Source organism: Anastrepha obliqua, chromosome 3 (assembly GCF_027943255.1).
Source record: "Anastrepha obliqua isolate idAnaObli1 chromosome 3, idAnaObli1_1.0, whole genome shotgun sequence".
In the NCBI taxonomy this organism is placed as follows: Eukaryota; Metazoa; Arthropoda; class Insecta; order Diptera; family Tephritidae; genus Anastrepha; species Anastrepha obliqua.
The window spans coordinates 140,272,107-140,344,195 of record NC_072894.1 but is presented as its reverse complement, the minus strand read 5'-3'; the positions used below and the strand labels follow the sequence as shown (position 1 = coordinate 140,344,195).

The 72,089-nt window shown below is 36.3% G+C and overlaps 1 protein-coding gene across 1 annotated transcript; it reads right to left on the bottom strand.

The window, feature by feature from the left end:
• Positions 1-25,285: 25,285 nt before the first annotated feature.
• Positions 25,286-66,943, bottom strand: LOC129242265 (uncharacterized). The gene is made up of 6 exons (XM_054878824.1): positions 66,809-66,943; positions 63,907-66,752; positions 61,513-63,831; positions 39,545-39,828; positions 25,509-25,574; positions 25,286-25,414 (listed from the first exon to the last, which is right to left on the bottom strand). The coding sequence occupies exons 2-6, from the start codon at positions 66,605-66,607 to the stop codon at positions 25,286-25,288; spliced, it is 5,499 nt and encodes a 1,832-aa protein (XP_054734799.1). The 5' UTR covers positions 66,608-66,752; positions 66,809-66,943.
• Between the last annotated feature and the right edge of the window lie 5,146 nt (positions 66,944-72,089).

Genomic DNA, 72,089 nt, shown 5'->3' with positions numbered 1-72,089 from the left:
AATCATTTTAATTGAGCTGAGTCATGCTCTTTTATATATATTAAATATTTATACTTTACTATATTTCTACGTGGATATAAGTACGTGGATATAGGTATATGTTAAAATGAAAAAAAAAAAAAAATTTTTTTAATGCTACTTTTCAAAATTTGTTCTATAGAAAACAAAAAAGAACAACAAAAAAAATTAGAAGGTGGCGCAAAATTAATCATCCTATCGGAAGTTTTATAACTTTTGCAAAGGGCGTCATACGGCAATGATATTTAACACTTGTTGTTGTTTTTGTTGTTCTAGCAGTATAAACGTTCCCGATGCATGTAGGGGTAAGGCTACTGGAGTGACTCTCCTTGGCCGAATATAAATTCGGCTCGTTTCAATAAAGTAGAACTGACTGTTTTAGGATTCTTGTGAATTAGGTAGCTGCATTATACAAACACACAAGCAATGGACCTCGTAAGACTCAAGCGTATATTTCGCGCCTCTCAAATTTGATAATTTGAACTAAACCTAGTCTAATTTCCAATCAAAATAATTTATTTTACTCCCATCACGCAAAACATTTTTTTTATTTTAGTAAAAAATCATTCGAAAGCAGCATTGGATGATTAATTTTGCGCCACCTTTTACTCACTTACTTATGTGGCGCTACAACCGTGTGTCGGTTTTGGTCGATTCAGAAATAGCGCACCAGCGGTTTCGGTCATGCCCTTGCTGGTGCGAGTTAGAAATCTTGAGAGCTGAGAAATCCTGCTGGACTCGGTACCTCCAACGGAGATGTGGTCTTCCTCCTCCTCCTCTTCCTCGTCTTCCTTTTTGGAGAACCATGTCGTAAACTCGCCTTACTGGAGCATCTTCATTCATACGGTTGACTTCGTCTTTTTCATGCGGATGACTTGCCCAAGCCAGCGTAGCCGCTGTATTTTTATACGCTTAACTATGTTCATGTTTATGTTCTTCTCTTGAAGGCTCCTAAAACTTTATCATCTGCTGTTGACAGCACCTATGCCTCTGCCCCGTAAAGCAGGACGGATATGATGAGCGTTTTGTAGCGTGTCACTTTGTTTCTTCGAGAGAGAGAGCTCTATTTCTCAATTACTTACTGAGGTCAAAGTAACACCTGTTGGCAAGCGTTCTTCTCCAATTGATCTTCTGGCTGATGTCACTTTTGTTGTTGATGCGGTCCAAAGGTAGTCAAAGTCCTTCACAACTTCGAATTGTTGGTTGTAAAAACTGGCATATTGGCATACGCTCGACAGAACCTTGCATGCTTGGCATACTCTCATCCCACCATGCGTCACCTTGTAGCTACCTATAGCTCTAGTTTTCCTTACGTGCAGCCTACGTCTTAAAAATTTCCATTGGAATTGCATAGGAAAAAATGCCCTGTTTTTGATAAATGGGGTATAAAATGTTTAGGGGTCGATATTATTATTTTTTCCGACCTCAGAAGCGTAGGAGTGACCAACTATCGTAGTCTGGCTATAGACTGAGATGCATGCAGAAGAATTGTGGAGGAAGCTGAGGCTCAATACGAGCTGTGATGCTACGAATGATGGTGATGATTATTATTTTCCCTTAGAATGTCTCTTCACAAATGTCCAAAAGTGCTCCTCCTCCTCTTCCTCGTCTTCCTTTTTGGAGAACCATGTCGTAAACTCGCCTTACTGGAGCATCTTCATTCATACGGTTGACTTCGTCTTTTTCATGCGGATGACTTGCCCAAGCCAGCGTAGCCGCTGTATTTTTATACGCTTAACTATGTTCATGTTTATGTTCTTCTCTTGAAGGCTCCTAAAACTTTATCATCTGCTGTTGACAGCACCTATGCCTCTGCCCCGTAAAGCAGGACGGATATGATGAGCGTTTTGTAGCGTGTCACTTTGTTTCTTCGAGAGAGAGAGCTCTATTTCTCAATTACTTACTGAGGTCAAAGTAACACCTGTTGGCAAGCGTTCTTCTCCAATTGATCTTCTGGCTGATGTCACTTTTGTTGTTGATGCGGTCCAAAGGTAGTCAAAGTCCTTCACAACTTCGAATTGTTGGTTGTAAAAACTGGCATATTGGCATACGCTCGACAGAACCTTGCATGCTTGGCATACTCTCATCCCACCATGCGTCACCTTGTAGCTACCTATAGCTCTAGTTTTCCTTACGTGCAGCCTACGTCTTAAAAATTTCCATTGGAATTGCATAGGAAAAAATGCCCTGTTTTTGATAAATGGGGTATAAAATGTTTAGGGGTCGATATTATTATTTTTTCCGACCTCAGAAGCGTAGGAGTGACCAACTATCGTAGTCTGGCTATAGACTGAGATGCATGCAGAAGAATTGTGGAGGAAGCTGAGGCTCAATACGAGCTGTGATGCTACGAATGATGGTGATGATTATTATTTTCCCTTAGAATGTCTCTTCACAAATGTCCAAAAAGTGCTCCCTCTGCTTTATTAAAAAAAATATATTTTGTTTCTTATATTTTATATATTAAAAAAATATATATATTATAAAATAAAAAATTGTGTTACTGAGTTTTTTAAATTTATTTAATTTTTCATAAGAACACAAAAATATTTATTTGTTTTTAATTTTGATGTGGGATGCATGGATAAATAAATATTAAAGAAAAAAGAAAACATGAATATATTGGTTGCTAAAAGTCTACCAAATATGTGTTTTATATGGAAGATAATTCACAGCATCCGGTGCAGAAAAAATCTAAAATATCAACGCAATTTTTGAGCGACTTCAAACTTTTGCATGCTGCTACAAAAATTAAATAGTTTTTACAAATGCATACCCAAAAGTTTGTTAAAGATTCTGATTTAAGGGGTCGCCTGCTTTAGAAGCTTCAAAAATCGATTTCTTCGTGGACTTTTTTGGGAAGGAAAGAAATTTTCGATTGAAACGAAACTTTCAGGTTTTATTGCTAAATATTTCAGTAGTCTTCTCAAATTTTTTCATTAAAATATATGTCATGTTATGCCTGGTATAAGCATTTTGCCGAGGCGCCTCGAGTGTGCATGTGTGTGCAAAATCAAAAAATTTGTTTATTTTAGTATAGTATAGCTTCTAGTTGAACCAAGAAAATTAAACAAACAATTTTCCGCTAATTAAAAAAAAAATTAATTTTTTTGGAAGAACAAATTCACTTTAGATTGTTTAAAAAGTAGTGAGTTAATCATAACTTTCTTAAGGTTTTTTAGGTTCAACTAGAAGAGAATTTAATTCCGAATACAATCAATGTTATCTCGTTTTGATAGGACGTTTAACTTTTTCCCTATCTTTTCCGTATAAAAAATCCCCTCGTATAGCTGCTCGACGCTTGCTCACAATTTCTTCTGTAACTGCGAAACTATTTTGAATTTGCTTCTGAAATTTTGAAGACACATTCTTGGATAGTTTTGGAAGGCACTTATGCGAAACAAAAAAAATCGATTTTTTGAAGCCTCTAAAGCAGGCTCCGCCCTTAAAAGTTGGAAATGTTGAAGAATTTTTGTAATATTCGTACAAAGTCCGGGACTTTGGTTTACAAGTTTTTGTTATGCAATGTATTATTTTTTTATTAGAAAGTAACGAAAAAAAATTAGCACGAAAAATATTACAAATCTTATCTTGATAAGGTGACTCAATTGTATGAGCGCTAGTGTATATTCTCTCTGCATTTATACTCTAACTATTTTCTGCTTGATCAATATCTAATTCGCTGCATTTCTTCTTATTTCACTTTACAGATGACTGAATTCACAACTGAATGGTCATGACCAGGAGCGAAGAGTAAGAAAGGAAACAAAATTTAAACAAGTGGGAAAAATATAGGAAAACCCAAGACAAATTTATCGAAGACACATGCAGCAAATTGTTCCATGCAATGACCAACTGTTGTGGATATAAACAAAGCACCTATGCGAGGGCAACTGAATAAACAAAAGAAATTCCTTCAAATTAAATAAAAGCAGCAACTGTACGTATGTATATGTGCTGACCTTCAGACAATTTCTTCAATGCTCAGACACCAACGTTTCGTTCAATAAAAAATAAATAAACAAAAAATAAATAAAAAAAATAGTAAATAAAAAATAAATCAATCAAAAGAAAGTATAAATAATGATACGACAAATATATGAACAGTACACAGAAGTAAAGAGAAATTGAAAAATTCCCAAAAAGAAGAGGACGAAGAAGAAAAAGTAAAATAAAAGTCAGATGAACTTTAATATGAACGATGGAAATATAAAACAAAAATGCTTTTAAAGAACTCAAATTTTTCTATTAAAGATATTGCTTTACAGCATTTATTTTTGAATAAAAAATAGCTATTGGTTGAATGTGTAGATTCCCTTATTAGACTCTGCATTTTTGCAAGTATTAACAAAAATTATTTCCACAGAAATTAAAAATTAAATACAATCAACTTCTTGAAGCAAATACATAAACGCGTCTAGGAAAAGTTGGATAACTACTAAAAATATAAAATTATGTACAATTAACTTCTTCTATGTATTTACATAACCGCGTCTGGGAAAAGTTGGTTAACCACTAAAAAGAAAATTTTGCCTCAACCTTCAAAAAAAAAAATGTGGCAAAGTCTAGTCAATGATAAAATTTGTTTTATGGAATTCCAAGTTCCTTTGTTTTTAACACATTTTAGTACTTTAAATGTTTTCTTTTAGAAAAAATATTATTCTTTTATCGTTGAAACACGTGCCGCAGGTTGCCCCAAAATCAATACGCCTACTATTTTTTCATTGCTACACCTTCTTGCGAAAATAAGTTTATTGATTTTCATTGCCATTTGAGTCCCAGAATTTCTGGGATGGTTGCAGCAACTACATGAACGTGTAATTTGCAGCGGCTTCTTAAGAATAAAATTTAATACTTACACATTTTTCAGCACCAAAATTTAATCATCCGATTGCATTTCTTGCTCAGCGAAATGTATTGGCACAAGAGTTTTGGGGAAATATAGCACAAATTCATCCCTGCAGGTGGGTGCTTCATTCTTGGAAGAACTTAAAGAGTATCAAAATCACCTATTTCTGCTGCGCTTATAATTTTTAAGCTGATTCAAAGAAATTCAAGTAGTTTTCTTCGTTACATTTACTTAAAAAATGATGCGATGATATTTGTTAGAAAGGCACACGGAAATATTTTCCAAGAATCTCGCCTTGCTCCAATTCGTTGAGTTTTCATATTCTGGTAATAGCTAAGCTCATTTATCCCTTCTAACGTGAAATAGGTTACATAGTAGGCACCTCAAGAACCTCTCGCTCCAATAAGCCGAATTGTAAATAAATTAAATTTGCCTGAGCAGAATTAAGTCAACTTAAAAAGCATTTTTCACTTTCTTCTGCGGCTCATTCTCAAATAAAAAAAATGCAGACTCAACATCAACTTTCAAATTTCGAATTTAATCAAACATTTTGCGAGTTCATTTGAAAAAGTTCAACAATCTTTGATCTCTCAAAGTAGTATTCGCACTTCACTTCATATTATACGAGCACTTCATGAAATAATCTGCTACACTTCCTAAGCTGCTATACCTTTTTACTTGCACCCACAACAAACAGGTGTGCCCGCTCAACAAATCCTCAACTCACTTAATGTCCGATTAAGCAGCATTAAAGTCACCCCCATAACAACAAATTTTTCTTACTCACCAAACGACCTTTCATTGGAATACTTTATTCCCTCTAAATATCCTACACCACCCAAAGCAAATAGAGGAATTATAAATTATCTATTCACCGGCACACACTAAGCACTCCCAGAAAATATATCAGTTTTTATGTACCGAGGAGTAGGAATAGAGCCGCATTGGGTGGTGAGTTACGTGAGATTGGGCATTTGTAAAAGGGGGCGAAAATTGTGCATGTAGAATAGTAAAAATTAAAGCGCCCAAAATTCGACTTCATTAAGCGCAAACTGGTATGAAACAAGTAAATAATTTATAAGCATTATTGTGGCGCACATGCGACCAGGGCAGCAACACGTTGACCAGCAGCAGCAGTTAACATGGCAAGTAGTCAAAACAAATAAAAGCAAAACAAAACCAAAAAAAAAAAAAACAAAAAGGAAGACAAAAAAAAAAATTAGTGCTTAGGACATTGGGCAAATGGAACCATGTAAAGTTCTTAACTATACCAAATGACTGACCAGCTAACGTTTTTTTGCTCCTCGAACTGCTGTTTCTTTTACGGAAATGCGCACAGGCAACAAAGTTTGATTTTTTCGCAGCATATTCCTTTTGATGTCTGTCCAGACACACACACGCACACACACCCACCCATAAGGGCTGGCTGCTAAACTTTTGTATGGTATATTTGTGTTGCCCTTCATTTAATTTTTTCTGCAACTGGCTTGATTGAGCTGTGCTTACAAAGCACACATACACACACACACAACTGCGCTAATATTTCTCATACGAGTGTAGCGTAACTTTCATGGGTTCTTCATGTGTTCCTAGGCGGCGTCATTAAAGTCGCACTAACCAAGAAAAGCGCCCGCTCACCTCTTCTACATGCGCGCGTACATTCACACTTATGCGTCTATGCATACTTACGCATACGTATGTGAGTACCCTCGTGCGGGCACCGTGGCGTATGAGCGACATTGACGTGTGTTTATTTGCTCATGGACATGTGCTGCCTTGGCCTCCTGCTATGGTTGGCTGGGAGTTTTATTTTATACATTCTTCAGAGCTGCTAGCAGGAGTTCCGTCACACAAAAGAATTTTCTTACACACGCGCACACATACACACAATTCAGCTTCCTACCGAGTTGAATGTGTTTTACTACTTTGCCTTTTCCGTTTTTTTCCCTCACATATCATTCAATCAAACGAGTCAACTTGGCTCGCCGCGTTGTCCTTATTCCATTTTAGGATGAATATACATTTTTTATATTTGAAGTAGTTGCTTAAGCGCATTTTAAAGTATTTTATGTCTGCAAAATTGAAGGGTAGTTATGTTGGTTAATATGAAGGGAATTTATTTAGGTAGTCAGAAGACAAAAAAAAAATTGAGTAGTAAATGCAGAAGATGACAGACAAGAATTGTAATAAAACACTGCACATGATGAAGGATTACTGCCAGTTTTTGTAATTTTTTTTTAATAAAAAAGGGAATGACTAACTGAAAACATATCAAAGGAGAAAATTGATTGAGAATTATTCGTATTTTGTTGGCTTACTGCGAGCGAAGAAGACCCAACTAAGTAAATCCCACGTAAATCTCTTTGAGTACCTTTACTTCTTCCATGTCTCTTTCTGTTCTTTTTGTAAAAACTGTTACGTTAAAGTGATTTGATATTCTTATGCTTAAATATGAAGCTTTTATGTCTGTATTTTTATGAGAAGCTTTAGGAAGAATAAACGGCTTAAGTTTGTGCAATATAACTAAAAAATGCTGAAAAAGGCCGTCCATTTAAGATTTATTAAAGTTTTTTCTTACGTAATTAAATTAATCAAAATTTGCAACAATAAATTCGCAAAGTATCATTAAACTTTTGCTTCGCTGATTACTCTTTTGCTGATATTTCTTTTGGATCAACTTAATCTAAGCTGACAGTTGCTTGAGAAATCACCTCATTGAGGTATAACCAGGAGCCGAGAAAATAATAATTTCCAAAAATTGTCAAGAAATGTGTGTTGTTGTTCTTGTAGCAGCATAAAGATTCACCACGAATATTTGGGAAATGCTGCTGGAGCGGCTAAAATTCGCCAAATATAAGTTCGGGTCGTTCGTGGGATCGTCTGTCATGGCAACAAATGTATGGGCTTTACGTATTATGTCGCTGCATTAGTGTCGATGATATACCTAAGTGAGAAACTTTGGTACTGGTTGGGGCCCCAAGACTCCCTGCCTTAGCGGGTGGAGTGCCACTTGTATGGGTACCACCTAACATAAAAATTCTATTGTTGTCCTTTACCTTTAGAAGGTTTTAATTCGGGATTCCCCCCTAGCAAGTTTGGTTTGCGTGTGGCACCCTGATTCTATGCCAAATAGAGTCAGCACACGAGTGTTAGAACCTAACCCAACTGGGAAGGCCATTCGTGTAGTGCCTGGGCTTTCTTATCCACCACTTGGGATGCGCCCGATGAGAGGGTAGACAACTCCTCATGCTTAACAGTGAATATCACGTAATCTAAAAGGTAATCCTAGGCAACCAGTCCTTACGAACGTCACAATCTTCTTCTTCTTGATTGGTGCGATAACCGGCTATGCAATTTCTCGTGGTAACCGGCGCCAGTTGGACGCACCAATTGAAGCCAAGTCCTTCTCCACCTGATCTTTCCAACGCTGGTACCGCATTAAATACTTTCAGAGCCGGATTTATTTGGAAGACATGACCCAGCCAGCATGGCCGCTGGATCCTTATTCGCAGTTCACTGTTCTGTCGCCTACGATAATCGCCGTCGCTAACGTACAAATAACCAAAAAACTTTCTGTAAAGTCTTTCTCTCAAACACTTTAAGGGACGCCTTACGGGAAATTGGCCAAGTCCAAAGTACCTGTGTTAATGCCAGTTCCTAAATAAACGAAGTCTCTTACAACCTCAAAATCATAACTGTCAACAGTGACGTGGGTGCCGAGACGCGAGTGCGCTGAGTGTTTGTTTGATGACAGGAGGTTATTTTTTTCTGAACATTGCGGTATCGCTCCCAGTCCTCAGCAAATTTGTCTTGACGGCCCCGTGTAGAAGTTTACTTGAATCACGCCTCAACAATTGGAGCTCTCGATTCCCCCAACGAACGGGAGTCCGGTCAAGGAGTGGTCGATTCGGACAGTCTGACTCAAAATATTCGGTTAAGGCGGTGTTGAATTTCTCAACAGCCACCTCAATGCTCTGTTCTTTCCGAAGTCCTTGTGGTGTCACCTCAAGGTTCCGCAACGCTAAACTTCTGCCAGTCTGTTATTCTGGGGTTTCTAGAAGGAAATGGCATTTGTGCCTCTTCGCGGTACTAAAACTCAATATACTTGTGGGCTGAGCACTAATCTTCGGCAAGGACTCTCCAGTTCTTCACTGATCACCCAAGTTTTGAGTTTGATACGGTGAGATCAATCCCCTACCGCCTTCTAGCAGTAACAAACGTAGACTGTGTGCCCTTGTTGTGTATATTTGGGAAGGAGCAAGCTATAAACTCGAACTGCCGAGAGCCCCGTTCATTGCATTTGTTGCTGCTCCAGATTGTATGCTGGGCATTAGCATCGCAACAGAGAACAGGGTCCAGATTGCGCCGCTCACAGAACCTCTCGAGGTTGGTGGACTTCCCCGATGGTGGTCTTCCCAGGCGGTGGCCCTTCCAGAGAATCGTAAGGAAAATAAGCAGATACAATCACAAAACTCAACCATACGAGTCTACTCCTATAACACACCTCAGCCGCTACCAGCTCTTGGCGACAGAATTGCTCAAGACCCGTCACAGTGAGATGGGATGATATTATAAGACCGGTCCTAGGTCTACTCGAATTCCTGCCCCTTTCAACGCGCCAAATCCACATAGGCGGCTCCTAAAGACCCTGAGCTCTTGCACTGTTGTTATGTGGGGTACTGTATATAGCCGGGCAAGCCTTCTACTTAGTGGTGCGGTGGTGGCTTTGGAATGCTGCAAGTTAATCTGTGTCACCGTCAAAGGACGGTAGCTACAGGAACCGTCCGACCCATAACGAGAGGTACTCTGTTTTGTCCTCGTTCGCCACCTGACCCATTTGCTATGCCTCTTTATCCAGTTTGGGAAAGGCAGAACTAACAGCGTGGTTGTTAAGGCCGATGATGTCAGTATCATCAGCATACATCAGCAAATACCCGCGAGCGAGTAGGGAGCAATACAATAACAATTCAGCTTTTCCTGCTTATTCCAGCTGATTGCCCTTTATGTAGTGTGGAGCATAGCGAACCTACTGACAACCAGCAAATTTTTAAAGAAAACCGACTAGTCTTTTTTTGTAGCCATTCGGGAATAAAAGTATAGAATTACTTTCGTTCGTTCGAAATAAGATGAAAAGGCGAATAGTTTATTTGACGTAAAGAGACCAAAAATGGTATGAGACGCATATGTTTTTGCAATTAATCGCAGACTCATCCCAGACTCAACTCTATTCACATTTTTTACAGGGAAAGTACATTTGTACGACCCCTTTTACACTTAATTATATTGGGCGCATAGATATGAGAATTGGAGACACATTTAGAGGAAAAAACAGTATCTTCCAGTGTTTTATTTATTGACTTTTTTCGTTTTCGGATCAAATTTATGGTTGCAAGATTTTGAGCAGATGCGAGTATGCACTAATTCTGCTTATCGATTTTCCTTTCTGCCTACTTAGCACATACTTGCCCATGCTATTATCATATCATGTCTCATGCCATGTATTTTGCGCAAATATATGAAGCTTAGCTGCAGTATTACACGCACACAGCCACCTACATGTGAGTATGCAACTTCGCACACTTTTAAGCGACTTTGTCCACAAAATCCATATTAATATAGCCTTCTGACCCAAGTTGTGCTATTGGCAACATAATCCTTATAAGTAAATACTCGTAAAAGAATTTCCAATCAACCAACGCTCGCTGGCATTTTCATGCCCTCGGGATGATAGATGTACTGTGGAAGTTTTTTTTGTGCTGTGGAAGTGTGTATGTATGTATGTGTTGTGCATCATACGAAATGTGTGCGTGTTGTCGAATTCGCATCCAACTTTTATTTATTTTTTTGTCGCTTTGTTGCTTTTCTGCTTCTGGCATTTTTTTGTTTTTCTTGTTTTATATGCTGACTTTCTGCAGGCGATCTGCGGTCCTCTTTTACTCTTTGGATTTGTTAATAATTTGGTTTTTGGCTCTATGGTCCTCTTGTTTGGCTCTTTTTTCTTGTATTTTATTTTTGCCTCGTCACAAATTGAGCTATAATTGTTTAATGTATTTTTGCTTGCCATTCGAAGGACAATCGTTTTCATTTAGTTTAGCAGTTGCTTAACTTTGCTGTGTAACTGTATAGCTTAAGGTGCTATCCGAGCGTTTGCTAATCAAATTTGATTGCGTGTGTATTTCTTCTGTGGTGGTCGACTCAGCATGCGCTTAATGCTGATCCTTTCCACATTTGACTCCACTCGGCAGGGATAATCTGCCGGTCACAGTTGTTGCTGTTGTTGTAGCAGTAAAGTCAATTTGCAAATGCCGGTATATTTTTCTACATGGTTATATAGTTTACTACTCAGCAACGAAAACAAATTTTTGGAACTTTTTTTTTAATATTCTAACATTTTCCATGGCCTTGACCGACTCACAAAGCGAAGTATAAGTCATTTTAAAGGGAAGACAAAAATAGAAAAAAAGATAAAGAGAGCATTTTCGAAAATAAACTATGAGACTTGGGTCTATCCCCATGATTCTGAATCAAAATAAGAGACTAAAGAGTGGTGTTAACCTGGTTCTTGGAATCTGAAACGCGTTCGTGTCCAGAAGTGGGCCAAGAAGGTTTTAGCATCAGTTTCTTGGGAAAGGAATTTTGTTTGTGGGTGGAAAGCGTTGCTATGATGAGTTCAAAACAGCTGTGGAGAGGTATTTTGTAGCCCTTCCGGATTCTCACTTCAGGGATTGAATTTATAAATTGGCATCTCTTAGGAACAAGTGATTTGATGCTCAGGGAAACTATACTGAATAATAAGGTGTATTTCAAATCATAACATTTTGTTTTTCTTATCGAATCGCAAAACTTATGGAACAACCCACTATGTGAAGCGTAGCACCAACTTACTTGCGTCATACGATTCAAAATCATGCGCACCACATCTCTTTAGAACTTATAATCGATTTCATATTTCATAGTTAAGATGATAAGTGCCTCTCACCTTTTAGAATGCGAAATAGCAGTGGGAGTCAAAATAATTTGAATACAATGTTTCTTTGAAGCAATGGGCAGGAGGCATTCCTTTGTCCACCCTTTATTACTCAATTATACGAGTATGTCCTTAATATGTGACTATACGTATATGTGACCCCAAAAATCATAATATTTATGTTCGAAATGAAATTATTTCTCTGTACCTGAAACAGAAAATGCGTTCAATCAATTTGAAGTTGATTAGAGAGCCGATATCACAGTTTTGTTGCTCCGTGACGGCAACGGTATTTATGATTACACCGGAAAGGTATTATTTGCTCCTCCTGGTTTACACGAATATGTGCGCGCTCATGTAAAGGTCTATCAAATTTGTGAGCACACAAGTCAATTGTGCCTGAAAATATTGAACGAGCAGTAGACAAATAATAAAATGCATAACTTCTGAATAATTTAAAAAAGGACAAATACAACTCACGCCGGTATGCTAATACATTATTTACGTTAGATATGAATTTTGATATTGCTACACATCGCATTCAAATTCACATATACACATACACTAATGTGTATGTTTGTGTACGTGTAGCTTTTTGTGCCTACAGCTCAGCCATGCGTGATTACACAAATGCGTACATATACATGAATATTCTTATTTATATGAAAACATTTTATTATGCTCGCCTGAGTTGAACATCAATTCTTTGCTACTGCTGCTCCTTTGACTGTTGATTTATTTATTTGTAAACATAACAATGCACGCATACGTACATGTATTTATGTGCTAGTGTATGTGTAGAAAGGTTATCAGTCAGTCAATCGGCAACTCTTCAGAAAATACGCAAAAATTGGTAGCATATTTTTGTGCGCAAATCAAATCTATCAAACTAAAATTGATGTGGCAACGGCAGGCGGCAACGACAGCATAAATTTACAACAGTTCGTTGTTTGATTGAATTGAGAGTTTCAGCTTCAGCGATTGCTTCGGTACAAATACGTCTGCATCTTTTTCAGATATGCTTTAGTAAAACTAACCAGTAGGAAAAAGGAAAGGTTGATGGTATCAAAAGACTAACAGTTTGCAGAAAATTCTAGAAAAAATGTGGTTCAGGTATGGTGTGATTCTCTGCTCCGAATGCGAGAGCTGTTGGGTGTCACAGCAAGGATTGTATTAACATTTTCGCCATTGTGTTTTGGTTTTTTATAAATGGCTCTGGTTTTGAGTGAAAAAAGTAGTTCAAAATGAAAACAGAACAAAACTAAAACCATGTTTATTTTTAAAACTCTATTTGGCTCTAAAAACGTGAAGTTATGTTTAAGTAGTTGCTTCTCTTCTATTCTATTAGTGCTTGCACTCGTTTTGGGTGTTTAGCTGAGCACCTCGCTTTATTTCAAAGTTCGTTTTGATATTTTCCACAAAATCGTGAGACCCATAGTTTTATGCCACCTACAAACGGCAGTTGGTGCTTTATGAGGACCTTTTCCATGGCAGACTGAGGTTTGCCATTGCCTATTGAGGGGCGACCGCTATTAGAAAAAAGTGCCTTTAGCGTAATACACATAACAGAAGAGAAACTTTCAAGGCAGACAAAGAAAGAGGGAGAGTCCCGAGGGAGAATAAGAGAGAGCGAGAGAGAGAGAGAGAAAGAATATATGTACATATATCTAAATAAATGCACAACATTTGCAGAGACAAAATTTTCAAAAAAACGGAGAAGGGCGACCGGTGTAGGTAAATGCCGGACACAAAACGTGGCAACAACGCGCAATACTCCGAGCGATTATCACCCGCACAAACGCAGCGATTCCAGGACCGCAGCAAAGGCAAAAATTACCGCAAGGCAATACCAATAAATCCGACGCTGGAATGGACAGAACTTTATAGTACGCAAAAGCACTAGCCAGGAAACGGAAATAAGCGCCAAAAAGTAGGCACCAAAAAAAAAGTGGGACCAAAAAACGCTCCAAACAGTAGCCACCAAGGAAATATAACGCCAATAAGTAGGCACTCAAAATATATTTCCTACAAGTTTGCACCAACAGACAAGCGCCAAAAAGTAGGCAGTGTTATTTCTCACTAGAAATTAACAACCACAAGGAAAACCTCAGAACAAATAGCCTAAAATGTATTTAAGGTAGAGCGCTCTCTCTCTCCTTTTCCTCTACGTTATATCTTTTTTCTCTCTCGCGGAACGAATGAGCCCAAAACGTTGCATGGCCTTGAAATTTTACTCTCCATTCTCGCTCGTCCATCGACGCCTAAGTAGTTTCACTTCAAAAATATATTAGAAAGAACTTTTTCTATCATTTGGTGTTTTGTTTCGGACATTTCGACCTTGTGTACTTCCCAATGGTAATCGAGGACCAAGATTCCTTGCTAATACACTTCCAAAAATGCAAAACGGTACTTCGTTGTTCGTCTTGACATATCAAATAGTGAGAGCGCGAAAGTTTTTCTAAGATTTTTTTGAACAATACTTTGTTGAAGAGTGGAGTATGGCGAACTGCTTTTTAAAATCTCATAAACTTAATTTTACGCACACCACAAATAGGAGGAGTAGCTCGTCCAAACATCCAAAAAGAGTGTAAGAGCCAATTATTTATTTATTATTTTTTTTAATCTTACTTTGAAATCTAGCCTACAACTTTAACGTTTTTTATTTACCGTTCATTTCGTCACCAATTCGTGACCAATTACATAAAATATTTCTATAGATGCCCAGTTCAAATTCTTTCAGTTCTTCTAGTGGGTAATGCTTTTTTAAATTTGCATTGATTCGATGAGTTTACGAGTGGCCAAATTCGATTTGTGCGAAAATGAAAATCAAAGTGAGAGATATTGCATGCTATTGAGAGTGCAGTGCTGGTATAATTCGGAAAGGGAAGAGGAATATTCAAATGAAACGAACTGATAAATTTGAAAAATACCAAATGTCTGAAAGAGGATCTGCAGGAACTGCACGAACTGTGTGCTTGATTAGAGCTGCCTTAATTTGTATTGTAGATGGAAATTGTAAAGAATGATGTTTGTATGCATTTAGTCAAAGTATTATTTACAGGAGTAGTAGTTGTTTATAAAAATTTTTGTTTTGTGAAAGGCCGGCAGTTTAATGACTGGAGTTAGAGCTGAAGTATAAAAGCACAAATTTGCTAGCAACTTCACAAGCATTCACATTCTACATATTTCGCAATTATTTAAAAACAGAGAATGGATTTACTTCTTTATAGAGAGAGAAAGCCTTTAGAAAGTGAAATATTTTTATAATTATTTATTTAATAAATTATAATTAAAACTATAAATCAAAATGTTTACACAACCGGCTGCCAGGGCTATGGGCTACGGCTACTCTACGGGCTAAGGCTATACTCGAACATTTCAGTCAAGAAACGGCTAACTGTATTACAGTGCGTTTATATTGGAACTGTGATAGTTACAGAAAAAGTTATAAATGGGTTTATGTTGGAGCAGAGCTGTGAACAAACTTAAAGATCCGAGTGCAGAAAGTCTTTATTCAAGGCACTCTCGTTCTAGTCGTTTTCCCGATAGACGCCAATTGAAGCAGATAAAACAAAACTGCAAGCCTTCGAACGAAAAATACTCAGAAGAATTTTCGGCGCAATCAAAGATCACGGCGAATGGCGGATAAGATGGAACGACAAGCTAGATCAACTGATAAAGGGCGAAAATGTTGTACGATTCATCAATCATTACAATCATTACAAGAATGGGCGGTTCGAGGGCGCAGAAGAAAATCGTAGAAGCCAGAGCGTTCAACACTAGAGAGAGAGAAAGGCCGAGAACAAGATCGACCGATGAACTAGAGGACGACATCAAGAAACTTAGGATAACGAACTGGGAAAAAGTCGCAAGCGTTCGAGACGTATAGGGGTCCCACGTGCAGCAGGCCAAAGCTCACAAAGAGCTGTAGAGCCAAAAGATGATGAATTTTCCCGATCAGATACCAACTAGATTTAAATAAGCAACTAGATTTAAATTTTTTACACAACCAGACCTAGGATAGAGCGGAATTAAGCAGGCTGGAATTGGATAATGAATTATAGTCCCGAAGTGCGCGAGCAGTGGATCATTAGTCGCAAAGTTAGTCTTTAAGACTTCCCCATAAGAAGCGTAGACTTCCCCATAGAAATAATATATAATATAATAATATTCATTATTTCAGAGCAAACCACTAGCAATGAAATTTTTTTTTTAATTTTTAATCAAAAAATGGAAATCGATATATTTGATATTTTACGCGATTAATTAAAAATCTATACGATTATCAATAATAATAGTTGCAGAAATCGCTGGAACGTTGTCAAACCGTAGATTTATAAAAAGTATATTGCATACATATATATACGGTGGCGCAAAATTAATCACCCTCGCGGAAGATTTATAATTTTTGCTCATGGCGTCATGCGTCAATCATATTTGATACTTGCGAACTAGACGGCTGCAGCAGACAAGCAATGGAGTAAAACGGTTATTCAAAAGCAACATTGGATGATTAATTTTGCGCCATTTTTAATAACGAATACCTCAAACAAAAATCGAAGCTTTTACGAAATTCACAAACATTATTAAAATTTTCAACTTCTTCTTCTTCCACGTGTGCAATTTTCTACCTACCAAAATTAACGAAAAATTGATTGAATCCAACTTTGATAGGTAGGTTCTATAGTATCCGTATCAACTATCGACTCTCTGCCAGCTAAACTAAATATGTCCCTTTTACAAATGCTACATCTTCAAAGATTTTCATTAACACAAAAATAATGGATTTTTTCCCCAACTTAATAATCTTATTTAGTATCCTTTGACTTCGAGTGGAGCGTAGAGCAAAAACAAAGTTAATGAAGTTATCACGGCACTGAATAAGGTGTTTGAGACTATTCCAGTTAGTATTGGATTTCCTTAGGCCAGTATCTATCAAACGTCGCCAAGAGGCCTTTGGTCTACCACAGCTTCTTGCGCCTAGCGGCTTCCAAGAAAGAACAGTCATGCAGTCTTTGTCGGCATCTTTTCGCAGTGTATGGCCCATTCAACCAAACCGACTGCGTTGGATGGTTAGCTCAATGGGGAGTTCATTGGTCGATTCCAATATTTGTGAAATAGAAATGATATGTGGCCACCACATTCTTGCGCAGGCAGAAGTTGACAAAAGTTTGCACCCTCCGAAACAGCACAGGTGTAATCGCCCAGAACTAGCAACCCTATAGTAGCACGAAACTTACATTAAAACTGAAGATCCGATGACTGACCGGTCTTGACTGATAAGGATTTTGAATTTGGTATAAATGCGCAAAAGCGCCAAGGTCTTTATTTATTCGATTTACAATGTCTTCGGGAATTCCGATTAATTTTGTTTGTAAAAGGTTCACCGAAACATTTGAATTGATGAAAAAAGTTTATAGCGATGATTGTCTATATCAGACCAGAGTTTATACGTGGTTTACACGTTTCAGAGATAGTTGTGAGGACGTAAACGGCAATGAATATACGGGCCGCCCAAAATCAGTAATCACCGAAGACTCCATCGAAATTGTACCTAAACTTATCAAAACTGTTGCCGTCGATTTATCGCATTTTAATTGATCATTTGAGCTAACGAAAGGTCTGTGCAAGTTTCATTCTGCACAAGTAAACTGAGGACCAAAAATTACTCAGAATTCAACATTCGAGAGATCTCATTAAAGAGGCGAGAAAAGACGAGAACTTCCTTTACAACATTGTAACTGGTGACTAAACGTGGTGTTTCCGACATGAACCTGAAACTAAGCGTCAAAGTGCCGAATGGAAGGCCCCAGACGAGCCATCACTTAAAAAATCGCGTTTGGAGAAGTCAAAAATCAATTCGATGCTCATTTGTTTTAACGATTTCAAGGGAATTGTCCACAAGGAGTTCGTGCCAATGGGCCAAATCGTCAATGCAATTTTTGTCTGAGCATTTTGAAGCGTTTGCTGCATCCCATTCGTCGAATTCGCCCTGAATACCGCTGCAAGTTGGCGCTCATCGATCATCATCGATCTACTCTTGTGACTGATTTTTTGACCAGAGATCGCATTTTAACCATCAATCACTCACAGTATTCGCCATCCCTGCGACTTCTAGCTATTCGGAAAATCGCATTTGGCCATGAAAGAAAAACGTTTTGCGTGCCTAGAGGCCATTCGAAGGCTTGTACCGACATCCTGAAGGACATTTCAGTCATTGACTTGAAACACTCTTTTGAAAAGCGTTTAGATAGCGCAAAACAGTGTATCGCGGCCAACGGAGACTACTTTGAATAAATAAACTCGCAATTGTCAGAACGAAGCTCCTGTCGTTTCTATTTTAGCTCAGTCTGGTTTATTTTGGACTTCACCTTGTATAAAGAAATATAAAAATATAGAAAAAATTTGGTTTTAGAAACCCAAAAAAATAATAAAAGTCGGCGTTATTATAATATTTGAATTTTATAAATATTTGGAAAAATGAAAATGTGGCGATTTTTTTTTAATTTTCAAAGACAATTTTCTATGTTTATGTACAGTTTGTAGATAATTCTGACCCACCGTTTCCGAGCCATTATTTCGAATTTCCAATATGAAATCACATTCACAAATGGTGATCTGGAATCCACCTTTTGTGAGGAAGTCCAATTAGTTTTCAAGGTTTCACAAATTTTATATATCAATAGCGATTTTTGTGTCTTCGGTAGCTCTTACTGAAATTTTACTTACTTACATGGGCACTTTTCTGTGCCTAAAAATAATGAATCGATCTATTGTTTTTACCGTCACATACTGACATATTTACCTATTGCATTTACTTTATTCTATTAAAATATATTTATTATTTATTTTTTTATCATTGCAGCATAATCCATCACTTGGAGATATGAAAATGTGCAACTACCAAAGAAAATAATAAAAAACTTCAACATATTTTTCTCATTCTTACAAAGTAAAAAAATATTAAATAAAAATATATAAAAAACTAAAAATAATACAAAAAAAATAAGAAGTAGAAATGTAAAGTGCGTAAAAAGAAGGTTAAAAAAAATACATATAAAAAGTTGTTATCAATGCGACGGCAATTTTCAATACCAAAGAATAAATAAAAAGTTGAATAAAATTTCAATAACTTCATTGAAACTGGCACACGTTTAACTCACATACACACACAAGCAAGCAGATACATTTTAGTATATGTAAACTTGCAGCTAATCGAAAATAAATAAAACATCTTCGCTTGATTCACGGAGGACAATCAAAAAAGGTCACATCCACAAACGAATTGACAGACAAAAACACAAATATTTCATAAACAAAAACTAACATACACAAAAAAAAACACACACACACTTACAAAACGCCGTACGGAATTGGCACCGGAGTAGCGGATACGATCCTGAAAGAGCAAAAGGAAGAGCAAGAGATCCTACGAGATAAGCGACAACGACGAGACAAAGTCAATGACGAAGACGAAGCCGAAGGCGAAGGCGACGAGGGCGTAGCAGCCGCATCATAAATAAATAAGCCAATGCTTTCGTGAAGCGAGCAATGCCAGCGCGTGCCATCGAAACAAGAACAAATACTAAAACCACAAAAATTGGAAGTTAGCGTCCATACAGGCAATTTGAAAAATATTTCAGAATTGTGAACAAAATTTTAAATATAAAAAAACAAAAACCAAAAAAACCTATGATAGCTTAAAGCTTTTTAAAAGCAACAACAATACTAATTACAAAAGCGGCAACTTTTCAAATTTTAACGTATTTCAATCAAACTATACCAATCGCTTAATTCAACAGAATTTATATTCATAATTTAGCGATAAGTTGACGCAACATTTGCCTGCAACATGTTGCTAGCAAGACGAAGACTACCAGCGAGAATGGCCATAAATGCCACACCCACCACAATTGTCGGCATGCTGTTGACAGTGTTGATGACATTGGTGAGCGTTTCGTCTGTTCACGCAGCGATAGGTGAGTGAAAAATTTACTTTTGATTTTTAAATAATTTAATACGCGGGTGATAAGCGGTGATTTTTGTAGCTCATTATTTTTTAAAGAAATCATAAGAAGCCGGATATCAAAATCTATAGAAAAACTATAAAAATTCCTTCATTATCTTGTCGGAATTTCAGGGTTTTTAATTAGAATTTCTAGTAAGATTTTTGATATGCAGTTTTATAGTCTTTTAATTTCAATACAAAAGCTAGAAAAACTCTATGCATTTTTCATACCAATTCAATGAGATTTAGTCAGAATTTGTAGAACACTTTTGGCATGCAGTTCTAAATTTTATAAAATTTTTTATATGAAATTTCTAGACAGATTTTCGTTATACAGTTTTAAAGTATCTTATGCTTTGGTATATTATAAAAAAAGCAAATCTAAAGTTGCTAAGATTAACTTTTCATCATTTTTTCCCCTGATGGTGTTGCGCATGGTGGGTAGGTAGGTAAGATGGCAAGAGTAACCCAGGTGCACTTCCAGTAGCACTTACCATAATGTGGACCACCACCTGTGAAAAGATTAGGAGAAAAAACTGTCTACCGGCGTACAGTGCTGTTGATGTAGTGGAGGAGGGAAAAGGGATCTAGGCTGGAGAATTTTTTTAAGTCATCTCCAAAAGGCACGCTAAGGAATCTCAAGCGCCTAGTCACCAGAGCCGGACATTTTCAGAGAAAGTGTTCCACAGTCTCTTTCTCTGCAGGATCCCCACAGCTTCTGCAATAGGGGTTGTGCGGAATTTCAAGCTTCTCCGAATGAGTACCGATCACCCAGTGACCAGTGAATACCCCAAAAAGTTTGGAAATTGAATGGCGGGGGATTCCCATCACCTTAAGCGTTCTCTATCGCATTGAGACTTTTTCTAGAAAGAAATTGTGTAGTTTCCCGTTAACGACGACCAAGGGGATACCGATATCTAAGAAGGGGACAGCTGGAACCGGTTCTGCCGACCTCTATATTCCTATTACCAGGAACCCAGATAAGGGAAATGTTTCCTGCACGTTCGAAACGTTTAAGTTCCTCCTTACAGGAGTTCACCAGAAGAGAGCTGCAATACGGTGACGACAGGGCCTTGATCTCAGCTTGACTATCGGAAAATATATTATGTCTCCCTCCCAACAGCGATCCCGAAGCATTCTGCATGCCTGTAGGATCGCGAAGACCTCTACTTGAAAAACGCGGCTTGTTTTCGGCAGTTTAAAGGATACCGAAATGCTGACTGATTTAGAGTAAACACCCGCTCCCACTCCAGACTCCATTTTGGATCCGTCAGTGAAAACAGAGGTATCTATATCCGTACCAACTCTTCCCCTCTTTCCAATCTTCCAAAAAGAAAAAAATTGCAAAAAATCAACAAAATATTTTAACGGCTTCAAACTTGCACTTTGTTAGACCAAAATTTAATAAGCTATACAATTGCGTACCAAAAATCTTTCCAGAAATTTTAATAAAAAATTTAACAAGCTATAAAACTGCATCCCAAATATTTTCTAGAAATACTGATTAAAACACGTCGAATTGGTGTTGAAAATTTGTGCAACTTTTCTAGTTTTTCTATAAAGTTTTAAAAAGTGGATTAATATGGTCTAAATTAAGGGAGTAGTTTGGTAAAATCCTCATTTTTATAGATATTTTTTGGGATTTTTTTTTAAGAAAATAAAATGCAATAGTATGTTATTATTGACATCAAATAGTACAAAAAAAATTTTTTTTTTGACATATTGTTTTTTTAGTAGTGTGGCACCAAAATAAGCGTCTGAAAAAAAGATAATGGCTTGTCTTTTGTCTCGTGGCTCTTCAGGACATCTGAAACGAAAAAGTTAAACTGGTTATTATTTTGTAGGCTTGTCATTCTGGCAGGTGCTACTTTCGTTTTTTTTCAGCCCTAACTTTCCATACTACAGTCTGATTTCCACCCGAAAAACATACCATTTTTTCAAAAGTCCGCCATTTTTTAATTTTTCAAAAAAAATTTCCCTTAAACATTGGGCTATAGTTTAATACAAAAATAATGCACATTAAAAAAAAAGAAAAATAGTGAAAAATGGTAAAAATTTTGATGTACCATCGTTTTGCCGCGGAGTGTATACTTATATAACTTACATAATACTAAAAAAAATATACTTTTACTCTAATTTCTTTTACAAATATTCAAAATATATCCACTAACATATTTGGAAATTTTGGCTATTTATTTATTCCTGACTTGATGTTTTGTAAAAATATGCATTATATCAGGTCAGTCCATTAGTTCGTGCGTTTTTTAAAGGTTTGAAAATTAATAAAAAACGATACTTTAAGTATTTATTAATCAATAATATATTTTCCTTCATTATTTACAATGCCTTCTCAACGTTTAGGCAAAAACGTTGCTCAAAAATTGTTTGTCCTTGGAGCCAAAATACGCTTCGATATCCCTTTGTATAGCTTCTTTTGAGGAGTAGTTCTTGTTACTCACATGGGATTGAAGTCCACGAAAAAGGTGGAATATCCGGAGAGTATGGTAGATGCGGCATTAGCTCCCATCCGAGCTCGTTCAGCTTGCCTAATGTTTGCCTTGCAGTATGAGGTCTTGGGTTGTCGTGGTGAAACAAAACTTTGCGTCTATTCACTAAAGGCGGTCGATATTTTTAAGTGCCTCATTCAGGTTTGATAACTGATGGGTATAATAATCAACAGTTATCCTCCGATTTGATTCCAGAAGCTCATAACAAACAATACCGGCCATATCCCACCAAATAGACAGGAGAATCTTCCTGGGGTGAAGGCCATCTTTAGGGGTCGGTTCTGGTGTTTTATATTTATCTAACCATTGGCGATTCCGAACAAGATTATTATAAAGAACCCATTTTTCCTCACCAGTAATGATATAGCTCAAAAAACTTTCATTTTCAAGCCGTTGCAGGAGCTGAGAACACACATTCAGGTGAAGCTGAAGGATGGCGACGGAAAGTCCATGTGGAACCCATTTTCCCAGCTTTGACACCTTTCCCAACTAAACCAGGTGCTTGTGAACTGTTCCATGCGATGATTTTAACCTCTGAGCTATCATATCGACTGTGAGTTTTGGCTCAGCTTCCACGAGTGCAAGGCGTGGGGAATTCCGATTAATTTTGTTTGTAAAAGGTTCACCGAAACGTTTGAATTGATGAAAAAAGTTTATAAGTTTATGGCAATGATTGTCTATCTCCTGTCAGAGTTCATGAGTGTTTTATACGTTTCAAAGATGATTGTGAGCACATAAACGAGAATGAGCATACGGGCTCCAAAATTAGTAATCACCGGAAACTCCATTGAAATTGTTAGTACTACTGTGTCCAAAAAATAAGGTGACATTGTATTTATTTTGAAAATTCTTTATTTATTCTTCCAAATCAATTTTATCCCCTTCAAAGTAATCCCCTCCCGACACAATGCACTTATGCCAACGTTTTTTCCAATTTTCGAAACACTGGTTGTAGTCACTTTCCGGGATGGCCTTCAGTTCCGTCTTCGTTGCGGCTTGAATCTCCTCTATCGTGTCAAAACGGGGTCTCCGGAGCGGTCTTTTGAGCCTGCTGAACAGCCAGAAGTCGCACGGTGCCAGATCAGGTGAATACGGTGGTTGCGGAACGATATGGGTTGAGTTTTTGATGAAATGATCACGAATTACGAGTCCAAAAAATTCAATGTTTTCGGTACCAGTCGAGATTTGACGCGCTTGAGGCCCAAAACATCCTTCAAAATGGTATTGACTGAGCCTTTCGATATGCCAACATCATCAGCAAGGTCTCTAATCGTTAATCGACGGTTTTTCAACACCAAATCTTTGATTTGTTGGACGTGAGCTTCGTCAGTTGAGGTTGATGGTCGCCCAGGACGCTCTTCGTCTTCGACACGTTCACGACCGGCTTGGAACTCACTATACCACTTGTAAACATTTTTTTTAGACATAGCCTCATCACCAAAGGCTTTCTGCACCATCCTCAACGTATCCGAAAATTGATTCCGCAAACAATATTTAATGCAAATTCTTTGCTCAACAAATTTCGACATTGCAAAAAACGAGAAACTCACTTTTAGCAGCTCACAAAACGACGCGTATCTCAAACAGTAAATGAATATTTCACATGAAATTTGACATAGATGTCACTCACAGTACTACCAACCTAAAAAAAAAAAGAATTCTCCTAATCCTTCAAAGCGCGCAGTTTAAAATCAAATGTCACCTTATTTTTTGGACACAGTAGTAAATTTATAAAAATGAACCAAAATCATAGCTAAAATTCATGGAATCGGAGTTGAATATCTCCAAAACATCGATTTATCGCATTTTAACTGCTCATTTGGGCTAACGAAAGGTCTGTGCACGTTTTATTCCGCACGAGTTAACTGAGGACCAAAAATTACTCAGAAATCAACATTCGAATGCACAATATAGCAAAGAAAATATAAATAGTTCCGTTATATTTCGCGAATAATTTTTTGTATGCAAAAATCGTACAAAAGTGAATTTATGGATAAAATACTACAACCGATCTCATAAAACTTAAAGTCTAAAGCTTTGAACATCATTTCAAAAAAATTTAAAACTCAATGGGACATGAGAATGTGAGATGAATTTTTTTTTTTAATTTTTTCAACTGTTGTTCAAAGCTTATCTTTTAACCTCCTTGAGCTATACAACTGCATACTCGAAATTTTTCTGAAAAATCTTATTAAAAAGATGTTGGTGAAAAATTAATGAAGGAAAGAAAATTAATGAGACTTTATGTTGAATTTTCTTTTCAAAGTTTTACGTGAATACCGCACTTGAATTCAGCACTTCACACAAGTTACAAAATTTTGTTACACACTGTTCCAAAAATTTCGCACAGCTGTTTCTTTTTCGAACAATCAATTTTTATAACAAGCAGCAATTTATCTTATCTCTTATTTATAATTGCTGAAAATAGAAACTATCCAATTAAAACTCTTTGCCTTTCTTTTTTCGAGAGTCGTACAATAAATCTGCTCAAAATTGTTGATGACCTCAGTAATAAATAAAGAAAATGATTTCGATTTACACAAAATATGCAATGCGGTCATTGCCAGCTTCTACATTCTCCGCAATTCGGACATTAGAGCAAGAGAATATTTTTATGTACGAGTGTAATCGTTTATGTAAATATCTCGGAAAATTATTGGGTCATAAAATTTCGCAGAATCCAAAATGACTTAACGATTTATTCCGCCTTATGAATAAAACTGCACACACGTAACTAAAAATAAATACTAGACAATCAGCCAGCATGCGAAAGGGTTTGCGCAGGGCAGCAGAAACAGGCAATTCAAGCATTTACTGTCACATATACATGCGTGTATGTGTATGGGTATTTAATAATATTTGCGCTTTTATTAATAATCTGTTGTTTTTTTTCTACTATTCGCATTTTGTCTAAGTCAATATTTACTTTTATATGCTTATGTCAATCCGAGCACATGTTTCGTGCATTCATCTGCGGCCAGAAGAGCAACCGGTAATAAGTCAGGGAATTTACTGCCAACTGGCAATGCAGCCAATTTGCATTTGGTTAATGGTTTTATACCCGGCTGAAATGCCAATAAAAATAAGCAAAAAGTAGCAAGAAACTGCAAAGAAAATAAAATTCGGCTAAGCACAAGCAATTAGCAAATACACGCGTACTGCCAGCCTATGCACATAGGCCACCTTGTTTGAGTTGCTGCGTATTTTGCTGCCCTCAATCGGCTGCTGTAACGAAAAGCACAAAACAAAAATCGGCAAATTTGCAAGCGCGTGCGAATAACATAAAGTGGGTGCAGATTTGTGTATGGCGGCTATAAATACATTGATTTTAATGTGTGTGTGTGTGTGCGTATGTATGGGTGCATATACACACACATACAGTGGTGTACTGCGCTTAAAGCAAAATGTATTACAAAACTCAACGAGCTGCGTCATAAAATTATTTGCCATTTTGCATTTGTATTAGCTGTGCATTTTTGTTTGCTTTGTATTTGTGTTTCTATGGCGATGGATGTATGATTCAGAGTTGAGCCAAATAATAATTGGCGCCATGACAAAATTTAGTACAAATTTTAACGGTCAATGACAGCGGGAAATGAAAAATAAATAGAATTTCAAATTTATTATTACATAATAAAATAATTGTATTAGTTGTGCTGCCTCAAATGAAAAGTGGGGTTCGCTGAAACTCTTGCTGATACTGGGAAAAGCTACGAGAGGAGGCTGATAGGTGGTAGGACAAAAGTAAAAACTGAATCGAAAGCACGAATTTATGACTTTTTGTATTTTTCAGTGGAATCTTTTCAAGTTAATGTAATCTTAAATAGTGAATATAATCTCACTTATAATGCCTTTGTGCCACTAAAAGAATATATTTTTTAAATTGTTTCTTCAAAATGGTTTTCTATGGACGCCTTCATCTCAATTAATTAAGTCGCGAGACTGCTTGGAAAATCCCGAGCAGCGGCTGGAAAAATAATTCGCACTTCCCTCTAGATGAGTATCAAGTAGTTACTAGCCTAGCATGTACCTGTATATAGAGGGCTAACGAGCACTCACGGGATCCTAAAACCGACATTTAGTCTTCATTACCATTTCATTAACATTTCATAAAACTAGTAGAACCAAGCGTCAATAGTTTTTGCGAACTAAGCATTTCAAGACCAGCGAACACCCTCTGCGAATGAGCAGTTCTCGAGGAGGAGGATACACTCAGCCTTTAGAGTCACTTCACGAGGCTATGGAATCAAATGCGGCTATGGGGATAAGGAAAAAAACTAAGACGGTGCTCAAACTCATTATAAGCCTCTAATTATAAACCGAATCACAGGTCGCAGTGCTCCAATAAAAGTCGTCAGTGATACAATGAAAACCAATTTACTATCTAACTTTTTTAAGTGATCCCTCTGAGAACAGGAGTGCGAGTCGAGTGGCGAATCTTTTGGCTGTCTTTCGCGTTTGCAACTTTCCGATATCGTACATTCTTTGCGTAGTTAGATATACGTTTTTTGCTATATACGTTTTTAGCTGCAACGAGTCGATGTTGGGCCCTCGGATCGTGCGTACATCTAAAGCACTAGAAGCGTGTCTTCGTGTTGCGGTTGATACATGATCGATCTGATTTCGCGTTTTGCGATCATGTGATCAGGCGATCACAACGTAGATTGGTGTATTTTTCTTTGCTGGCATCTGATGCGGCAGACTACTAGGTTTCGAGCTCCGGCGAAGTCTATCAGCTGCTGTCCGTTACCGCATGCTTCGTAGTGCAGGCTGAATTTTCTGAATTTGCGCTCAATTTCCGCCTTGCCCACTCTGGCATTGAAGTCGCTAAGCGCATTTTTTAATTAGTGGCGGGAGTAGCAATGATAGAAGCAATCTTTGGCCACAGGTGAACGAGTGTGCTTGGCGACGGGAGGTAAACGAGTGTACTTGGCGACGAAGTCGCTCTGCCGCTCTAAGCCCAACACCGAATTTGCGCTCCTTTACATGGCAGCTGTAGTAGTCGTCACAAAGGTTAAATTCTCTTTTTGCCTTGCCTGGTCTATAGAATCTCTTGATTAGCAGTTATGACAGCCTTTGATCTCACGAGGGCATGAACCAGCCGTGCAAAAGCGCCTTTCCCATTAACGGCCCTAACATTTCAGGTGTATGCCCTGAAATCATAGTTCTTAGTTCCTCGACACCTTCAAAGTTATCAGTTATCATTCGAGGCTTTGTATTGTTGTTTATTGTGGAGTATTTTCATGTGGCGAGCCCCAAACCCAGCGTGCAACCAAATAACCTGGGTTGCTTCGCTTTCTCACATTAGATTGGATAAGATTCTTCATGAGATTTGCCTTCTTACATTAGCTCACTCTCAAGCGGATGTTCGGGAGCTACCTAGAGGATACTTGGGCGAAGCTCGAAAGTTGTAAGCGACTTGGGCTGCATGCAAAAGCATCGTCCTGGCCGCTTCCAAGGGAATCGCAGTCAGAGACTTTCCCCATTCGGGAGGACTTCTACACTTTCAAAACCATCTTTCATAAACCATTCGATAAGTCGGCCTTCAATAATTCACCTTCAGTTTATTTCAGTTTAAATGCAGAGCATTTCCATGGAATATTTAAAACTCTTTCCTTCATATACATATTCGAGTTAGCTGTAAAATTTAATGCTCTGTAAATCTCGGCAAGGAAAGACGTCAGTTATAAAAAAATTCAAAACCTTAACGGGCTTTTGAATTTTTCTGTAAAGCGACTTAAAATTGATAAAAAAATATCTCTTCTCTAATTACATGAGCACATCAGGGTCTGTATGGTAGGAGGTTAATTCTTAATAGAGCCGATTTGGAAATAATTGATACGAAATTCTAGGCCACCCAGTGTTAGTATCTCCAACTTTCACCTAACCAGTGTCTCAAGGGAAATTCATTCGAGTTTACAACAAATTTGTTGGAGCAACCAACTTTGGAGGTCACGCAATGTATTCAAGGCAAGACTACGACAGACTACCCGTATAATTCTAAAGCACGCTGAGGATTAGACTCGCCACAATTTTCTCTGTAAACTGAATAATAAAAGTAATAAAACAAGTATTAATCTAAGTATCTGATTTTGATGTTGCCGCGTAATAGAAAAGCAGCAAATTAATTCCGCACTTCTATGCTAACTTTCAATCTCGACGATTACTTTTATTATATTTTTTTGATTGCTCTTTTTAAGGGTCTTTATGTAATGGGCGTGCACAAAAAATAACACAGAAAAGTATTCATAAAGAAGCTACTGGCAAGCATTTGCACATGCACGAGTATGTGCGCCTAAAAGCGGATTACGATGCCTGACAATACAGAGTAGTCTCACAGATAAGCTTCTGGTGCAAATGCAAGCGTAACTAGAAACCTCTTGAGTTTATATGTATGAACATCCTAAATTATCAAACAATACGGCAAAAAAAAAAACACTCGCACACACACACTCACGTACAGAAGTAATTAGAACGAAAGCGGATAGTAAAATATCTAAAAAAATATTAGTGGCTTTGATAGTATTTGGAAAAAAATATAAACAACAAAAAATGTGTACTTGAAGTTTTTTAGGATTTCCTCTCTTTGATAGTGAAGACGTTTAATTTTCTCTGCCCCACCACTTTGCCGTCTGGCTGGACGTGGTTTTGCTTTTTCATAAGTTTTTCCTTTCCTGTTCATTAGCATTTTTACATTCCATCCTTTATTCGTTTACGTGCTTTATTTTTGTGAATGCATTTTTTCGCTCTCAACGCCCTAATTTTTTTTCTACTGCAATTTGCTTGTTCTTGTGTGTGTGTTCTCTATTTTTTGCAGTTGCTGTTGTTGTCTTAATTTGGCTTGTCTAACAACAGCCATAGTTGCCAGCGACGCCCTGACGACAAGACTAAGGCGTAGAAAAAATTGCTGCAAAGCTTCTGCAGCCTTTATTCATGACATACACTTTCCTCCTCCGCCTCGTTTCCATTGACGCCTTGTGTTTTGCTGCGCTCAACTTCGTCAGCATTAGTAGCGCTTTTTCTATAAAGTATTTTATTTTATTTTTTGTTTTGTGACGCCTATAAAAACGTGGAAGTAAGTACATATGTGTGCATGTGTGTGCGGTGAGGTTCTTTTTTTACAGTTCGGCTTTGCTTTCAGTGTTCGCGCAGATTTTCTTTACTTTTATTTTGTGGTCAGTTTATTTCACAGTCTGTCATTGTCAACATCAACAACAGCAATAATAACAAGAAAGGCAATCTACTGCAAGTAGCGCAAAAAATATTACGTCAACTACAATGGTGTGAACAATTTCTGGTACAGCATCAAAATGAAATGAAACAACAAGCAAGCAAATGCTTTGCGCCTTCGTCTGCTCCCACAGAGCATATTACTCATACGCCGTGGCGCACCACAGCTGTTGGGCTATTTTTTTCTCCTTTCTATTTTTCTTACAAGTAGACATGCATACATGCACCTACACGCACACACATATGTATGCTTGACATTTCGAGACATTCGCCATTAACTATTCTCTGTCTTGCTTGTATTTTTCGCAAGTTGCTTGGTTAAATTTCATTTCTCTCCCTCCTCTTTTCGCTGTATTTTCGCTTCGTCGCTCTCTCTCTCTCTTGTTAGCCGTGGTTTCACAAGCGTGCAACTCAGGCCAGATTTAAGCGCGGATTACAGCATTGCACTTCGCCGGCTTTAAAGTGCGGTCGTCAGCTACAGCAGCAGCGGCGCATGAAAGTAAATTAATTTGCACACAAAATTCCACTCATTTGTTGCAGTGCCAGGTAGTAGCAGCTGTAGCAGCACCAACGGCAGCAGCAGCGATAATGGTTAAGAGTCGTTTTGGGCGTTGAAGTCAGCTAAAGCAGCAGCTGGGTTCAGCTGGTGTACGTAGTTTGTGCGTTGGCTTAAGTAACCCATTACATATGCAGGAGCCAAGGAGCAAAGATTTTTCACTATTTACGCGCAGCAATGAATGCTTTTAACAAATTTAAGCAAACGTTGCGCAAGAAGCTTCATGAAAATGAGAGAAAAATAAATATTTCATCAAAGCACATTTTAGTTGAGTAAATACAAATAAGAAATTCTGAAAAATGCGAAATACTTAAAACGAAAATTTTCGTATTTACTTCTATTTATTTTACAGAGAGCTGCAGAGTTGTAAGAATTGCTGTCTAAGAATTTGTGTAAAAAGCTTAAGTTGAAATACCTCACAAAAAAAAACAATTGCGCGCAAACAATAATCAGCAATATTTGGCTAATACTAAATGAATTCGGTTATCTGCTAATAAACTCGGATATGCCACAAAATAATTCAAGTAAAGTTGGCGTTGGAATATATGTACAATAGAGTTCCTTCGAGGTCTGCATATAATAAGCGAAATTTGAAATATTAATATTCTTATGGAGGCTTTGAAATTGAAGAAATATCCAAAAAAAAGTGCTTTATTTTGCATGTTGCGTTGGTTATAAGTTCGTTTGGGAAAGGATAGTCTAAGATGTGATCAGATGTGATACTCCAAAAATGTTGTATGTGTCGGAGAGGAGTTGAATGTTGCCGGTCTGACAGAAAAGTGTGAATTTTTGCAAGTATTCTATAACAAATTTTCTTACTAGCTGGCATACCAGCTTCCAATTTGATTATTCTTTAATATGCTATTGAAGAAGTGGCTTCGGGGGCTTACGTTAAAGGGCCTTCAAAATCAGCTTAAAAAACTGCGCATGCAAATTTGTCAAAAAAAAGCAAATACGGTAATAAAAGTCAGGTTAGGTTAGGTGACGTGGCTGTCCTTCCGCGCACCTAGGCCAATTAGAGGCGCTTTGTGATAGTAAAGTAACTATCCTAGCCTTGCGCTACTTGATCCTCGCTAAACCTTTAAAAGTGGTGGCCTTTCGAAAACTGCCTATATCAGCTAGTTTGAGATTCACAACTGCCTAATGTTGTCCAGAAAAGAGAAACTAAGCAATCTCGACTGTTTTCCACACAGAGCCATGCAGGCCCATAGAAGGTGTTAGACTGTCTCTTCCTGCTATATATCCTGACTGCTTCTGAAATTTTCATTGGATGGTGCCCCTAATCTACTCGCCAACCTTCCTATTAGACAGTGCCCTGATAGGAAACCTACAACGATTCTTAGATCCTTCCTACTTAATTTAAGTAGACTCTTAGTGCGACCCATGTTCCATTCGGGCCACGATTGTCTGCTAATAGCGCAGGAGTTCCCAGTTGAAATTTGCAACAGTAATGATATCTCTGTCCATCAAAGGTTTGCATGTTGCGAGGATTGTCGATCTTGTGCTGACTAATTTGGAGCGAGGAGCTCATTTAGTTAACTTAACTGTTAATTAACCTTGCAGTTACCTTTAATAATGCTTTGCCCTATCATCCAGAGTAGATTAATAGAAAAATACTGTGCACTTTTTTTTATTAATTTCTCACACCCAATTACTATCTTAGACGAGTCTTTACACGATTGGAGCCGCTTGACTATCAGAGTAAATAAAGCAATATAATAATAATAGCAATTACGAAATAGGAAGAACTGTAGAATAAGAGACAACCGCCCCTTTTCTGTCTCAATGCCAATTATTATAGATGCTTTCCATTTCAATTCAACCGGGCTATTCGGGTCATGTTCTTCGATTTCGATGTAACTCAAATATGTTGTTCTCTGGTCAAAATAATGAGACACGTATTTTTTTGTTCGCCCGAAAAATTTTTTTTTCAAGAATTATCGACAACTTTCTTTTTCGGCTCAAAATCGATTTTTTTTTAATTAAATAAGAAATTTTTTTTTTAAATGCCCATAACTTAGTCAAAAATGAACCGATTTTAATAATTCTAGGTTCAGAATGATCGTCATTACTTACACGAGCGACTTAATGTAGAAACAATTGCAAAAAAGTAGTTGCAAATTTTTTATTTATATTATTGCAAATTATTTTTTCGAAATTCAATATTTCAAAAAGTGTATTTTTTTTATAACTTTTTCCAAATCAAGACGACACCTCAAACTTCAATTGAGCTGAATGCCCAGTAGCTAAAATGAGTTGTTTTTGAGTAATGAATTTTTGAGTAAAAAACCTGTTTCGCACTTTTTGTTTTTTGGAAAATAAAAAATTGTCAACTACTTTTTTTCGGGCGAACAAAAAAATACGTGTCTCATTATTTTGACTAGAGAGCAACATATTTGAGTTACATCGAAATCGAAGAACATGACCCGAATAGCCCGGTTGAATTGGAATGGAAAGCATCTATATATATTTATTCTGATTTTTTTTTTGTTTTTGTCAGGGTATATGAGTTTTTCCTATTTGGCCTACAGCTGAACTAAATTATTTATAAAAAAACTGATATAAAACTACATTTTTCATTAATATTGCCTTCAAGTATCTATAATAGAATTTAATTGCGCATACTTTTGTGGAACATTTTATGCCAATATTTCTTACGCGCATGGGGCTTTTGACCCTTATATTTAAAATCTGAAAATATTAAGGTTTCAGAGACGATAGAGGATTAAATACAATATTAAATTAAAATATTTCCCGGAAAATTTCAGAATTAGTCTTTTCAGAAAAAAAAAGCTTGCGATGACGAACAAAAGTACACTCAGAAATTTTAGAGTATTCAATTTTTTTTTTGCATTTTTATTTTAACTTTAAATTGATTTATATTATTATTTAAATAAATGCATAATATCTCACGTCAATTGAACCACAATTGATGAAGTGATGCGTATTTCAGCATCCATTGCTCCAGTTTCTGCACCTACTCGACTTGAAAGTGTTTTTCTGAAACTGGTTAATTTTGAAGTTCATTTGCGCTATAACTCTAAATCTCCCGAACCAGTTTCAATTTGCTTCCCCACATGACTCCTCAGTTATATCTGGGGAATAGTTTTTTTTCTTTCATTAATTTTAAATCTTGGGAAAATTGGCTTGAAATGTTGACAAAAAATTACCGGAGCGTTAACCTTTTTAAATATGTAAAAAATACAAAAACGGTCAAACGAGCCTTACTACTATCAATTTGCCCTGGCTAAATTCTTTGAGTCGAAAGCATATAACTCTTCAGTTTTCCACTGATTTGCTTGAAAGTTTAACACAAAATTATAGAAGCGTTAAGCTTTTTAAATATCTAAAGAGTACAAGAATCTATAAAAAAATCGGTTCAATGAGCCTCACTAGTACCAAGCTGGGGTTTAGAGTTTGTTTAAGTTTAAAGTTGTCGCACTAGTCGTGCCAATAAGGGATGCCAATTTCATCATTTAAAAAAAATTATAAAAAAATTGCCAAAAATTATGTTCTAGTTTATTAGCAATATAAAAGATAGATTTTTTAAACATAAGGATATACAATTATGTATAAACATATGTATATATATATGTGTATAAATTGTAAAAACAAAAAAATCTCTGAGGAATACCTTGATAAACATCTCCTTCTTCAAATATTTTTGATTTTGTATGAAGTGCATCGCAAAACTTTCTTTTCGAGACTCGCAGTCATAAGCTCGACTTCGACTTTGAAGAGTTTTTCATTGAAAATTTAGGAAGATATATTGAAATGTCACATTAACATAAGTATTATTTTAAAATTGATTGAGTAAACTAACACGATGGCAAACACTGGCATGCCTTTTTCACCAAAGCAACCGAATGCCTTCACTTTGAAGTAAGCCAAGCCTTATTCATCATTCGTATCTCGATGATTTTCTATCATACAAAGAATCATTAATTAATTATTTCAACCTTTCTGAAATAACCACCTTAAGGTACAACTCAGATGCAGCTTATATGGCCTTCCTCAGCATCAATAGGAATGTATTTTATGTAATATAAGTTCGAAAATAAAATTTTTTTCACAGCTACGTGTGTATGCGTCCAATTAGTTAGCCGGCAAACTCGCCAACGATTTTACCACCTACCAGTACTACTAAAAATTAAATGATCCCCATGGAACTGATCGAAATTTCCCAGCAAACTCTCCTTGCAGAGATATGAGTAACTTTTACGACTATCAATTGGACATTTAAACTCTACACAGTCAAGCAGTAAACAAAGTCTCGAAGGCACCCTGCTCATACTGCATTAGAGCAGATTTGTCAGTGCAATAACTCCTGAATGAATGCCCCGGCCTTAGTCAGATCAGAACAACAGTTTTTGGTAACAGAAATCCCTCTGATCATTTGAAATCAACAAACTCAGATAGTATTAACTCTTTTCTAAAATTTCGAATCTTAGTTAAACTAAATTATAAATTTCTTATTACCTTTCATCCGACATATCACCAAGTTGTGCTACTTAATGTAAATTATCTCTAAAAGAGCCTTACAAATATACTTATATCTCCAACAAAGGATTTAGTAGCCAGCGCTTTTGTAAAATTTTAGTGTGTTTGTTATTTCTAATTCCTACTCTTACAAATAAATAATAAATAATTAAAGTAAACAAATTTTTTTTCTCAAAAATTATATTCCTCTACCATTCGCTGTTGTTGCTAAAATAGCCTAATTTCGATCTAATAATACTAAATTATGTAAATTTCTTTTTCCTTGAAGGGATATTTTATCTATCTGCTCTTTACATTTTGTGAGCTAAAATAAAAATAAGCTCAGAAAGATATTTGTTCCAATATTATCCATGGAAAAGTTATGGCCAAATATGAAAATTATGCAAATATCTACTTTATAGTTTTAACGAAGCAGAATAGTCGTATTGTTCATCATTCAGCCGCGCAATTCGCTACTTTTTCCTTACTTATTCGCTTAAATATGCCCGAGTGCATTTCGATATGGACGCTAGTATTTGGGCAACCAATGGTGGTTGAAAATTTAACGCCTCATCAACATATTCATCAGAATTAATGTGTAAAAACGTCATCAATTTTAATTGCGCATTATAAAATAGCATCAATAAAGTGTGGCTAGTATACGTCCGGTCTCACTCCCTTTCATTTCACCATTCATTAGTAAACTTTTACTAGTACAAATTTGTGAATTTGTCTCAACTCAAAAATAGCGGTGATACATAAATTATGCATTAATTACAAATGGTTAGAAAATTTTGAGGTTGCAGAGTGTAGAGCGTTGATACCCAGTGCAGCCTGCTATGCATACATAGGTACATCTGTATGTATTTAGGTAGGCAGATGTATCCATTTGTGGATTTTCAGTACCCTGTGGCAAGCTTGCGCTCATAAGTATGCGGTTCGTTGCACTGTTGGTGTTAGTTGATTGAAGTGTTTGATTTTCAATGTGTCCGGCCGATAATTCGCCTAGAACAATTGACTTTAATTGCATGCGATAAATACAGTATACCAATGCATGCTTGTGTAAATAGGATAGTGGTGTTATATTTTGTCATTAAGCAGCACGCGAATTATATCACTTCGACAGTGGTTTTGAAGTAACTAGTGAAATGTACAAGTGAATTAAATTCTGGTTTAGAACTGGTGCTACTTCGACAACGAAGTGATTTCATTTTTACTACCTTAGAAGAAGGGCCAGATTAATGTTCATGAAGAATTGAACAAATATATATATATATTCGTCGCCTGCCGTAGCAGACTGCGTTTGTTCTTGGAAGTGCTGAACTCAAAACTCGCTGCGAACTTAGAGCATTGAAAGTAAAGAAAATTAGTTCTTCTCATAGCGTACGTCGCACTCCAAGCCACCTACTATATTTTTGTCATTGTGTACCTTCTTATAAGATCTTGGAGGCGGCAACGAGTTTGCTGAGTTCTGAGTTGGAGCGATTGCATATCAAGTAATCTAAAAATTTTGGACAAAGTAGCCAATTTTTCTAAAAATTCGTTTGGGTTTTTAGGCTTGAGTGCAATGAGAAATAAACTGAAAAAATTAAAAAGAAATTGTAAGTAATTTCAAAAATTATTCAATATTTGTATAGTGTTTCAAAATATCTTCGTTTCTCTTTAACAATTTATAAATTTCTTTAGGATGCAATGAATTTTTCAACACCTTTACTTTTAGACAAATTTTGTACTTTTTTTTTGTTTGAAAATTTATTGGGAAAAGAACTTTTGAAATTTTTTTGAAGAAAGTTTTGGAGAAAAAATAAAAATTTTTTGCAAAAAACATTTTCGAAAAAAAAAAATTTTGAAAACAAAAATTTTGTATTTTGGAAAAAATTTTTGAAAAAAAAAATATTTGGAGAAAAAAAATTTTGAAAAACACTAATTTGGTAAAACAATTTTTTTTGGCATTTCTGAAAAATAAACCAATCTTAAACTTTTTGTTATATTTTCATATCATCTAAGCTCTCGGAGATCTGTGTCAATCCTGGTCTTCTCTTAATATAGATAGATGCTCTCTTTCGATAGATGCTCAACCTGGCTAGCTATTCATAGTAGAGCCCTAAACTAAATGCTTGGTCTAATGTTTGTAGCTCATAGTGATTAATTCACTCCTTATCCCACCAAACATACAGCAAAGCCGTCTTTGCCGTTAAGCCGAACTTGGAAAAAGGTTGCAGTGGCTAAACAGGATTTGATTACGGTCTGTTTTGACTGTTGGCCTCTTAAGTGACCCATTTGTCATCTTCAGTTAAAATCTGCTTAAAAAATTTAGCTACGGTCGACTTCGCGACATTTTTTTTAGCACCACTTCGATTCCAAAAGTTTTTCTTGATCTATTCATGTATCACCCATATATCGAGTTTCTGCATGAGACCCAGCCCTATGCAAATGGTGCATGGTGCTTTTGTTTGGATTTTACATTCCTGGGTAAATGCAATATCAATACCATCTATACCAATCAGACTCAAAAAAAGGAGAAGTGACATAGTTTGGTACCATTGGATTTTACTGCAGGGTACATTTCCATATACGTAGTTGCATCTGCACAAAACTGAATTTTCGTACCTCAACTTATCTCCTGTCAGGCGTGTTTAGCGCATTATTTACAATTTATTGTTTGCTAAATGTTGTCCATTGGATTTTTTTTTTCATTTTTTTGTGTGCAACAGATGCATTGCTGATGAGTTTGTGGTAGAGTTGTGAAATTTTGGTTTTGTAGTTGCTGTTTAATGCAAACGCTTCCATTATCACAAATTTGGCCAATGATGCAAAATTAAATAGCAATGCATTTTAATTATTGGTTTTATAATGAATGTAAATTTTAATGAGACCTAAAAATTATGCGAAGTAAACGGACGTAATTGTGTTGAAAAGAAAATAATTTATGGGTGAGGGATAGTAGCTACATACATATGAATAATATGCATCCAAATCGAAATAGGTGTATGATTATTCATGATTTAATTGCAAATGTGTTTGCAGTAATACAAATATTAAATATTAATAATTGAACTTTTTTATGCAAACATTTTATCAATAAAAAATGTAGTTAAAGTTTATTAGTTAAATTTGTTGTGTTTAGTAAAACTTTATACTAAATTAAAAGAAGTCGCTGATATGGTAAGACTTTGTAAAATGACATTGAGTGATGACAGTAGCTCTTTCAGAATGTGAAAATGCCTCTGGAAAAGGAAATATCGGTCGTTCTTCTTCCAGAAACATTTTCACAAATCATTTGGCAGAAAGACCTGATTTAAGCAGAGAATTTTATAATTTGATGTTGAAAGGTATTGCTTGGGCTCAGGCTTTGACATCGTCTTTTAAAAGAAGGTACAGTTTCTAGTCTATATCTGCGATACTGGTATCATCATCTCAGGAGTCACGCCCTTAATTTTACATCTTCTAAAAGATTTATTTTTTAAATCTTTTTATTCATTCAAAGAAATGGAAACTCATACCACAACAAAAACCATATAAAAGAAAACTTCTGGGACTTATTAAAATTCAGCAAATTCTAATAAAAATTTCAGGTTTTTTAAACAGAGTATTTAGAATTGTATAGCCCACTGAATTTTAAAATAATAAAGGGCAAGTATCAAGTGCCACAAAATTTGCGTTGATTGACAATTTTTTACGCTAAAGCAAAAAATATCATGCATTCATTCTATGAAGAAATTCTGACGAAACTGTGGAAATTTTTATGAAAATTGGCAAAAACAACAAAAATTAAGAAAACCTTATTTGTTTTGTTTTTCTGGATATGCTCTATTTTTATACAAAAAAAAAAAACAAGTTAAAAAAAAATAAATAAAAAACAAAAATAGGTAACTAAAATCTGAATTTTATATAAAAATACCCCTACTCAAAGATGTGTTTTGATGTATTAAAAAAAAAATAAATAAATTCGGGCCCAGAAAATTTCCTCCAAAATCATTTACGCGCCTTTTAAGAAAAAAAATTATTAAAATCAGTAAAAAATTGCATTCTTTACGATTTATGAACAAAATTTGTCGAAAAATTCCCATTGTGCGTCAGTCGTTCACAATGTTCGAAATGTGCTGGGTTTCCTCGTCATAAAATCTTAGGAGTGCGATTTCATTGTTTGGACAATTTAAGTCGTAAATATATATTTGCCTATCTGAATTTTTTTTAAATTAAAATTCAGCAACCCAAAAAGTAGTTCCGGATATCATTTCGAAATAAAACTCTTCAAAGGTAACCAAGCACAAAGCCTAGCGCGATTGCTTTTATGACCATTACGTTGAGAAAAATTCCCACGCCAACTCCCAACGTCACCGTCAACGTCAACTATTAAATCACTGACCCTTGAAAAATCATCATAAAAATGAAAATGATAGAAAACATAAATAAAAAGTCGTAAGAAGTTACGCCAATACATAGTTATAGTAATAATGATTACAACAGCAGCATAAAAGTCCAACAAAGTGTGCAGGCAAAGTCAACTTTCAAATCCCAGTTCCCAGTGGTGTTGAGTGTACGGGTGGTATTCGGCTATGCATACACACATACACACATACATACAAGCAATCTCCGTCAGTGCTTCCCCAATGAAAGCAATAAGCAAAGAGAAATATCTGCAATGAAAAAGTCAAGCAAATAACTTATACACAAACACACACACCCATGCGTCTACACACACACAAATACTTAAGCACATTTAGCATTTACATCCACATTGGCTTAAATACAGCAGCAGATAACAAACTCAATGAAAGTTAAAGCTGAAGTAACACTGATGTACGCTGCTAACTACAACAAATACTTAAGTTGGCTTTAGTGTTTAGGTCAGTTGACGGGAAATGTGGAACTTATTAAATCACAATGAACTAGCATAAAGTGCAAACAAACAAACACACAAGAGTACCAGCAAATCGTCGGAGGCAAGCATAGACACAGTCAAAGCAAATGAACGGCCAACACGCAATCTTTCGCCAGCAAATGGAAGTCGCTCGCTTTGTATAGTGGGAGCAATGGCTGGCTGGCGGGCTGGCTGGTTGACTGGTTGACTGCTGAAGAAAAATTGCACCACAGCGACCAGCAACAGCAACAACAGCGGCAGCAGTACTGCTGAAAGCAGCTGGCTAATGGCGCTGGAAGGTGGATGACGCAGCAGTGGGAGCGCTCTTTTGCGCATCGACATCAACGTCGCTATAATTGCGATTATGTTAATTAAATTAAAGTTACTGTGCGACTATAATGATAATATAAGCACGCACTTATATATAGATGCGTTTTTGTGTGTGTGCGTGTTTTTAATGTTTGCGCATTTACTTGTGTACTGCGGTGCATGGGCGAGTACATTAGCAGTAATGGAAACTTGTGTGCCGACGTACTTAGTGGCTCGTTTGTGATTACTGTACACACACAAAGATTGCATTGTGTGTATGGATATGTGCCTGTATGTATGTATGTGAGTATGTTTATGTGAGTATGTATATATATATAAGAAGAGTTCATAAGTACAGAACCTAAGTTGGTTGTTTAATTAAGTTAAAGTTCTTTGTAATTTCTAAATTGCTGTGTATGTGTGCCTGTGTATATTTGTTTGTGCGTACAATAATATTGTAGTTTTATGATTGTCATTTGAATGTGTTTTTTATCTGCTTATCTGGGAAATAGAAGCCCTGTTTCAAAACCATCTCTCATCTTGTTTTTTGTTTTTGTGTGAAAACAAAGTTTTTAGAACCCAAGGCAATCTAAATGTATGATGAATAAAATTAAGAAAAAAACTGTTAAATGTGGTTTTATAAGCACAGATTATCTGGCTTTGAGTACATGTTTCAAAACTATGAAAAATAACTTTTGAAAATAAAGTTTTCCAATTTCACCAGTTTCCAATCACACACCATTTTTTTCCTGTTACCGTCACCAATTTTTTTTTTGTTTATTATTATTATTTTTTTTTTTTGAAAAATTTTTGCAACCAAAGGCATGGTGAATAAAATTAAGAAAAAAAAACTGATAAATTTGCGTTTACTAACACGATTATCTGGCTTTCGTCCATGTATTAAATTTATCTCTCACCAATTTTTTTGTTTTTCTGAAAATAAACTTTTTCCAATTTCCCCAATCCAATTTCACTAATTTCCAATCTTCCTCCAATTTTCTATTTTTTTTTTTTTTAAATAAAGTTTTTCCAATTTCAACAATCCAGTTTCACTAATTTCCAAAACTGGAAATTTGAAAAAAAGTTATCTTTAGCAATTTTTTCAATTGTGTTTTTTTTTTTGGAAACTCCTCATTTTGGTTTTACTAGCACAGATTTCGTCATCTACGTCGAAGCTTTGGAAGGGGTTAGCATAAACATTTCAGAAATTTTTTGATTTTTGCGTAAAATATGGCCTAGAAGGTTTATTAAAAAAATATATATAATATTTACATGGTCGAATATCGAAAGGCCTCGTAGTTTTTGGACGAGATGTGGATAGGTCATCCCATTAGTATATCTATGCCCACGTAATTCAGAACATTTAAATCCAATGTCAAGTCAATTGTCTTGTATGGGTGCGACACTTGGAACCTGCCTGTATATGGCATGCATGGCACACGAATTTTTATCAACCGTAACTTTCATAGGATGACGCACATTTTTTCGCCTAACACGGTCTCCAAAAACAATCTCTGGGCTATGATAAAACAAACATCTGTCTTCCTAGCAATTCGGCGTCCGAAGTGGAAATGAATTAGCCATATTTTATGGAAATTCAATGGAGTTATCTTCCAATGGAGTTATATCTCTGCTCTAGACTGGAATTCACGAGAAAGTCGCAGATGTGGTAGGCTATCGAGCACGGGAAGGCGGCTAGTCGAAGCAGAAGCGCTGCAAGCAGGCCGCTCTTGGCGACAAGTGAAGTTTCGAGCCTTAAATAAATCTAATTTAAAATTGTTTATTGAGGCCTTATGTTTCAATTAGGATGACAAATATATAAGTGTATTCATGTACGTGTTACTAAGTCCTCACATCTCTTTATCAGGGGCACTGAAGAGCTCAAGCGAAAATCGTTAATCAAACTGAGGCATCACAAAGTGCTTCCATCTTTGGTTTACGTGGGTCAGTAGTTGCAGCGGCTGTTTAATACATTTATAATCTTCTTCTTATATATAAATGTTTGTCTAAATGTCATCGATGAACTCAAAAACTACTGGTCCGATTATTATAAAAATTGGTATATATATGTATTATTCCACGGAGAAGGTTTGTAGAATATGCTTATTGATGCCACTCGCCTACAGGTGGCGCTGCAGAGTAGCAACTTCTGCCCCGTTCAACCGATTGTCATAAACATTAGTACGACCGGAATCGGAATCAAAATATGCCGCTTATATTTTCGTCTCTAGTAGCAGCGTAATGACTTACTAATTTGTTTTTAATTAGATATATTTGCTACATATGAGCTCTACTCTCTTCAATGCTAGCCGAAAAAGCATCGCAAGCAAGTTGGTGAAAAAATGATTTTCTAAGCATTTACAAATGCCACCTTAGTGAAGAGATTCATAGCGCCTGATTTCACTTGGATTTGGGATTGCATAATAAAGGGTGGTTAAGTTTCAAGGGCCGGTATTGATTTTGAATAAAATACCATTTTCTTAAGAAATTATTATCATTTCTCCCTATTATGATAATATTTGTATGGCTCAATTACGTATGGAATAAAATATTGGCCAAATGGCCTCGGCGCCACACCTACATCCGATGGTCCAAATTTTCGATGACGATGAGACATAATTGAGGTTCTATGCCGTTAATCTGCCGAATTATCTCATCCTTTAGCTCTTGAATTGTTGCTGGCTTATCGACGTATACCTTTTCTTTCAAATATATTAACTCCAAAGAAAGAAGCCCAACGGTGTCAAATCACATGATCTTGGCGGCCAATTGACATCGCCGCGACGTGAGATTATTCGGTCATCAAATTTTTCGCGCAAGCCATTGTTTCGTTAGCTGTGTGACAAGTGACACCGTCCTGTTGAAACCACATATCGTCCATATCCATATCTTCCAATTCGGGCCATAAAAAGTTCGTTATCATCTCACGATAGCGAACGCTATTCCTAGTAACTGTCTGACCGGCTTCATTTTGGAAAAAATACGGCCCAATGATGCCGCCGGCCCATAAACCGCACCAAACAGTCACTCTTTGCGGGTGCATTGGTTTTTCGGCAATCACTCTTGGATTATCATTCGCCCAAATGCGGCAATTCTGCTGAACCCACGGAGGTGAAAATGTGCCTCATCACTGAAGATGATTTTCTTCACGAAGTGCGCGATATGCATTTTGATTTTAACGCCCGTTTTCATAATAACCCTGATTAACTTTAACGTTGCTTGATAGTGTATCTTTCCATGATTCAAATTGAGTTAGTCTGAAATTGAAAAACTTCAAATCATATGCAGAAAAGCTTGAAGTTTAGGTGTGGTTTACATTCAACATTGGCCCTTGAAATTTAACCACCCTTTATAATGCAATTGTACAACCCTTCTAAAAAAATTAATAAGAATTGTTAATAAGAAAAATAAAAAAAAGCATATAAAGAAGGATAAATTGGTCGTACATTGAGAGGTAGATGGACATGTGCTGATACTCGTATTGAAAAAAAAATTTTTTTATTTTTTTTGATGTTTTAGGCTTTTTTGTGAATAGCAGAAAAGTGATTCTCATATTGGCCTGCATGAGCACCACTACTTTTTTTACTGCATATTTTTGTTTTACAGGTGTAAAATTTTGGAATGAAAAAGACATATTGAAATGTATCAGATCTCATGAAAATCGATTTTTAAAAGAAATATCACTCCATGCCATAATTTTTTTTCCAAGTGCACTTTTACATGGAGTTGCCCTCACGGCGCTCCAATGTATCTAGCTTATCAACGTAAACCAGCGACTAAACATAATTATATAGTAAATTAAAATTTTTTATCATATTTCGTCTTTTAGTTTATATAAAAAAGCATTGGAAAATTATTACAGTGTTTTTTTGTAAATTTTTAAATTAATTAAAATTTTCTTAAATTAAAAAAAAAAAAAAATTTTGTATTTTTTTTTGTTACATTTTTTTTATAAAACCTTTTTTAACAATTTTTATAAATTTTCTTTTTGTAAAAATTTTATTTGTATACAAATTTATTTAAGATAAAGTTTTATTATTTTTGTTTTTATTTATTATTGTATTATTTAATACGTTTTTTTATAAAATTTTGTTTTAATAAATTTTTTTTGTTATAATTAAGTTTTTTATATATACATTTTTTATAATTTTTTTTTAATGTTTCAATATTATTTTTTGATCAATGTTTTGAAAATTTTTTTGTTTTATTTTGTGTTTGTTTTTGTTTTTTATAAATACGTACGTACTTTAAAATATGCATGAGAAGAACAAGCGTATGCGCTGCGGTCTCAGTAAATTATTTTCTTATTCATTTTATATCTCTTATTTTTGCTTTCTCACATCGCAACTTATATGAATTTGAGGCTTAGCGTAAAACAAATTTTCCAACATTCTCCCAAATATTCAAATACTTGCCGCACCGCAATACAATTTCCGCGTTTTTGTACATTTGTATGCGCACGGAATGCTCTTTAAATACTCCCAAATAAATTGCAGCGATGACAATGTGCTTCTGCCACTTAAGTTGCCGCATGCCGTTGCATTCTATACCGCAAACGCCGAACAGCTTCTGCAAGTTGCTCATGCCGCAAGTAGACCGAGCAAGTAGCAGCATTCTAACGACGCTGTGATTAAGCGCGCAAATATGTGTACGCATTCGTCCTTGCGTGCGTGTGTGTTAGTGCGTTTAGTGCAAATGTGTGCACTAATTGTGCATTTCCCCAATTATGCAAAGCAGCGCACCAGCGCACGCAGAAGAGCCGATGGAGAAAACAGCAAAATGTAAACTCGCACAAGTGAGCGAAATTAAGCAGAACGCATACAAACAGACGTGCACACACACACATATGCATACATACTTGCATTCTAAGTGAAGCACTTTGTGGCGTTAGCTGTGGAAATGTTAATGGTGCCATGGGAAATGCGTTTGCGGAATTTTCAATTTCTTCATTTCACACGAAACGCGATGCACAAGAATAGCAGCACAAATCAGCGAAGAGGCAGAAGAGTGCGAACTTACGTGCATATACACATAAATATACAAAATGCCATGTGGAAATTAGTGTTTGAAACTAATACGGCTGAGAGTTTACAAAAATAAGCGCACAACTTTATGCTTGCAAATAACTACTTATGTATATGTATGCTTGCATGTGTGTATGTATGTAAAGGTGCACGACGCAAGTATAAGCAGATATTTGTTTACTAAAATTTACTCCTTCTGAGCGCCAGTCAGCAAAATTCACAGCATTGTCTTACTGGTGCGGCAAAAACAGCAATAAAATCAAAGTAAGCAAGCAATGCATGACAATGAGTAATAAATAGAACAAAAGCGAAAAAATATGAAAATAAAGAATGTGCAGAAATACACGCACACACACACATGCACTCGTATCATCTCTTCTACACTATGCGATCAGGCCACACTTCGTTGCACTTGTGAAATTGGCAGAATTTTCAGCTTTTTTTGTTATAGGATTTGCTACTTTTACGCCCACAGGCATAATACAAGTACACCTTGGCAGTTGCTTAATGTATTGCATATCCGCTCTCACTCAATTTCACTGAAAATTGAATGGCTGCAAGTGCAAAAAAAGTACTTTTGTGTGTATGTAGTGGTGTATGACATAGAATTGAAAAAATGCTCTTGTGGCAGGCATAAATTGCCGGCAGCAATTAAAAGTGGTTTGTTGCTGCTTTTCTACACATTCGTGCTGTTTTTTGCATTGCCGTATTTTTACTACCTGTATTTATTAATGCAATGTTGCATATAAATTCTCACGAGATTTTTTTCCCCTTATTCTGTCTGCTGTTGTCGTGTCTTGTTTTCGTTTTCTTGTTTTTTATAGTCTCTTATAACTGCATAATGGAAATATGTTCAACGGGCAAAAAGTTTTGTTGATGTTATAAATATAAATATGCGCTTATGTGTGTATGTATTTAGGCGTACAACATACATACTTAGGCAAGCATATGTGAGTTAATATAGATAAGTAAAATTTGGTGAATGACAGCTTCCTGCGTGCCTGCGTCAGTCTCCCCAACCGTCCATATATCTCTTCCTTCAGCTACTAAACTAAAGTAGAACAAAAGCGTAGAAGTGTATTAAGCTGCTCATGACATAAATCTTGATATTTTAGGCTTTTTTGTGAATAGCCGAAAAGTTATTCTCATATTGGCCTGCATGAGCACCACTACTTTTTTTACTGCATATTTTTGTTTTACAGGTATAAGCTTTTGGAATGAAAAAGACATATTAAAACGTGACAGAGGTCATGAAAATCATTTTTTAAGAAAAATATCATTCTATGCCATAATTTTTTTCGAAGTGCACTTTTTTGTGCAGCTACCCTCATACATATTGGCACTAACTCTATGAAGGCTGGCCTTTGGGCGGTCCAATATAACTGGCTATAAACATATTTAGGTAGCTTTGAAAGTATTGCAAAATTGTTACAGTTTTATTTTGTATGCAATTTTTTTAATTAATTAAAATTTTCTTAAATTCTTAAATTGTTTAATAAATTTTTATTTATTTTCTTAAACCAGCGACTAAACTTAGTTACAAATTACAATTTTTTATCATATTGGGTCTTCGGTAGCTTTGATACAAAAAAATAGTATTGAAAAATCATTACACTTTTTTTTAGTTAATTCAAATTTTCCTAAATTCTTAAATTTTTTAATAAATTGTTTTTATTAGGGTTTTTGTAAATTCTTAATAATCTTTTTTATAAGATTTCCTTTAATAAAACTTTTTTATGAAATTTGTTTTAATACATTTTTTTTTATAAATTTTCTTTTTGTTAAATAGCTTTTTTTTATACAATTTTTTAAGATAACATTTTTATTACTTTTTTATTATTTTTTTGATAAATATTTTTATAAAATTTATTTTTTGTAATAAATTTGTTTTTGTATCCAGTTTTTTAATGCGTATTTTTTATTAATTGTTTTTTAAATGTTTCAATATTTCTTTTTTATAAAATTTTTGTGTTAATTTAATTTTAATAAATGTTTTTATAAACTTTTGCTTGTGATAAATTTTTTATGTATAACATTGTTTTTTTAAAACAAATTTTTGATTAATTGCCTTTTGTCCGGTTCTCGAATAATCATTCCTACTTACAAAAAAAATTCCCCAAAGTCGACTATTTTTTTACCCTTCACAGTGGCGTTCCCCCTTAATTAACATTTTTTATTAATTTTTTTTTTATTTTTTAGTAAATTTTTTTTTTATAAATTCTTTGTTTTCTTAATTTACAAAAAAATTTTTTAGACAAATATGTTTTTTAACTCTTTTATAAACAAGAATATTTATAATTTTTTTTTTCATGTTTAAAACTTATATCTATATGGCAGCTGAGCTTGGCTATTATCACATTTGCCAATTTGTAATATGAACCAATTACAAAAGCTACAAATGCAACGATTTTCCTTGAAATGTCCCAACTACTACTTGAAGAGGAATAATTAAGTGCAATATTTTCAATAAAATTAAAAATATTCATGCAAGTTGGGTAACTTACTTCCGGGCCATGGGGATAACGCTCGATCGATTGATCGATTCGGGAATTTTAATTTTAATTTTCTTCTGTTTCTTATCCCTTAAATGAAAATGAAAAATCTATCTAAAAAAATAAACTTTATTAAGGCTCTAGTAATAGGAACATTTTGCGCATAAGGAGATTTTAAGAGACTAACACAGGAAAACTCCGAACTATGCAGAGCTCTGGCCGGATATTAAAGAAAATTCTCTCAAGAAGCACCGGACAGTCAACAGCATCACTGATGAAATTAAAAATGAAAGACAAAGATAAGATTATTCTCCTGCACCGCTATGATTTTAAGTTAACCAATACGCCATTAGTCACACTGTCTTCTTTGAACTTTCTGTTTCAGGGGTAGCTTTTTTTAATCTTTTTAATTGACAATTCTTAGACTAAATAAATGAATAAATAAATAAATGGCTTATTACTTAATGGCTACTCTTAGTTGGGTAGTTTTTCTCTTGAGTAAAGTCTTATACTTCACACGAATATTTAATCTATATAAAAAAGAATAAATACGTATTTTTACCTGTGTGTAAGAAAAAAATTAGTTTCTTTTATGTAGCTGAGAAATTTTGGACAGAAAATTGCGATCGTGCATGGAAATTAGGATAAGTCAGGCAGTAAGTAAGCTTTTTAGAATTTTTGCACCGACTATTTCACACAGGCCGTGCATGTGCTTTGCTGTTCGTTTCTACTCATGATTGAGATAATGCAGAAAGTTACGCAAATCGCGCTACGACTATTGAACGCTCAGTGAATTTGACAGAATCAGTTGTTGAGCTGACGTTAATGTAGATTTTTGCTTAGCAATCGCTCTTAACAATCGTTTTATTGGACGAATGGGCCTTGCACTTTTAGGCGCGGCGGTTATAATATATGAAAATTTATTCCAACAATATTTTTGTATTATCATTTTAGGTACTCAAGACCATTAAAAATACCCGCATCTGAAGTAAAAAAAATGTTATGTGCCAAGATTTAGTGCTTAATTTTTTTACAATGTCTTTGGTTATTCTTTTTCTCCACACTTTGAATTACTAATTTGGAAGTCTTTATTTACTGCAGCGTTCATTTTTGAGTCTCTGTGTTTCATGCATGCAAAACAAGAAAAAAGTACACGTATACATATGCACTTACTTAAGTATGTGAATTGCTAAAGATGACAGCATTATTCATTAGACTCTAGAAGCTACGTATTTTTCAACTTTCTACTTTTCTTTACCGCAGCTGCTTTATTTTCAACCTAATCTTTTAACTTCTTTCATTTGCACATTTTATCTCGTTCTCATAATTTCATCACATATTCATGTGTGATTGGCTTGCTTCATTCCATATGTATGTGTGTATGAATGTACATATGCAGCGCTTGTTTCTTCTGCCATTTCTCTTTGATTTAGTCGGTTGTCACTTTGGTGCTCAAAGCAAAATGTTGCCGGAGCCACATTTAATCACTGTCAACATTTTATCAGACGACAGTCGGTATTAGCAAATATTAGCAAAGCTCTTTCGCGTTGCATGCAACGAAGTTGAAGCTGCCACAAGCAAAAAACACACACACTAGCACACCCATTTCATAAGCGTTATGTATGCAAAATAAAACAAAAGTATTTGCAACTTGCAGCAGTGAGGAGTTCGTTATACATACACATACTCACATACTCACATTGTCTCATGCAGTGTTTCATTTGCCAAAGTTTATGTGATTTAGAGTGAGTGTGTGGTTGTGTGTGTGAAAGCAGCACGATTGTATGACATGTTGCAAATGCAATCACCATCAGCTAAACAACTCCAACTACACCCACGTATGTATGTGTGTGCATAAATGGTTGGACAAGCTGAGTTTGAAATGGCAGGATATACACAGTAATACGTCGTTTGAAGAGTTGCTGGTGTGCAACACGACACAGATACATACGAGTACAAGCATACATATCACAAGCGCAAAACCACTGGAAGGTATACAAACAACAGGAGCAATACCACGCAGCAGCAGCAGCAGCAGCAGTAACAGTGGCGGTAGCAGTCGAGTGTCAGATGGTATGAGTGTTGTCAGCTAAGCTGCTGTAGGTGTCGCATGCAGAAATTGACAAATAAATTTAACTACTTATATATAGAAACAAATGAACATTCATCGCGTACATACACATTACGTCATATAAATACAGATGATGTTTAGTAGTCTTGAGCGTGCCACGGCTATTTCTTTGGAGGGATAAACCAAACGATTTCAGTAGGTGTTGATTTAATGCCGTCAAAACATGGGACCAACGTCATCTGGTGGGCACGACAGTCGGTTCTATGTAACCGGAACGACCCCCATTTGAGCTGTCACTTGAGCAGCATTTTCCATTTTTCCAGAAATGTATGGCGAATGTTTCATGATTTTGCAACAACAATAACTAATTGTAAAATTTCAACTGTAACCTCTGAAATATCAGCTCAGGTGGCAGAGTTACTATCATATGGAAGCGTTGGCGTTGCATTTTTTTACTGCTTCAAAAGCGTAAAAATGCTAATCAGTCAGAGAATATGCCATCCACCGGAGGTAGTAGCCAAAGACGATAGATCACAAGTTTCGGTCATTCGAAGCAAAATTGTGAGAGTAACTTCAGCTGTCACCTCATAAGGAATTCTGCATGCTCTTTTCACACGTATGCTTACGCTCTCCCAACCAGTCGTAGTTCTGACGGCAATGAAGTAATATGAGCAGTTTTCTTGCATCACCAATACAATCTCAGCTTTGTCGTAAGCAAACCTCTGTCACATTTCCTGTTACGTTAGCAAATCAACTGACAACTTCAAATTTTCTGAGACCCCTCTAAAGGTCTGATGTTGGCCACACCTACTGAATTATCCCCACCATGGGTAGAAGCAACGTCTGGTGAGTATAGCGGATTAGGTAAGACACCCCTTTTTAGTATTTTTAAATACATATTTTAAACTTTTGGTCAAACATTATCCTGTTGAGGTTAGGTGTTACTGTTTTTCATTCAGTATCTTCATCTTCTGGTCCTCAATCCCTGGTGGGACTAAAGGCATTGTGATATTGATTTTATCAGAGGCTTAATTGTATGTTTCGTTGTCGCTGAGTAAAACAGGACGCCAGCCTATTTACATCTATTCTAGTGACGGAACTTGTCCTCCTTATAGACTTCAGATATCCTTATTTTACCAGTAACCGTCTTCTGGGACTTCAAACCCCACCGTTGACCCACAAGGAGCTCTTTACTTCAACAAACACTTCCCACAGCAGTCATCTGTCGAGAGATGGAAAAAGCAAAGCTATACACTTACAATGACAGCTCTTTGTAAATAAGAAAAGTGTGAGAAAAACTCTAAAATTACGTCAGCTCAACACTTAATTTTGTCAAATTCACTAAGAGCTGAAGAGTGATTAGCAGGGAAGAGCACAGCACATGAGGTTCAGTTTAGAGAGCGCCTTTCTTCCTGGTTTACGTGAAATAATCAGTGCAGTTTCACCTGCAGGCTGTGCTTAGGTCCCTACTGTCTTACTTGACTTAAGAATCACGCACAACGGCAATTTTCTGTTAACAAACTGTCAACCAGTTTGTATGGGATGAACTGAAATTGAACGTCGTCTGTTTTGCGACAATTTTCGATGTGCTCTTTACACACCCTTAATATTTTATTTCTTGAAATTCTTTCTTGAGATTTTGGACAATTAGATTCGAAATTTTTAAATACCACCTTTTAAGTATATTTTTCAACACCACAAGGAAGATTTGATTACTGCAGCATAGGATTTAAAAACAATAAAATGTAAATATTACGTCTGCTCAGCCAGCTCGGTTAATACGTATGGCTTTATAAACAATAGGCACCTCAAAATATGATACAAAGTGGTGCAAAATTAGTCATCCTATCGGGAGATTGATAATTTTTGCAAATGGCGTCGTACGTCAATCATATTTGATACTAATGAAGCAGATAAGCAATGGAGCGCCTGAAGTTTTACGAGTATATAATGATTGACATCACTCAACATCTTTTGTTTTTTAATTTACTAAAAAAGGTATTCGAAAACAATAGTGGGTGATTATTTTTGCGCCACCATGTATATGAGCAAATTTTCATAATTGAAGTAATTTATTTATTTATCAGGTTATTTTTTATATTATTAGGTAATATTTAAATTAACAGTCAACTGAAGGCCCTGACAGCCATGCTTTCTTTAAATTAGAAACATAATTATATTTTGTTGGTCTTATAATAAATAAATAAATAATTGGAGAAAGGTATACATTCGCGATTTAATACTATTTTATAAAAAAATCTACTAGTTTTGAATTCAGAACCGTGCACTCAAATGCATTTCAGGCGACGTATAAAAAAAAATTTGAGGCCGTGCGTTTACCTCTATCAAATTAGGGCTTTAATTGAAGGAGTGAAAATCTCTTAGCCACTTATAAAATAAATAAATAATTGGCGCGTACCCTTATGTTAGATGTGTAACCTAGCTCCTCCCCTTACTTAAATTGAAATTTGAATTTGAATAGGTCGGTCCAAGGAGCACTAAGAGATTGTATTTAGAGCTCTGGAAAAAAGGTAGATAGTCAAGGAGGAAAGGAGAAAAGTATCAGAGAAAGAGATGGGAAAGAATAATCACAGAGTCAAAGTAGTTTGTCCTGTGAGAATCTTCCAGATTCTCTGGCAAATCTGTAAATATCCTCCAGTTTTAGAGAACGAATATTACTCATTCTCATGACATTGGAACCCAAAATTCGTAGCCTTGCTCCTGCAATGACAGGACACTCACAGAGAAAGTGCTCAGTGCTATCCGCCTCCTCCAAGCAAGACAGGCACATCGGGTCATCAATGATTCCAATAGTAGTCATATGCTAAGCCCATGGGTTTTGTCCTGTAATAATACCGACCATCAACCGTACGTCTTTCCTCCCCCTCTTAGTTGTGTGCGTCTTGATGTTGTTCCACCTATGCCTACTTAAATTTACTTGTAGCGCTCTAATGTGCCAATTTTCTATAAATTATAAGTAATAGTCGTGCAGGAGACTTGATTATCATTGCAACACGTCTTCGCTCGCGTTATCGTCTCACACGAGTTATATTATATATTTATGTGTCTAAAATACTTGCTGACTTTTGAAACTCGCTTGTATACATGCTTGGCTATGTATGTACGTACATTAATAATTTATCACGCTTTAATATGAGAAATGTGTTTATTTTTGTTTTTTGTTTGTACTACAAAGCATAATTTTTCGTTGATTTTTTAACTCATACATTTTTTAATATCTCAGGATTTTTTTTTAATCTCATGACATTTTTTGTTTTTCTTGGTGCTCAAATTTTTTTTTTTTTTTTAATTCAATACACATTTATGCCCTCCATACCCCTCTTTGTACGTGCCAGATTACTGGCCATATTCTTTTTTTCTCATTCAGCATTTCTCGCACATTGTTAGCTGTTACTATGACAGAAGTGTACTTGGGATGTTTATGGTTATAAACCTGTATATTAAACAATCAACACCTACCAAATACTCGACAAACCAATGCACAACTTTTTCGCAGTTCAGTTTTCAAACTAATACACATACAAATACTAAATGAATGTTTTCCAACCAAAGTTACTGACTGAAAATTTCCAAATATTTCTTGTTTTTTTGATACCCTTTGTAAGAAGTTTTTTCACATACCCACTCACTATTTCCATTTCCGCAAAAGGTTATTTGTTTTTGCAATAAACACCTCTGTGAAAGTGGAGCTGTTTGCCACTGTAAAAGAACTGCTATATTTAAATGCGTCTAACATATACGCTTGCATGTGTATGGGTGTGAAATTTTGAAGAAAATAAAGTATTTATCTGCAGTTGAAGTAACGTGGATAGATGAGTGGATTAAATTTAAATTGAAAATGTTAAAGGTTCCTGTGTTCCAAATGCAAGTTTCGAATTTATGCATTTAATCTTTAAAGAGTAAGGCTGATAAATGTTACGATACATCATCAAGCGTTTCGTTCATAACTAACAGAAGAAATGGAATTATAGTGTATTGCTTGCAGCTGAGTATCAGCGGGCCTTGTAAGCTCTCAAATCCTTAGTGTATTTTTAAAGCTGCGATATAGAGATAGCCGTACTCGTACCTATAGATAGCTTATCATTAGACACCGCCTCGGAATATTCTTTTAGGTGCTTACAACTTTTTTGGGTGGCTCGACGCAAAATTTGTACCATTAACCGGGATACACTTACTGAATCACGGATACGCAGTACTGAATCAAAAACCTTAACGCATTTCTCTCGAAATTGCATTCGCCTAGTTCGCCGGATAAATATAGCAGCTTTTCAGAACTACATGCATATTTTTTTTAGCTCAATAAAGCACATTTCCTGAACTACTTATTTTTCTCAGCTTATTTTTTCCGCCGCTACGATGCCTCAACCCCTCTTTACTGTTTATTGCTTGAGAAGAATAATAATTTTTTCACTTATGTTATAAACTGAAGCACTGTCTACTTAGTCCTCTGGCCCTGAAAACTCATATTTTGTTAAAGGGAGCAACTTCGAATTTTCAACTCAAAAAATTTTCACAACTTGTTTAGCAAATATTTTTCTCCACGACTAATCCTGTCATGTTCTCGCATTAAGGCTGCTCATTTCCCTACGAAATGGTATAAAATATAAAAAACTATTATATTTTACTTGAAGGCAGTCACTGTGAAATTCGCTGCGTTGAATGGATGGATGAGCGTCAAATGCAACAAAGTAAAAGACAGTTTACGCAATGCGCTGCAACGTTGCCCCAGCTTTGACACCAACTACTGCTGCGCATAGAAAATTGCAAACATACAGTGGTGGGCAAAATAAGAGTAGAGCGTCATGTTGGCAAGTTTAGACTAATAATTGATTTTTTTATATTTTTTTAATAAAAAAAAAAATTTTATAAATATTTTACAAAAAACTTTAAATATTAAAATATTAAAAAAAATTAAATTAAAATTAAAAAAAAAAAATTTAATATAAAAAAATTTAAATTTTTAAAAATTAAAAAAGTTTAATTAAAATAATATCTTTAAGTTTAAAACAGTTGAAAAAAATTGAAAACAAAAATTTGTATATATTTTTTTTTATATATGTATTTAAGAAAAATTTTAAAATGAAACATTTTTTTTTTTAATTTTTTAAACAAGTGTAGTTAATACATATTACAAGAGTCATACAAATCAAAGTTTAAAATTTTGTAAAAATTTTAAATATTCAACAAATTTCCATCAAAATTTCAAAGGTTTTAATCAAAATTTTTAGAAATATGCAAATTTCAAGTAGCTTAAACTTCGCGTTGATTTTTGATCATTTTTTTTTGTTGTTTTGAAAATTTTACTATCATAATGAATGATAGAAATTTATTTTAATTGATGAAAATACGTAACACTGTCAACGAAAAAATTGTCAAAAATCAATGAGAATTTTCAGTTTCCTTAAAATAGCACTTTTTTATATCGGGTATCTTTTTAAGAGCTTGAAAACTTGTAAAAGAGAAAAACAGAAAAGAGAAATATGCTTGGATGCTTTATTATAATCCAACAAATAATTACATGAGATTTATTTATTGAAAATCCCTCATAGGTCCGTTGCTGATCCGATTAACATGGTCCAATAAATCCAATAAATCTACTTTTTCCAATAAATCTGAGTAATAAATCTAACTGCGCCCAAACAGCAAAAGTGCGACGCAAATGATGGTCCCTTGCACGTAGTCGAAGGGCAAAGGCCAACAAGGGCAGACTAACGGCGAATCGGCGTCTTCTTTAACACTTCGCTCTATGAACTTCGCGAGGAGATTAACTTCAATAATTTTTTTATTGGCAGTAACACTAGTTTTTCATGTAATGATACTTTTTTGTAATTAAAGAATTTGTGCAACTTTGTCAACAAAAAAATTGTCATAAATCAATGAGAGTTTTCAGCTTCCTTCAACTTCCACTTTACTATATACTTAAATACACTTTTTTATACTAAATCAAATACAAAACTGCGTACACAGAAGTTTCGGTGAAAATCTGAGTGTTAAAATTTGTTGCATGTTTAAATTTTGTACAAAGTTTGGAAAATCTAGTTATATGCCTTTTGTAATTAGTACGAACTAGATATAGAGGGTGAACGATATGAAGTGTTACCTATTCAAAACACCATAACTTTTTTGTGTGCAATTAGTTTTTATTGATTTCAAAGACAAAATTCTTCAAAAATGATTACAATTTTAACATTAATTCACTTTAGTTCGATATGACCACCTTTTGCCTTCACTATAGCCTTCAAACGGTCAAAAAATGAATTGTATGCTGCACGAATGTGATCTTGAGGTATTTTGGCCCATACTGGCATATTTTTTAGTCCTCACCTTGCTCTCCAAATTGGACCAGATGGAATAGTCCATCGGATTTGCGTCTAGCGTATTCGAATTTTTTGATTTGTTAATCATTCTCGGTTCACACGAGCTTTATGAGACGGTGCCGAGCCCTATTAGAACGTCCATGGTCTACGACCGAAATGTTTGCGTGTCCACAGCTCTAAAGCAGCTTCTAAAACATTTTCCCGGTAAAAAGTCGCATTCACTTTGGCACCAGGCTCGATAAAAGCGATTGGAGAGCGTCCATCAGAGGTCACTGCGGCCCAAACCATTACTTGCGATGGAAAATTGCTTCGAGTGGCCATAACGTAGGCTGAAACTCTCGTATGAGCGTTCGGTCAAGTAAACACGATCGTTTTGAGTGTTTATGAACTGCTCAATTGGGGAATTTTTTTCATCAGAAAACACAATGTTAGGAAATTCGCTACGTTCGTGCAAGCGCAACAACTCCTTTGCTCTTTCCTTAGCCATTGGCCATTTTCCTTACACTTCGACGTGGATTTCGTTCAAGTCGAGCCTTCACTTTCCGAACCATTTCTGGCGTTGTTGCGGTTTTTTGGTCCACCTCCAAGCGTTTTGCAATGCTACCGGTATCATTGTAACGTTTTATAGTGCGATACATAAACATTTTATTCACTTTGAGGTGACTGAGCTCACGAACAATGGCTGGTTGTGATTTCCAGCCAAATATAATGCAATCACACTATTACATTTGAATTCCATGACAGAAAAAAAAAAAATCAACAAAACTGAGACGCAAATGCTTTTGATGGCTTATAAACTATATATTGAACTGTCATTAGAAAAATTTTGTCGTTGATGTCATGAGCTGTTTTACAGATACAAGCAGTGTGAAGTTGGTAACACTATCTGTATTAACCCATTTTTGGCAGCTGGTCGATTTTTCGACCACCAACTTCGGACTCCAATATCTCAGAAACTAAATGTAAATTTATTGATTAGTTTTCACAAGTTTTAAATTTGGAATTTAGTTAATTTCCAGAGCATAACTTTTTAAGAAAAAAAGGTTCAGGGCAGATTTTTATAAAAGAATGAAATTATCACTATTTTTACGTGTTTTTTGTGCAGATGAAAAAATAATGAAAAACAAAAAAAACAAATAATTGTTACTAATTTATTGTGAAGAAAAAAGATGAGATTAAGAGAATCAAAAAAGTAACATATCGATATTGCAATAATTTTTAATGTTTCATGGACGTAAACTTTAGTGGTCGAGAAATCGACCGCTGGCCAGGAACTGTCATGTAGGATAGAACAAAATCTAGCAATATTTTTTTCTTATTGAAAGAGATGGAAGTGATTATCTTTGTGGTATAGGAAAGGTACTAACCCTGCAGGGAAAATCACTACTAGTGAACCAAAATTCTAGTTCAGCACTAGTACCTTACCTCCAAAATCGAACCTGTCCTATATTGGATGGTACGGGACTATTAGAAAATACCTACAAATCGAACTAGTTCTCATTCGTCTAATATCGAACTAGGGCGGAACTATCCTAAAAGAGATGCAGCGGTGGAATGTTGGCATTCCGCTAAGATTTTTCGTTCTAGAGTTTTTTGCTTGAGTAAATCGGATTTTGCCCGTCCCATATGGAGAAAACCCAGAGATTTTCAATACACAAGGACCGCAATAAATGTGGAAGCCATCAAATTGGAAGAAATGTTTTCTGAAATTGGTAAGCAATCAATCCTTTTTGTATACGTATATATAATTGCACTATTTTGTAGGCTCAAAATCCCCCTATGATCTCTTTACATTGTTTTTTGATCACAAATATTACCACTTTCACAAATGAGTATGCAAACCAACACAATGCTCCAATTAACATCACGCCAATCGAAATACGTAGGTTTATTGGAATATTGTACCTATCGGGGTACCATACTTTGCCACACATTGACAACTACTGGTCTGTTCGACCGGACATGGGAGTTCCAATTGTGAAGCAGGCTATGAGTCGTAATTGGTTTAAAAAAATTAAGCAGTTTTTCCATCTCGCTTACAACACGAATTTAAACGCAGCAGACCGTTTTGCGAAAGTTCGTCCTATTACTGACGCTCTCAACAAAAAGTTCATGCAGTTTGGAGTCTTTAGCCATAATCTCTCTATAGACGAACAGATGATTCCATACTTTGGATGCCACTCCTGCAAAATGTTTATCAAGGGAAAGCCAATCCGGTTTGGGTTTAAAACATGGTGCTTGTGCTCTGATAGTTGGTACTTATTTTCTAGTTCATTGTACGGGGGAGCAGCAACCCCTCACGATAAAACTATTGGTCTAGGCGTACAAACAGTCTTAGACTTGCTTGCCAACGTATCTGACCCTGAGTGCCATATGATTTTCTTTGATAATTTTTTTCTCTTCATACCATGTAATGTGCCCTCTGAACGAACGTCGATTTTTTGCAACTGGTACTATACGCGAAAATAGAATGGGCGATTCTCCTTTGAGAAATTAAAAAAAAAAAAATACGAGGAACATTTGACCAACTACTTGATCATCAGCAAGAAATATTGACTGTTCGGTGGAATGATAATGCTGTAGTCAATGTTATAACTAATAACTCCACAGTCAATCCAATTATTAGCACTAAAAGATATTGTCAGAAGAAAAAACAAACTATCACTATCCCGCAGCCAAAAGCTATTCAAGAGTATAATCATGGCATGGGTAGTGTGGATCTCCATGATAATGCGGTGGCAAATTATAGAATAAAGTCACAACAGAATTATTGAATTACGACAAGGACGAGGACGAGTATGAAAACGAACATGGAGATGAACGTCCTCGGATCAATGAAGGGTACACGCCGTCATGAGAAGCATTGAAAACAAATTTTGGCGGTGTAAATTTTGCAAGAAACATACTATTTTTACTTGCAAAAAATGCAATGTTCCTTTACATACTAAATGTTTTGATGATTATCATAAAAATTTGTAAGCTGACTTTTCTATCAATAAAACAACAAAAAAATATTTGTATTTGAAATAAAATGAAATAAATTGACTTCGTGTGCTAAATTTTTTTCATAAATGTTGCATTTTTTTTAATATATTTGACGGTTTTTGGCCAGTGGTCGATTTTTCGACCAGTCCATATCTAAAACACCGATGGTCAGAATTTTTTTTTTTTAATTTTTCTTGATTATGGTCCTATAAGCACGGACTAAAAAGGAAATGGAAAAATTATGTCGAATTCTTCTAAGGGCCGAAGATGGGTTAAGAAATAAAAAACCTTCAATAAAAAATAAAAAATTTCCCATAAAGCATATTCAATAATATTCAATATGCAATAAAAAATAAAACATAAAAATATTCAATAAAAAATAAAAAATCTTAAAAAAAAAGTTAACAAATAGTCAAAACTTTGCAATACATTGCGCTACTATATTTCGACCGCCACTGTGCATGCACTAAGAGCAAACGTTTGTAATTTACGGATGCAAAGTTGTATATAAATTTTTCTGAACTTTTTTCTCCTAAAGCTTCCTTCGAGTGCTTTGAAAGGATTTTTTTAGTCGCAAAGCAGTAGCTCTACTTTTCGAATTTTGTTTCCATTCATTTTCAAAGATTTTGTGGGTGCAAAATACTTAAAATATAGGATAATGTAGTTATTACGGAGATTTTAATGTCTCTGCTGAGCATAAATTAAAACTAGTTAACTTACCTCTTAATTTCAGCGCTTTCCTTTCTATTACAACTAAAAACTGCTTTTGACTGTTGTTGCAAAAGAAGCAAAAAAAAAAAAACAAAAAACAAATGGTTATTTAGATTTCCAAAGTCTTGAACTTTTTCAAATAGGTATTAAATTGTGTATATACGAAAGCTCCTTATACTACCCAAATCCAATTTAAGATTGATCATAAGTTTGCTTAAAAATCACTCGGCAGAAAAGATGCGCTCATAAGTAGACTACGCTGCAGGACTAAGTTGACGAACTGTAGCGATGCCAGTGCCACCACCTGAGTGTGTGTCAATGCAGCCATGAATGCCAGCAATGCAATTTAGCCAACTGTCAAAGGCTTACGCGCACTTACGCCCACGGCACCATCGGCACGGTATTAGACCTTAAGCGGTTTTCGCATGCCGCTTCAGGCTTTTTTCATACAATGAGCTCTTTGTGTGCACATCGCTGCGAGGGTGTAATGACACAACTTAGTAGCATAACGAAGATACTATGAAAAACAAAAAACTGTATGAAAAACCAAGGAGGGAAATGTATGAAATAAAAAATGAATGCAGCACAAGCTTATGAAATGGCATTTTCCAATGAAAAAGTGCAGTAAAAAAAGCAAGTCAGGGGAGTTGCGAAAACGGATACAGAGCAAGGCAACAACAATTCTGGTGCATGCCACTATCTAGAGTTGATGCCAAACTTTACTTTAATACTTTTTTATAGCTGTGAGCTAAATGGCAAGCATTGAAGTCCCATTCAATTGAAGCATTTTTTAAAGCCAATAATCGAGGCGTAAGACTAGTGGAGTCATCGCAATTCTCTTGTACCAATGAAGTGCATTTAGAGCTCCTCATTCGAATAAAATCGCATCTTCAAAAATGCCTACTTAATTTTGCAAAATTACACTGGTCAACAAAAAAAAATAATATAGCAATGAACTATGATTTGAGTTCCTTATAAAAATAAATCTACGAATTTGTAAAGTCCACCCCTTCTTTTTTAAATTACACCTCATACTAAATAATCGAGGAAATTAAAAAGGTCCACCTCATTTTTGTTAAATTACGCTGGTCAAGAAAAAAAATATTACAGCAGTTTTTTTAAACGAAAAATTCCCGAACTTAAAATATGTCACCTTATTTCGAGAAACTACATACATTAGACAACAAAAACAAATTTTTGTACCAATGAACTAAACTTAGAATTCCCCATTCCAATAAAATAATAACTTAAAAAATTCCTACTGATTTTTGCTATCTTACACTGGTCAACAAAAACAAAATTATTATAACAATGAACTATGCTTAGAGTTCCTTATAAAAATAAATCTACGAATTTGAAAAAAAACCACCAAGTTTTTGTTAAATTACACTGGTCAACAAAAAAAATGTTATAACAATAAACTAAGCTTGTTGTCCCAACAATAGGCGGCCCGCAAATTAAACAATATTCAAGTCCTTGTAGCTGTAGGCTGAAATCTTTATTTTACAATTAGTTCAAATTTAATAATAAGAATGTACAATATAAAACTTACATTTTGTTCGCTTGCGGCACCTGTGCTCGAACAATGTAGAAATCAAAAAGAATGAGTTGACATTTTTATGAGAGAATGAGAAAATGAGAAAATGGCAAACAGATGAGTGCGATGGGTTGCCATCGCACCTTTCGCAACAAGCGTGAATGCAAAATTATAAAATGAATAAATTTCGCAACATACCCCCTCTCGTAAATTTCCTACGAATTCTAGTATGAAATTTACCAATTCAAATATGGCTAGTGACATCGAGTTTTGCTAATTTAATTACGGGTCGGGTGCACAGACCGTTTGCTAGTTTCACCACAGCGCTACGAGCCTCTCCGTCCTTTCCACGGTGGAGATCTATAACTATTCCTTTCGGCCATGAGTTCCTTTTCGCATTGTTGTCAACGATGACCACGACGTCGTTTATTTCGATAGGTCGAATCGGCGGGTGGAACCACTTAGAACGTCTAGTAAGGCACGGAAGGTATTCTTGGATCCAACGCTTCCAGAATTGGTTAGCTAGCTGGTTTGAAATTCGAAAGCATCGACGGAGAGCTGGCCCACTGTCGTCATCACAACCTGATTCGCGAATTCCGCTTGAGTTTCCTAACAAAAAGTGATTGGGCGTAAGTGCGTCGTCGTCTGCAGTCTCCAAGGCCACATATGTCAGAGGTCTTGAATTAAGAATATTTTCAATGTCCGCTAAAGTGGCCCTTAGAACTTCTTCACGTAGTATTGCTTCGTGCGTAATATCCATTAAAATTGATTTTGTTGACTGTATCATTCGCTCCCATGCCCCACCCATGTGAGGAGCCGAGGGCGGAATGAAGGACCACTCGATTTGGGGATGTCTTCTCTCTAGGTCATCGGATGACACCCTTTCTATCTCGCTGATAAGTGCTCGGCTGGCACCACGAAAATTTGTGCCGTTGTCTGACACAATGCGCTTCGGGACTCCTCTGCGGCACACGAACAACTTCAACATTAGCAGGAATGTCTCCGTCGACAACGACGGGGCAATCTCGATGTGAACGGCACGACTCGTCAGGCACGTAAATAACACGCCCCAACGTTTTTCACGCCGCCGGCCAACAGCTACGTCGATAGGGCCAAAATAGTCCACTCCTGTAAACGTGAATGGCCTTGTAAATGGTGACAGTCGTTCTACAGGTAGACTTCCCATTTGAGGCGGTTGCGGCTTAGCTTTACGATTGCGACATATTTGGCATCTTTTGGCGCACTCCTTTACCATCGATCGCAAAGCACCGACGCAGTATCGCTGGCGCATCTCATTGACAATAATCTCATTATGATGGTGGTGAAATTTTCTATGGTAAAAATCAATTATCAAACGCGTTACTGTATGATTTTTCGGTAGTATTATAGGTCGCTTAACATCGACTGCTACTCCTTCTAAGAAGTCGATTCGACATTTCACGCGAAGAATCCCAACCTCGTCCAGATACGGCGACCATTTATATATAGCAGACTGCCGTTGAATATTTTGACCGTGTTGTAGGCTTTTGACTTCTTCGCTAAACGCATTTTCCTGGCTTACGGAAATAAGAATTTGCTCTGCTGCTTGAATATCGCGCAATTCGAAAAGTCTTAGTAGCGAACGTGGCGTAAACTTCAAGATCCGGCGCAGGAAACGCAAAACAATTTGTTGTGTGGAAAGCAGTCTCTCCCATGTGCTAAACCTTCGTACGTCTGGAGAAATTACTGACAGGGTGGGGGACAATGGTGTACTTGTACTTATGTGGTGCAGCTCTGATGTAGCGCCTACTAGCTCCCCTACAGGCCAACTAGATTCGGGCTGGGCTAAGAACTTTGGCCCTCGAAACCAGCGTGCATTGTCGTCAAAATTGCGAACGTCGGACCATTTTGTGCCCTCATCAGCGATGTTTTCAGAAGATGGCAACCACCTCCACTCTTTAGCGCTGGAACCCTCAAGAATTTCGCCGACACGTAACGCAACAAATTGGTGGAACTTTCTTGCATCTGAACGCACCCAGCATATCACGTTTTTCGAATCTGTCCAAAAAATTCTACGGCTTACCTGAACAGAAAGTTGCTTGCCTATAAAAATTGCCAACCGCAGACCCAGAACTGCTGCCATTAACTCCAACCTCGGTATTGAAATGGGCTTCAATGGTGTGACCCTTGTCTTCGAAGCCAGCAATGAACAGTTCACCGCGTTACCAACTTCAGCACGCAAATACGCCACAGCAGCATAAGCGTTGATACTTGCATCCACGAAAATGTGCAACTGGTTACTCTGGCTACAGCTGGAAAGTAAGTAGCACCGAGGAATTTTGACGTTGTTTATCGAAGAAATTCTTTTCAACCAGTTCCACCAGTTACTGCGATCATCCTCTCTGATAGGCTCGTCCCAATTAACACCTGAACGCCAAATGTCCTGTAGGATGATTTTTGCTTGTATGATGACATACCCGAGCAGTCCAAGGGGATCGAATATTTTCATGATCGTACGCAAAACTTGTCGCTTCGATGGGAATGTGTGCTCATCAAAAACTTCTTTAGGAAACTTTTCCACAAAGGTGAGCTCATCCGACGCTGGTAACCACCACATTCCAAGCACCTTTTCGATAGTAGCTTCAGGTTCCTCAAAACATCTGGACAGCAGCGTGCTGTTAGCAGAGAGTGCAGTCAAAGTTTTCTTGGAATTGGATACCCAGTTTCGCATCTCGAAACCTCCTTCGTTATGGATCCAGCGAACAACAGTAGCCAAACGCGATAACTCTTCCTCATTGTCTGCACTCTGAAGCCAATCATCGACGAAAGTGTTATTTATAATGGCTTGTACAGCTTCGGGATAGTTTTCGGAAAAACGTTGTGCATTTTGGTTTTTTACGTAGTTCGCTAGCGAAGGAGAACACGAAGCGCCGAAAGTCAACACACACATGGCATATACATCTGGCTGTCGATTAGACTCACCGTCGCGCCATAAAAACTTCTGCGCCACTTGGTCCTCTTTGGCTACCTTAATTTGGTGAAACATCTCGCGTAAATCCCCGCATATTGCAAAAGGCTTTTCGCGGAATCGAAGAAGAATGCCCATCATCGAATTTAGCTGATCAGGTCCTTTTAACAGCATGTTGTTAAGTGCAGTATTTCCAGCTTTGGCTGCAGCGTCCCATACCAATCTAGTTTTGTTTTTGTTAACGTTGAGCACCGTGAATATGGGAAGGTACCACGATCTGCCACCTATCGATGTTTCAAGTGACTCCAATTTGCGTATGTAACCCTTTTTCTTGTAATCGTCAATTTTGTCGACGATAAAACGGTGGAGTTCAGGATCCCGCTTCATCTTGGCTTCCAAGCACATTAGTCGACGGCGCGCCATAGGAAGTGAATCGGGTAAATCGACGACGTCTTGTTTCCATAGCAATCTTGTTTCCCATCTCTTCTCTGTTGGCAAAAACTTGGTGAATTTTTCCATCAATTGTAAAGCACGTTCATCATCCTTTGACCGAAGCGGTTTAGCTGGCGCATAGACACCGATAGCGTCGATAGCAAAATACGCCTTCATCTGTTCGTCCATTCGGTCCCTGCTCGTAGGATCGCAGCTGCAGATGTGGAGCACGCGGGGCATCACTGCGTGTTCAGATGTGTCTCGACCGTAAACGGTCCATCCCAGCCGGCATCTAGCAGCAATCAGGTTGGAGGTGCTACTCTCCTTAACTTCAATTGGCACACAGACTTTCGCGTTGTCGACTCCGATAAGAATTCGAGCCCTTGCACCGTTATATGGCAATATAGGTAGACCTCTGAGATGGGCATGCTTCTCCATGGTATCGCGGTCCAATGTTTGAACAGGCAGGCCTAAACGAGCAATAGTGCGTACGCCTCTTAACAAGTAGTTTGGAGAGCCCAACTGTGTCGATGCGATCTCAAAACTTACAAACTTGGAGTTATTTTCGCTTTGAGTAATTTCGTTAGTCCATCGCAGACACAACGCCTCGGACGGCCCGTCTAATTCAAGGTAATCTGCAAGCTCGTTCTCAATTAAAGTGCAAGACGCGCCTTCGTCGATGAGTGCATATGTGTCAACAGATTTGGATGCGTTACGAACAGTAACGGCGACGTACCTAAATAGCGAGTTCTGCTTCTCCTTTGGTGAGCCTGAATGACGTTCGTGGTATAGCGCTGTTTGCTCATGACCGACGTTGCTCTTAACGGGAACAGGCGTATGCAGAAGAGCGTTGTGTGCCATCTGGCAGCCGTCAACCCCACACCTATTCTTCAGATTGCATCGGCGAACATAATGAGAATTGAAACAGCGTAAGCAAAGTTTTTTCTCTCGTACAAACAGCCATCGATCACTTCGCGAGAGCGCAGTAAATTCTGCACAGTCTGACAGCTTATGGTTGGCGCCACACTTTGGGCATATAGTCACCTTCGCGTTTACTTCTACATTTCTTCCGATAACTTCATGAACTAAAATTCTCGCCTTGTGGGAATTGCGGCCTTTCTTTACTTCAATATTTTCAAAGGCGGCTGTGGTTGTGGGTGGCTCACATCTTGTAACTTGACTCGCGCATGTAGCAAGTCCGAAAAGCCAATCGTCAAACACAGCAATGTCGACGCGACTGAGCGACATACGATAACCGCCCCAATTGAGCCTTAGATCGCTTGGCAATTTGGCTATCAAGTCATTAAGCAACACAGGATCGTTTAAATAATCGGCCAGGCCTACCGCCTGGATTGTAGCCCGATAGTTTTGCACTGCGAGTGAAAATGCTATGAGCGTTTCCAATTTATCGGCCTTAACTGCTGGCTCTTGTCTTAATTTCATCTGCATCGTTTGATGAATAATGTCAGGCCTACCATAAAGCATTCTCAATGTGTTGATTGCCAGACCTACTGTTGCTGGCATCATTAACCTACCACGCACCGCTTCGAGAGCTGGTCCCTTTAAACACTTTTGTAGTCTGATCAGGTTTTCTTGATCGGTGAAGCCACATCGCTCGGTAGACTGCTCGTAATTCGTGATGAATAGGGGCCAGTCCTCAGGCCTGCCGGAAAAGGTCGGTAAATCCTTGGTTATCACTTGCCTGCTGGAAATCTGCGTTGGTGTTAAATTGACGTCGGATATGCTATATTGGCTGAAAACATTATAAGAGGGGTCGCGCGTTTGGTTACACGATGGCGTAATGTTCGGCTGCATGAAAACAGAAGTATTCGGTTGTGGTGCCACGCGGCTATGCATATTCGTCTGTGAACAAAATGGCCGAAATGTATTGCCGAACGTTGGATAGGTTAGCGCGCTACAAGGCATAGCAGCCGAAGTGAGGTTAGGTATGGCACCATTAGCAATGCCGGGCCCCCACGTGCTTGTAAATGCGTTGACTGCCGCGGTTTGAAACAGCGGTGCACTGGTGCTATATACCATGTAGTGCGGTTGAGTTCCATGAACTGATGTTATCATGGATGCGTTGTTCACGCCCGGTACTGTAAATGTCGAAGGGTGAGTAGTGGGCGTTGATGCGTGACAATACGGTGCACTACCAGCTGTGAATGTCGATCCAATTCCAGTTGCTGTGTCGTTGCTAGGTTTGTCAGCCTCACCAATGGTCGCCGCCGGTGGTATTTCACTGCCTTCCATAAGTACGCTAATATGTTCGGAGTCTTCCATTTCCGAACTTCGATGGCCAAGGGAACTTCAGAATCCAAAAAAGAAAATATTTGTTTCCGAAACAAAATATTTCAGAATGTTGTCCCAACAATAGGCGGCCCGCAAATTAAACAATATTCAAGTCCTTGTAGCTGTAGGCTGAAATCTTTATTTTACAATTAGTTCAAATTTAATAATAAGAATGTACAATATAAAACTTACATTTTGTTCGCTTGCGGCGCCTGTGCTCGAACAATGTAGAAATCAAAAAGAATGAGTTGACATTTTTATGAGAGAATGAGAAAATGAGAAAATGGCAAACAGATGAGTGCGATGGGTTGCCATCGCACCTTTCGCAACAAGCGTGAATGCAAAATTATAAAATGAATAAATTTCGCAACAAAGCTTATAAGTCCTTATACCAAATCCTCGAACTTACAAAATGCCAACGTATTTTTGATAAATTACACTGCTCAACAAAATGCAATTTTTTTACTTAAAACTCCTTATACCAATGTATCAACGAAGCTAAAAAATCGAAGAACTTAAAAAATGCCATATTACACTAGTCAACAAAAAAATTTTTTACAACAATGTACTCAGCTTGGAATTTCTTTTACCTACGAATAAATCGAACGAAGCAAAAAAATGGGACATAAATACATGAACTTAAAAAATACCGCCTTAGTTTGTTCAAATTACACTGCTCAACACAAAAAAAATTGTATAGCAGTGAACTAATTTTAGAATTTCTTTTCCCAATGATTTCGAGAACTTATTGTCGACAAAAAAATGAGAAATGTTCCTTCATAATCAAAATATGGAGCCTCGAAATAGCGGCATCGAAAAATTTTGTTTCAGACAAATCGCCGCGGCGTGGTGCACGTGTCGGGGTCCGTTCTTTTAATATTACGGCAGATATTCCAATAAAATCGAGTTACAGTTATTTAACGTGGTAGCAAATATAGGAAAATATGCTATATTTTAGGTCTTAGTGGCTCTTCAGCTGTTCAATTTCATACAGTTGTCAACCCCCATTGCTTCGACTTCTTAATGTTTAATGACTAAAAAATTTGAATCGATCAATTAATTTGGTCCCTGTTCACGTTGCTACAAATTTTCCGTAAAGAGAAAATTACATCACTTTGAATGCTATTTATAACAACAAAATTCGTAATAATCATGTAATATATATTAAAAAAATTTACGTCATTCATTAATCTGCGCCACTTCCTACTAACTTTTTTTCGAATACCCTCATGGCACAAATCTCGAAAAAAATAATTTCTATTTCTTCAAAACATTTAAATATTCAATCATTTTTAGTTGCCACAGCTGTGAAAAAGCTCGTTAATAGTAAAAATTCAATCATCTTGGGAGAAAATTAATTTTTCATTTAGGTGGAGAGGGTATCCCAAAAAGATCGATGCATGCGCACCAAAAAAAAATACCTGTTTGCATGTATACTGTATGTATACGCACACATTTACAGTAGCGGATGTCGTGTCGCTTTAGCGCGGAATTTTTTACTTTTCTCACGTTCACGCAATTTCATCCATCCAATTTAGCCGATTTCAGCCATGATTTCCAACCCACACCAAATCTTAAGAAAAAAAATTTTCAAAAAAGTTTCAACGAATCTTGGCTGTTCGACTGGAAATGGTGGTTGGTGTGAAATAGAAAAATCGCTGTTACGATAGAAAAAATTGCGCGTAAATAATTTCGAACAGCTGCGCCCAAAGAAATGTATTCACCCCATGTCGTATACTTTAATTTGCCTTCAGCAAAAGCAAACAATAAATAGGTGTCGTCGACACCATTAAGGGGGTGCCCCGCGGCCTCTCTACACACATACATATACAAACTTTCAGCACACAACAGCAGCTTGTTTATGCATGTATGAGTGTGCATGTACGTATCTATTTATGTAATGACTTGAGCTAACTGTGCGCGGCAAGTAAACAACTGTCGCGTCGTCTTCTCTTGCTTGCTTACTACCTGGCACATTCTTGTTTTTCCGTTCGCCGTTCGCCGCTCGTTTTTCTATCGCGTTTTCAATCAAATCAATAAAAATCACAAGCAACAACAACGCGCTGGCAATGTGGCAATGAATAATGTTACAAATTTAAAACACCTGTTTCTTATGTTTCACAGCTCTCAATGGAGGAGCGGAGGAAATCCGACGAACAAGAGTGCGTTTTTTTACGAAATGTGAAAAACACCGAAATCTGTCGTTGAGATTTGTTGCGATGCAAATGCATAAAATATTAGTAGCAACCCTCCATCACAACCCAAGATACAATCGCAGCCAGGTATTCATACTGCCTTCCCAAAGAATTTTCTTCACAGTGGATTTTCAAGCACTTCAGTGTTGCTTCTTTTACTTTTTACTTCACTTTTAGTTTTCGTTGCAGTAGAATTCAAATTTTGAAGTTAGAATTTGTTTTTGTGCTGAAGTGAAATGAGAGTGAGTTTTTTTACAAAAATTTATACAGGGTGTTCTATATATACATTGGCAGCTAAAATAACAACCGCGAAGAAGTGTCAGAATTTCATTTGGCGGTGTTTGGGCGCTTCAAATCGTCAAGAGATATTAGTTCTGCAAATAATTTTAACTTCAAAACGTCAAGAGATTTCACTGCCTCGGACAATATCATCTTGTGAGAATGTGGGCCAAAGTTTCTATGCAAAATTCGACAGGAAGTTGACTGAGTTACTCCGAATTAGTCAAATTTTGAGATGAAGCGCTTACGGCTACGATATTTTTGGTACTTTGATCGCTACATTGCCTCACTAGTTTATTGTACAGTTTGGTTGCAAAGTCAGAAAGCACAAATAAATAGAAACTGATATTTTTTATTTAATACTAGGAAATAGCTGCTGCTGTATCATTAGAGCAAAGTATAAAACCATATATGAAAAAGTAGTACCTAACACAATAACAAACCTTCAGTTATAAAAACCAGAAAGCATAGAGTTTTTATGTTTGCTTTGCTTGCTCATTTCGGCTTAGAGGAGTTGGGCACGGAGCGAATAGCATTTTTTTTACATTTTATTTTTATATTTTTTTTCAAAATTTTACTAGTAGTAAGAAGAAACTTATGCATTCCAGTAATGCAGAGTGCTAACAAACACTTCGGAGTTTTAAAGTAAAAAATCCATTTTACAATCGGTTGAGTCATTTTTGCTTTGTTGCAGTTTGAGCTAACTTTATAATTGTTTGGCACATTTTGGCAAATCCACTCACTTATTTTACAAAATGTATGCAATTTATGGTAACAAAAACCTTCCAAGAGAGTTAACCTTTAAAACACAAAAGGTCCTGCACTATTCGGGCATTCTGCGCATAGTTATTCGATTACATATGCACAAATCCTTAGACTTGATTTTATACGATGTGGAGTTAAACTCCCTCAACTCTAATTCCCTTATTATTATACATTGAGCCTTCAATAAGTTATGACATTTGTGGTGAAAATAGTAGAGCTAGAACTCCAGTTAGCCTCCTCTAAAATAAATTGTACACATGTTTGGTTTCCGCTTATTTTTGTTATTCCATCGGTTGTTGTTCCATATTCGGTACATGTATGATATTTTTATTAGAATCAAAGACAATTTTTTCATGGAACTATATAAATAACTTTATTCAGTAATGTATTGCCCATTTTGATCAATGATCTTTTGCCATCTTTCAGGCAGCATCATAATCCCACGTTCATAAAACTTCTGGTTTTCATTAGCAAAAAACTGAATCAGGTACGATTTGACATGATCATCATTATTGACATTTTTACCGTTCAAGGAGTTTTGTAAAGAGTCGTTCAGTTGGGTGGTAAGAGTTCAAAGAAGAAAATTCCATTGTAATCCCACCAAACTGATAACAATTCTTTTGATGAATATCAGCTTTTGATTTTGTTTGAGTTGGTCCACTGGGCCTGCTCCACGATTTTTTCCGTTTGATATTGTTGTCAACCCATTTTTCAGTCCCAGCTATCAGTCGTTTTAAAAATGGATCATTTTCATTCTGTTTCTCTAGCAAATCGCAGCTGTTAATGCGTTGCGTTAAATGCGTTTTTTTCAGTTCCTGAGGAACCCACGTATCGAGTTTTTGAACATAGCCAATTTGTTTTAAGTTATTTTCAATACATGTATGTATAGTATGTGATAGATGAAGCATCTCTGCATGCTCACGTATTATACAATGACGATCCGAATCGATTATTACTTTGATTAGGGCGTCATCAAATTCAACTGGACGACCAGAGCGTTTTTCGTCTTTGAGCGAAAAATCAACAGAACGAAATTTGGCAAACCAATTTTGACACCGCCTTTCTTTTAAGGCTTCGTCTCCGTAAACAGCACATAACTTTTTATGAGCTTGCGATGCGGAAATAAAAAAGCAAAATATGACGAAAATGTCTCTTTCGATTTTTCATTTTTCAACGAACGCCAAACGAAAAGTACAGAACCGATCAAAAAACTTTTTTTACTGATTGACAGCTGAATTGCCAACTATCAAATAAGGAAATGTGTTTTAAATTTGTACTACGTCTGCACACCTCAAAATTCAACTGAAGCCATCTATGAGTGAAATCCGCAATTTCTTAGTTGCCAACCAAATATTTGATGCATATAAAACAAATATTTTTACAGTCTTATGATTAAAGGTAAAGGCCTCAGTAATACTTCAAAATAAAATTTATAAATATTTCAGTTAGTTTTGCATCATGTCAAATATGATTTTTTCTATGATATCTTGGAATTTCATGTAAAACGAGAATTATAAAATTTTAGGTGGCATAAAATGAAAAAAATTACTGATACAAATATTTGGTAAAATAAGTGTCTTACTATTTCCTCCTTCTATTTGTGGCGTGCGTCTTCCTGTTGTTCCATAAATGGAGGGATCTACTGTCTTCAGGCAACTCCGAACGGCGAATGGTTCTTATGAGGAGCTTCTTCAAGGCAGAAACACACTCGGAGGATTGCCATTGACTGCCGAGGGGCGACCGATATTAGAAAAAGCAACAAAAACGCCATAACCTATCAGAAAAATATTATGAGACCCAAGAAATTATAATTTTCTGACCTATGTTGCACTTAATTTGTTAATTACGAAAATATAAAACATTATTTTATTTAATATTTAAATTTAGATTTTAAAATTTTTTATAAATTTTTCTTGTTTAATATTTATATTTTACTTATAATTGGATTTTCACCAAAAGGCGTTTTAATTTACGACCGCAATTTGAAAACTCGAAAAATATCCCTCATTGAAATAATTACTTTTTCCTCTAATGGCAGCAAAAAAGAAACCAAAATTTGGCATTCAGAAGCCATGCCCAAAAATCGAATTTTACAATTTAGTTCAGAATTTTTCCACTTCAACGGTAAGACAAGATTTCTTGCAAATATTTTCATTTTTCATAAATTTACCCACACTGCATGAAAGTATTCCTTTTTTCTCCCGCAAGCTGGTTTTTTGTTTAGGCAACACTGG

Excerpts from the sequence above, each read along its gene's own strand:
- LOC129242265 (XM_054878824.1), bottom strand. The coding sequence starts at position 66,607 with ATGGAAGACTCCGAACATATTAGCGTACTTATGGAAGGCAGTGAAATA. Across the intron at positions 63,832-63,906 it reads GAAGTTTTTATGGCGCGACG|CGAACTACGTAAAAAACCAA; the intron begins GTGAGTCTAATC and ends CTCCTTCGCTAG. Across the intron at positions 25,575-39,544 it reads TTGCCTCCGACGATTTGCTG|CAGCCGATTGAGGGCAGCAA; the intron begins GTACTCTTGTGT and ends TTTTCGTTACAG.